We start from the raw sequence: 60977 nt of genomic DNA, 5'->3' as shown, positions 1-60977 counted from the left end.
TTATAACAATCAAACTACCATTTTCCACATGAATAATTTAGCGATTTCTCTTAAAGCTGAAAATTTTAACAAAACAAACGCAGATTGAAAATAAGTAACCATTAAACATTTTGTGATAACAGTCATTGAACTTCAAATTCCCCTCTAACGTGATCAAAGACCATTATATATGTAGCTACATGTATAATTTGAGTTCAAAGGAGTGAAAATTTGGATTCCGAACAGCAACACTTAATACATAAATAAAAATAGCAAACAAGTTGAGGGAGGCAAATGGCAGGCAATGCAACTGAATCAAGAAGCCTCCTCCCCATCAATAAGCAGCTTAGATTTATCCGAGCCCCAACTAGCCTGTGTCAAAACAATGAACATCCGCGTGTTACTTTGCATTAACTCGAGCATTACAACTTTTAACAAAACTCACAAGAATGTTTTAAGCTAATCAATAACAACATCACTAAATTCTGCAACGTAAGAAAATTTCTTACCAAAAACTTGTCAATCTCTTTAATTAGAGGAGTAAAGATAGAGCAAAATTTCTTTATATCACCCATCACATCGCCATTGCCTTCGATCTTCTCCATGAACTTCTGTCTGTCCGTAGAAAGCGCCGGTATGACCTGTCATTATAGTGATTAATAGTTCGATTTGATCACCATAAAGAGTTCTCATTTGTCATTTCTTTCAGCGAGGAAAAATGTGAGAATACTAAAACAATCAAGTATAATAATTAAATCATAAAGAACAACCAATGAAAAAACCAGTGGATAAGTTAAGCAGACTTTTGCTGCAAGTTTTGACAATTTTCCTCTATCATTCAATACAGTAACGATATATTACGGAGGACTTTTCTGTTAACATGGGAAAAACACAAATGCTTTCAGATTTAATAAGTGTAATAGCTTCAAGCTTGATCAGATGAGTTCTGTAATTTCGACAATGCTTAAATTCTTGAACAAGAGAGAAACTTGCATAGAAGAAGTGGTGCTTTCCATGGATGGAGAACATGAAAAAACATTAAAAATGAGGTCAGCCCCAGTAGTTAAAAAAAATATATGCAACTAGGCAGCAGAGGCAACTTGCAGAATATAATTGTCATAATTCTATTTAAGTCGGGCGTAGAAATTTAAGTCCAGCATAGACATTCAAACGACCAGTTAAGTACGAACAATGATCGAGCACCAAATACTTTAAGGGCATCAAAGACATTACTCTTTTCATTGGAAGATTTGGATTAAACCATTTCTGTCGTTCAAGCCATATTTTCAGGGTCTTGCCGTAGGAATCTTTACAAGCCTCAATCGTAAACCACTCTGGATGCTCCAGCAAGTTACGAAACAGTTCTACCACAAAATCCATGTTTCTGATAATACATCAAGAAATAGTATCATGCATAGATCACATTTCAACCAAGTGCAAAGGCATAAAACGAAAACAAAAAACATACGAGGTTATGATTATATCGAGTATCTTGTCAGCAAATTAAGAGAAAAGGTGTCAAATTGATCCCAACTGTACTTGAACTTGGAAGGAAAGGTCTCAAATTGCACAAAACTGTACAAGTAGTTGAACTTGGAAGGATCTGATGAATATCGATACTGCAATCTCTATGCAAAGCCAAAATTAAAGCCACTATTCACGGGATGAAATAAATGAGAGAAATGAATGAACCTATAACAGGCAAAATCTTATTGCACGATTCCAAGAAATGCTTCGTCAGAATCTCTTTTGATTCAGACTTGACACTCTCCAATTCTTCCAAAGCAGGAGCAAACATAGTCTTCCCCATCTTTCTTTTTTTTGGGTTTGGACTTGGTGCCTTTGCTACAAGGCTAGCACCATATAACTTCAAATCATCCATTCCAGCCTGTCTCAAAACTGTAAAGTTCATGAGCAAATATTTTAACATTTTACAGTAACAAATGATTTAACGATTCATTGCCTCCTTTTTCTATTTTAAACTTCCCTTTCTTCAGAGAACCTCGACACGGAAGGGAGGATTTATTGGCTCCTACCAGCTGAGAAAGGATTATTAAGAGTAAGGAGCCTAGTAAATTATGCAACTGGAAAAAATAACTTACCAAAAACTCGTGATTCTGTTTAAGTAGAGGAGTAAAGGAAGTGCAAAATTTCTCCATGTCTCCCATGACATCACCATTGCCTCCGATCACCTTCAACAAGTCTTTTTCGGGAGCATATTTGCTTCCAAGCTATCATTCCAGTGAACAATTAAGTTAAATTTTCTAACCAATAAAATTTCACTTAAAGAGAATAGTAAAACAATAAATCATAGAGTACAGCTAATGATAAGTTGCTGGGAGGTTTCCGAAATTTCCTCTATTGAAGCAGTAAGACTATACTAAGAAGTAAGAAAGGCGTTTCTCGAACATGGGAAAACGCAGAAATGCTTTCGTGTTTAATAAATGTCATAGCTTCATGCTTTCATATGAGTTCTGTGCTATATACTAAAAAGAAAGAAAACTAGTTTGAGTATATGGAGAACATGGAAATACATTAAAGTGTTGCCGGGCCAAGTAATTAAAAAGCAACTATGCAAAGCCGGCAACTTGCAGAATATAGTTGTCACTAGTGAAGCATAGAAATAGGACATTCAAAGGGAAAGATTAGTACGAATAATCCTAGGTCACCAAATAAGTGAAGGGGAATCAAAGTCAGTACAATTTTTTCATCATGCCATTTTATCAGGGTCTTGGCATAGGCATTATAAACAGCCCGAATCGTAACCCAATCTGGAGGAAGCTCCCGTAAGTTCCGAAACAGCTCTACCAAAAAATCCATGTATCTGAAAATAAATCAAGAGTAGTATGAAAAATGTGATGTATCGCATTTTGACAAAGTGCAAAGGTGATTCCAAAGCCAAAAGAAAATAATATGAGTTTATGATTCTATCGTGTACCTTGTGAGCCAAACAAGAGAAACGGAGGTACTCTTGAAAAGAGTATTTGTTTTGACATCAAAGTTTACCAAACTGTACAAGTATTCGAACTTGGAAGGATTGGATTGATATATTCTTTCCATTGGCTACACACAGGAAAAAGTGCAGAGAGTGAGTATAATAACATGCATTCAAACTCAAGAAACAAAATATATATCATATGTATATAGATTATACCCACAAGACAAAGACAAAGACGAGTCGATTTTCTCCATAATGACAAAAGCAAGCAGAAGGTAGTAAAAACTTGCAGCGAAAATAAAAGGAGAAAATAAATGAAAATAGCATCTCACCACTGCACAAGCAAAGATGGCCGTCCTAACACGATTCAAAGGGTCTCCAAATTGAACTGGATCAAGGCGAGAACCAAAAATCAGGAAGTCGATCGATGTTATACATATAAAAAATCACATGGGTATGTAGCATGCATTAAGCTCAAAAAACCATGCGCAAGCAGCAAGCAACAAGGTTCAACACTTCAAATGAAAGTTATATAGACACACACACACACACACACACTAAAAATTGGTGCGATCAATCTTTCAAATGAATAAAAACAATGAATAACGAATGTACTTGTAATTGGTGCAGTATGCCTGCAAGCTACCAAGAAAAGGGACGGTCCGAATCTCTCCACTTGGGGACCTGACAAACTCCAACATTTCCAAAACAGGAGCGAACAAGCACTCCCGATCCGGAGCAGGACCGTACAACGGCCAGACAATAACATAATTTGCCACAATGGATTCCTGTTTCATTTTCCATGCCGAAAGGGAAACGTCTGTTTCTTTTACTTTGATTGTCTGCGAACTCTCTTTTATTGGCCCTGCCGCTGCCGCTTTTCTCTTTGACATTTGGTTGTCTGTAAACCCAAGTGTCGATCTGTGAAGGCGGTCTCTCTATGATGACGAAGAGATCTGGCTATGTTTTCAAGGGAAGAAGCAAATTGTGGCTAGGGTTTCAAAGAATATAAACCGTGAGACTACGAACGAGAGAGAGTGCATCCAATAATATTTTAGTGGTTCGTGAAAGGATTTGGATCCCATCCGGTTCCAAATGGTGGAGATCCTCACATCCTAACCATTCATCGTACATCATGCAGTCAGAAATTATTTGAATTTTTTATTTAAAATTAAACACAGATAGTATCTGATGAAAACTGACCGCACGATATACAATGAACGGTTAGAAACCTAAGATCCCCACCATTTAAATCCGGATGGAATCCTTATCCTTCGTCAAAAGCACCAAAAAACTAGAGAAAAAAAAATGTATTAATGTAATATTCAATTTCTCTGTATTCCTTCCTCACTGAAAATTATGAGTTCATCCACCCTGAAGCCAGCAAATGGAAAAATATTTTCATGCAGGTGTATTCATCGGAAATTTTAGAAATTTTAATAAATTTATAGTTTTGATCGAGTTGAATTGTTTTGTATAAATTTTATGTAAAATTTTGATTTAGTTCTCTCTAATTCCTCAATTTTTTAAAATTGATAAATTACAGTTTGCATCCTTAAGTTTGATTGCAATTGCAACCTCATACAACATCTTTAAAATATTTCAATCTCATACATAAAATTATGTTTAGTTACAATATTATCATACATGTGTTAGTCAAATCTGTTAAATTGGTGATGACGTTGCAAAGGTAGGCTCCACATGTTTGCTGACCTAGATGCCACATATGCGCGACGTTTTGGTCAATAGGCAATCTGATTTATCGTAAGCAAGGGTGTGAATTGAAAGGACCAAACTTTTGCATTGTAGTTTTTCTGTGTAATGATCGACGATTGCTTGTTTGTGTCCGGAAATTCGAGCACTGTGGTTGCCTTTAATTATTGCTCTATTGTTCCTGAAGTGAAATCAGGGTTCCCTTAGTGATTCGTTCCTTGTCATCTAGATTAGAATTATAAGAAATGCAGATCATTTAGCATTACTTTAAGGGAGTGTATTCAATTGAGAATTTGAGAGACTTTAATAGATTTTTATAGAGTTTAATTGATTTGTAGAGATTCCACATAAAATTTTGATTCAATTCCCTCGAAATCTCATGGGAAAAGTTGAGATTTGTGGATGCTTAAAATATACTACGAAATATCTTCAATTCCCTCTAATTCCTCAACTTTATCAAATTCTTTAAAATCAATTTCTAATTGAATACACCAAATCCTGATTGAATAACCCTAGATTCATTAAAAGAATTAAAATTCCTCAAAATCTCAATTGAATACACTCTCCTAAATCTATATAATTTATATGAAATTGTGTTTTGTTAGGACCAAATCCCAAATGTGGTGTCCAACCTGCAATCCCGAAACAAGAAGGATCATTTTCAAGTTGTAGACGTAGGGTTGCTCTATCAGACCTTACGCCATTTCTTTTACCGTCAGAGCAAAGAATTTGGTGTAGCGTAGATATAGACATTCCTATTCAAAATGATATTTTATTTGTACATCTACTGGATTATTGGTGAATTTGGATAAAACGTAGGAGACAAGCAGATGATGCTTCTTCACCACGGAGGCTCCCAATATTGGCCCACGTTCACCCCCAACAGTCCAGATCCGGACAATCAAGTTCTACCCCGGTCCATATAACTTGATTGTCCGACCTAGATTGTTAGGGGTGGATCATGATGGGCCAATATTGAGAGCCTCCGCATGGAAGAAGCATCTTGTCTCTGATTGTTACTCCCACGTTTTCTTCAAATTCAACAATAATCCATTCATGCAAAAGCTGGAGTAGATGTACAGATAAAATATCATTTTGAATAGGAATGTCTATATCAACGCTATACCTAATTCCTTGCTCTGCAAGCGGTAAAGGGAGGCTCTACTAGAGCACACCTTACCTCTACAACTTTAAAATCGTGAATTGTCAGTGGCAAGAAACATGCTCAAAAATCCAAAAACTTGCTTCTGGTGGTGGTGCAACAGAGTTATAGGTTCGACTCTCAGTTTTCCTACTTTAATTAGATCAAAGTTCTTAGTTAAACTCTTATTTTCCCTGTTGTGAACCGGTTGTTAATCCAACCACTTTTAGGGGCCTGGCTTAGGTCTAAGCCTAGGTGGTAATGGTATCCCTAAAACAATTAACGACATCAGAAACTACTATTATCTATTTAATCTTGCTTTTTGTGTAAAAAATGACACGTGTCATGTGAAGAAATGAAAAGGTTCAAATGTAAAGGTTGCTAGCCTTTTCCCTATTAAAAACCCTCTAACTTCTTGAAGTTTTAGAGAAAACCCTTTACGGTTCTTGTTTTCCTTAGCCTTTAAAGGGCTAATTGTTAAAATTTAGAGCCTAAATTGAGGACTAATCAACACAAAAAATGTTGGCTTATAAGTAGATTATACAGAAATGATGGGATTAACTTGCACATAATATGTATCATGGAATTTAGTAAGCTTGAGGAAGGTTATGTATTTTTCTATTTACTGGACAGGTTACGACATCATTATGTGTGTACATGAAGTTTGCTATGTGTCTTACATTTGGAATGAAATTTGGTGTAGCTGGTGAGATGCTCAATATTGCAGAAGCATTTATTGACAAGCGCTATCATCCTACTGTTATTTGCCGAGGTGAGTTGGAAGAAATTAAGATAACATTTTTCCTTGTGATTTTTCTTTCATGTACAGTTTCGGATTTGATTTTGGTTTACGCTTTATTCTTTTCCGAATGATTTTGCTTCAATGTTTTTAAACTTTCTGTTTTCTGGTTGTAGCCTACAACAAAGCTCTGGAGGATGCTATTGCTAATCTTGACAACATAGCAATGGACATTGATGTGAAGCATCGTAGGTTGCTTTGGTTTCTTTCAACAATTCATCAAATTATGTACCTATTATTTTTGTATTGCTTCTCAAGCTCTCATTTAATCTAACTTTTGTGAGAATTTGATGGCATGCAGATTGGAACTCAGGGCACTATTCCTTGTGCTCAATCAGGTTCATGGGTTTCATGGTGCGGCCTCAGATTTTTCTTTAGTTCCAGTGTTATGTTGCTCTGTTTTTTTCTCCTTTCACTTTGACAAATGTTCAAGTTCATTGGGCGATTGGTATATATTTGACAGCACCCATGCGAGCGGAACTGCTGTAATCCTGCTTATTACTGAAATAAATGTGACTGGCTACGATATGAGCATATATCCATGAAGTCTTGTATATCAAATTTCTTGTGTGGGTGAGGCTGTTAGTTGCTTATATTTATCATGTCAGATCTAGGATGCATACAACGTGAAGGCTCAGACCTTTAAAACGGTCGTAGGATCCACACTTGCCTACTGGTCAGAATCAATGACATTGAGAGCAGGATTAAGAAGAAACAGCCTCCTGGTTCCAAAGCTCCTTCAAAGCCTCAAGTTGAGACAGAAGGCGATGCTGATAATGAGCAAATGATTCCTGAGAATCGATTAGACGGGGGTTAGCGTGCTTGTCGATTTGAATTAAGCTTTGCTTTCAAGAAGAAAGATAAGGAGCATTCTGAGTTTGATGAGGATATTTTGTAGGTTTGTATCTTTTATTATATGGAATGATGTTCCTTTTGAGCATTGTGAATGACTCTTTTACGTTTTTTGATATTTACTGAAAAGGGTGAAAACAAATCATGACCAAGATCATCAAGTTTAATGTCTCCCTCATCGCACAATTGATCGTCGGATGTTTAAAATTGATGACGAGTGACAGTTAGATTTGATCCAACGGTTTAAAAATGTTGACGCTTTATGTTTACACGTACGTAAGAACAATCGTCTGTCTTAAGCGACCTAAAATTACACCAGAAGCTTACAAATGAAAGAGCACAACACATAGCTAAGTCTATGTAATTATGTTGTTACTGATTAGATAGTAATTAATGACAAAGATTTGGTCTTTGACTCTTCAACTTAAAATACTTTTACTGCATTTAGAGTTCAAATCCTCTCTTTACTACACTCGGATTATTAGCCATATTTCCTAAAAATAAAAAAAAGTAACAAAACAAGTGTCCACTCAAATTACAACACTTATAAAGAATCAAAATAACTCATATTTTCATATTTCAAAAGTAAACATGTTAAGCGTCAAACCACTGTGTGAAATGAAAAGAGCAAACAAGGACAACTTCCATCAATGTCATGCATGTAGAGAAGAAGTTATTCATTTTGTACAGAACACAATATCTCGTGTCATAATAATCTTTAACCGAAACATAGCTAGAGCGAGCTCTCATCTTAAACCAATCTGCCACGTAATGATACAAAATACAGCTTATATATAAATGGAAGCAGATCATCAGAACCGACTCATGTCTCATGCGGTTCAGTCTAAACCCGAGAGAGAGAGAGAGAGAGAGAGAGAGAGAGAGAGAGAGAGAGAGAGCGAGAGAGAGAGAGAGGACAGAGAGACAATGGCAAAGAGTTGGGACGATATAAAGTATGCGACTTCACAGGCGAGGCTTGATGAAGACGAAGTTGTGAGGACTACTGCGTACAAGCATGGAACTCCTCTTGAAGGAGGCAAGATTGCCGAGTCGGAGCCTGTTGATTTCTTCCAAGGCAATATAATTGTTAATTAGAGTTTTTTCAAAATTATTTCAAACTTCATGAGATGTAGTTGGAAAGAAAGTCAAGTCTTAATCAAGTTAAGATTTGGGGTTGTTAAACATATGTCAATAGACTTGCATATGTGCTAAAGTAATGTATGTTAGAAGTACACTTGTGGGATATCCTTAAATAAACCTTTGGATATCACTTCTATAAACCAATTAACAAAGGTTGTTTGTTGGGTTGTTCATTATAATCTTAAATAAGATTTGTCTTAGATAGAGCAAATGAACAAGAGATAGAACTTAAGGAACATGTTCTTTGAGGTACAAGATGATACTCAACAAGCTTAACAACCAAGTTCCTACATTACGAGCTCCAAGTAGATCTAAAGGATCAACAAATCGTTTAAGAAGAATGGTTTGAACTTTATGACTAAGTCTTAGAGTTACACCTCCTTAATTCAAATGAATTAAAGAGAAGATCCTCGAGACTACATTGAGCCTATGTATGACATCAACTCAAATAAATGGTATGTTACCATTTAACTCGAATAAAGAAACCTACAAAGTTAATTGGTAGCTAAGAGATAGGTCGACTTGGAAGAAACCTTCTTTGACGTAGTCTTGGTTTCAATTCATTCGGAGATTGCTTGCCACAACTACATAATGATTCAAAGTATGGAGATAATGTAAGTTTTTCAAAACCATTATAAGGATAGTCCTAATGATTTATATCTAAAACTTGGAATCACAATGTGTATAAGTTATAGAGATCCATCCACCATGAATCTAAGCAAAATAGTGGGAGCTATTAGCATCTCATGAGAAAAGGTCAAATTGTTTGATTTCTCATAAAGATGTAAATGAATCTTTTGTTTACTAGTTTTACAAAAGATTAGTGGGAGTTAGTCTTATCCCTAAATTTGTATATACATGAGATATATTAATTTTAGAAATGAAAATAGATTGCTTCAATAAAATTATTCTATAATGTTAGGATATATATATTGGGAGACATATTCTATATACTGGGGAATGGAATCTATTATGATGGATTTCAAAAGTTAATTGGATTATCTCAATCTCTATTAATAGATAGAGAGACTCGGAAGTTGCTCTCCTAAGACTCCCAAAGAGAAATAACGCGTGAATGGAATCCTTTATGAATTCGCAAAAGGTGATTTTATGTATTTCATATTGTATGAAAAACACTAAGAAGAGTTTTACTAAGAAAAAGTGCAAAAGATATCAGTGCAAGTCATCAGAATTATGACAAATGTCAAGTAAGTCCTTAAGTGTTTGGGAAATACTAAAGGATGGATTCCTTAAGAATGAGGAAATTCAGAGTACCGAATGGAAGCGTAAAACTAATTTAGATTATGAATCTAAAATCAAATCCATTACTGGATATCTCTTTATATTATGACTAAAGAGATAGTTGGATGGAAACACTAAAGGTAATGACTTTAGTGTATTCCATAACCATTGCTTATATAAATACACACACACACACTCATATATATATATATATATATATGAATCTGACATGTACCAAAAGGATTTCAATCACATATCTGAACTCTGTGACGCCTTTTTTTGGTTGGCCCCTGATGGTGGGACTGCCAGGGACAGGAAGAATTCATATATGGGGATCGATCGGAACATGGGGTTGCTCATCAAAGGCTAAACCATCCGTCTCTGCCACCGGCCAATGTGAAGAAAAAAGGGTCAAACCCTACTGTGATTACCTTTACAGGATGCTATTGGCAGCATCTCTATATCTAATTAATCATTCTCAAAGAGAACAACATGCTTAAAGACATGCCATATACCCACTTGTTAGCTAGTGTGCAAAGCTACATTTGCATTATCCTATATGTGGTGGAAAAAAAAGTATGTGGGGACTATCATTTCCATCCACCTCAATGTGTCTTTGATCATCTCATCATCATATCAAACAATGTATATGATAATTTTATATATTTTTTGGGGAAAAAAAAAACCCAAAATGAGTGTGGATGATGTCTTCCCCGTCAAAAGCGTATGAGAAATTATTATCATACTAAATTTCGATAAATAATATCCATATATATGAAATACGCATGAAAAATTATTTGTGTAATTAGAAAGTGTAGAATTATTCTTTCATTTTTCTCGACGAAAATCAAGAAATAAAGCAAATCATATTTTCCAATGGCATAGTAGCAGTAGGACTGGTTTCTCTCAAAATAGTAGTCTCTTTCCCCAGATAAACTCCTCCTTCCAAACAAAAGAAGCAAAATAATTAATCAAAACCCATAACAATTTAGTTTCTTGATCTTCACCCCTCTCCAAAATTACAAGATTAAATCATATCCACTGCATGAAATAATTGAACAAGAACCACACACAGATATCAACGGAGTAATTAATTGCCATGAGCCGATGGCCTTCAAATATATATTATCTAGTCGGGTGAGAACCCACCACAATAACAGAGATCGACCCTCTCATAGAACTTGTTTGTATATTATTTCTTCTTTCCCTATTTTTTCATATATATACAAAACAAGAAACACAAAACAAAGAAAAAGGCAGAAAATAAAGGAAATTAAAAGAGGTAGCAAAAAGAAAGAATGGGCACAAACCCTACTAAAATATATGAACCTTTAAGACAAATGATAAAACTGAGAAGAAGAAGAAGATCGAAAAAATGAAAATCCGCCAATATTACACATCACTTGGTGACTCACAAATGCTCTCTAAGTGCGGCCTCCAAACCCCAACACGTCCTCGCCGCCGATCCCGCTGCGACGAATGCTTTTCCAACAGTATTTCGCTCAAGTACCGATCATTTATCAACAGGTTGGTCATGGCGACGCTGTTGTTTGTGATGTTGTTGTTTTCGGCGTCTTTAATCCGCTTCTTCTTTGCCGACGACGATCTTGTCCTCCCCGCCTTTTCAGACGTGTTCGAAGAAGCGGGCATAGGCATGAGGAAGTAAATCTTGCCGCGTTGGAGTTCCGCGTCTGGAGGAACGATCACGATCTTGGGGACGACCCCGTCGTGATCGGACGCCGACGAGGAGGGCTTCTTGAGGACGTGCTTAGGGTACGCCTTCATGATCTCGCTGGCTCGGATTGTGCCGCTGATTTCCTCGACTCTGCCGTTAGAGTGTACGACTCGAATCACGTCCAAAGCTCCACATGGTAGAATGCAAGAGATGCAGCACCTAATGGTGTTTTTCATGGCTAGCTGCTGCTTCTGCTTTCTAGCTAGCTATGATCTTTTGTCTCTCCCTCCAAAAGTCTCTCTCATAGAGAGAGAGAGAGAGAGAGAGGGAGGAGGAGAAAGAAGTAGTGAAGGAAAGAGAATAAGAAAGAGAGAATACAGAAGTCTCTTTAATTAAAAACCCTTTTTGCCTGGGTAGATAGCTCTAGCTATATGAGAGTGGGAATATCTGTCACCCTAAAAGATTGTATCGAATGAGGTATTATTATATAGTACTAGCTTTTTCTTTCGGATGATTTATTTAGACACACAAAATTAATATGTGTACTGTCACATTTTCTAATATAATTAAGCAAAGTCTACATATCTATATTATAAATGTGTCAAATTTGTGTATCCAAATAATTTCATTTTTTTTGTTTCTTTTCTCATTTTCTTTAAACCTTTTGCTCTGTGGGATGAGGTAGCTAGATGATGAGGGAATTTTTTGCCTATGACTTGCTTAGGATGAAATCCATGGCAGGAATAATTGCACCTCACTCTGTACTTTGCCCTTTTGGTATCCATCATTTAGGCCCCCCATCCCTCTCTTTCCTTCTCGTTCACCAAGTACAATAATTTGGGGTTGGGTTTAAAGGGTTGAGGGTCCTTATGGACGGCACATGTTCGTATTGGGATTGCCAACAAAGGGGTGCCCTAGCTCAAGTGTTTCAGTTCAGGACTGACACGTGTGACAACAAGATTGAATACCTACTTTGCTATTTTCTAATTTAGTGTGTGGAGGCTACTTGTATGTATGTGTGGGGTTGATGAAGAGGGAGTGAAACCGATCGGCTTTGTTGGGAGTGAATTGGGAATGGAGGGGGTGGGAAATGGGGCATAGGGAAAATCTTCTTTTGAGAGAGGGGATTTGTGATCTTTCAAAGTTTCAATATCCCAAGCAACATCATGTCGGTTGTGGTTTTCATTGGAAAGTGAGGTGTGATACATCACTTCTTTTTAACTGTATCTCTTTGTGGTTTTAGGCTTGCAAAGTGGTTTGGCTCAAGTGTGAATGTATTTGCCTATTTTGTAAAAAGATTTTGCTTGCATCATCTTGACATGGTAGATCTACTATCAGTGAATCTCACATCAATCAACAGTTAACAATCGTTCGTGTTGTTCATATTATTGTACCAAATTGATCACAAACTTCTGGTTGATAAAAGTGGTTTCTAATATAGTCTCAGATATGTTAACGTGGAAAGTATGATCAATACTTTTATATTAACTTTTTAGAGCAAACGCTAACAATTAAGTTTATGATTAGAAATCACTACAAATTGAGTTTAAGTTTTGATTCTAAATTAGGTAGATGTGATGAGAGAGATGCTCTCTCTCTTGTCTTAGTTAACCCGACTTTAGAGATGCCACCGAAGTAAATCGAAAAGTCCAAAGATAAGATCATGACACTATCAGAATTTCCAAGATTGATTTGATATGTACAATATTATCATGGATTGACCAATTGGAATTATAACGTCTCCTTGGAACCGACCTATAGATTTGACATGAGAAAATAATGTAAGCTATAGTTAAACTGTCGAAAATGCTTGATTAGTGCCAGTTAATTATGTCCCATCCACAACATGTCCCGCCCATTAAAGTGGGCAACATGTGAGCCTGTGGTGTGGTTTGGATAGGAGGGGCCATATGCAGGAGGTTTTAATTTTTGTATTTGGAAACTAAAAAGCGACCTCAAGCCAACTTTTTTACTTTAAGAGAGTTGACATGAGAACGTTTATTGTACGCAGTCTTAACTTAAAGTTTTATTTTGGGACACCATCTTCTATTTCAGAGTAATAACATGACGTTACATATTTCAATGTTTTACACAATATTACATGATCAATTTAAATCGTACACTTTAGTGTCTATGTTTCTTGAATATTTGTAAATTAGGGTTGAGAACCCAAAAATTACATATCCACTGTATTAAGGGAGAAGCGAATATAATAAGCTCCATTTCTTTTGCACGTGAAGGTATTCAAATAGTGGATTAGGTAAATTTCAAATCTGCAGCCCACAAAGTCTGTCGGAAATTTGCAAAATGAAATTAATAAATAATCTTGTTCCCTCAAAATTTTGGAACAACAACAACAATAATCAAGATTTATCTCATTAGGTATGAGTGATTGTATGAATCCTAAAACGTTAATGCGCTTTGTCTTCCGCTAACTTCAAGTACTATGTATCTTTCTTATAGCCTTTTTCAAAGTCTTCATAAATCTTCGTTTACCATTTTTTCCAATGTTTATAAATTGCAGTAAGGTTATATATGCGGATATATTACAAGGGTAATGCTAGGAAGACTAAATGTGTAAACTAAAATTTTAAACTAAATGATGCGTCACAAATAAGAAATAAGAACGTTAATCAACATTTAAGTAATAATTCAATTATCAACTTTTATATCATTTTATTTACAAAATTTAATCTAAACATTTAATTTCTCTAGTATTCCCTATATTATAATGGAGGCCAAACAAATCCAAACATTATTATTCAGTCGTTCGGGAAGAATCCAAATCCGGCCATCCGAAAATTCAACCCCATTCTAAAATTACGGGAACCTGTTTGATGCCCCACTGACAAAAATCAAGCTGTTGGAGAATTCATTCTTTGTGTCAAGGTCAAGCAACCTTCTATTTTGTTGGAGAGGGCTTTTGTAGCGGTTTGTGCACTTGGTAAATAACTATGAGAAAGAAACTCAATGGTTATTGGAGGTGGTTCGTAACAAGGTTTTTTGAGAAATTTTATTTAAACTTATGTAATCTCTTTCTACACCTAATTTAAATTTTAAACGTTAATTGTCATTTTTACCCTATTGCATAATTACCATCAAATACAAGATGAATTAAAAATAAAACTAAAATTTATCAATAAACCCACCCACTATAATTAAACCCTACATTACTCCTTATTTATCCTACGTTCATTTAGGCTAAAATCCTAATAGCTCTTATAAAGAAAAACAAGTTTTTTTTATTGATGGATGGTGATTTTGAGGTTTTGATTTCTCCAACTAAGGTATGACTTGATTTGTTGCCATGCTTGTTTGTCAATTTTTTGTCGTGCTTGTTTGTCAATTAGTTGTCATGCTGGTTTGGTTGGTCTTATGGCTCTTCTTATACTTGCATCTATAAGCATTTGGTTTTGCAGCTTCTCATCAGAATTTACATTAACTTCTTCAGCCATTTAAACGATATTTACTCGTTGGTTATAATCCAACAAACTGTAGAAACAAATTGATCAGAAAGTAAGGAAAAGATGAATTGCTTAATCCCATATAATTAGTTCCAAAACTAGGAGTCTTCAATTTTTTGAGAAAACAATTGATCAGACAAACAATGACAACTTACATTAAAAGTAGAGTTGTTCTTTTTCGAAAGAATAAAAATTTGCATGGAGGAAAGTTGGTTTGATAAGAAAAAGTGATGGGGGTTATTTATTGTGGCAGTGTTGATAGCAAACCAAGTAACTGGTTTGGTTGAGGGAGAGCAAATATATTGGTTTTGTAGTAGAAAAAACAGCAGCCCTAGGAAATGCTAGAGAAGGAAGAGAGGGAGGCGGCAAAGGACGCGTAATGTTTTTTATTTTCTAGTCTCTTTGAAAACAAACTATTAAATTAGAGATTTTATTTTATAAATAGTTGTAAAGATAACTTTACATTTTGAATTAGGTTTAAGAGGGTAGTTTAGATAATAAATTTGGGTTGAGATATTAATTCTTTAATAAAAAATAATATGGGTGTAGAGAGTAAGTGTTACATCCCAGATCGCCCAGAGGAGTGGATCATGTAAGCCTTATATGTATATTCTTATTTTTACCTAGCACAAGGTCTTTCGAGAGCTCACTGGCTTCAGGTTCCTTAGGAACTCTGAAGTTAAGCAAGAAAGGGGCCAGAGCATTCCCAAGATAGGTGACCCACTGGGAAGTTTTGCTCGTGTGAGTTCCCAGAAGCAAAACCGTAAGGACGTGGTCGGGACCCAAAGCGGACAATATTGTGTTACGATGGAGTCGAGTCCGGGATGTGGTGTGGGCCCGGGCCGAGATGTGAGAATTTAGTATCAGAGCCAATCCCTAGCCGGATATGTACCGACAAGGACGTCGGGCCCTTAAGGGAGGTGGATTGTTACATCCCATATCGCCTAGGGGAGTGGATCATGTAAACCTTATATGTATATTCTCATCTCTACCTAGCACAAGGCCTTTTGGGAGCAAATTGGCTCTCATCTCTACCTAGCACGAGGCATTTTGGGAGCTCATTGGCTTTGGGTTCTGTAGGAACTCCGAAGTCTACGGAACCTCGAAGTTAAGCGAGAAAGGGGTTAGAGCATTCTCAGGATGGGTGACCCACTGGGAAGTTCTGTTCGTGTGAGTTCCCAGAAACAAAACCGTGAGAACGTGGGCGTGGTCGGGGCCCAAAGTAAACAATATCATGCTACGGTGGAGTCAAGCTCAGGATGTGGTGAGGGCCCGGGCGGGGATGTGATAGTAAGTTAGGTGTAGAAAGATGTTACATGAGTTCAAATAAATTTTTTTGACTTTTTTTATCGGCAATTGCATGATCATCAGAGGTTGGTGCGATAAATTCATCGTGATGTTTTACGGTAATTCTCCGACTTTTAAGGTTTAGTAATTGGGTGTTATTTTCTTATTGGTTGAATTTCGGATCCTCTGTGATTGGTAAATTGTATTGTTCTTTTTATGAGTTTGTAATTGTGGAGTTCTGATGTTTCGTTTGACTTGTGTGGCTTCTTGATTCGCTCTAAGGACCACGATGGACATGTTTATCTTATATAAATTATCGTACCACTCTTAATGAATTCTTTTTTTTTTATCTCAAAACTTAAATTGTACCCATGTATTTGCTCACTCTCACTATTTAAGCTAATTTCCGAAACTTGGTTAAACTTTCTCTCTACATAGTTACTCATAAAATTCTAGGTAATGCATGTACAAAACATGTGTTACAACATTCATTCATATGCATCTACAGTTAACAACCATTCATACACTCAAGATCAATATGGTAGGGTAGGGTAAAGCTTAAGCACATCCATGGCGAGCTTCCATCATTAGGCCGACAAAAATTAACTTCGTGGGCTTAGGCTTGAAAGATTTAGGGCCTGGGCCAATTTACATGCCCTGATCATCTCCAATAAATATACAAGAAACGAGGAGGTAATTTAATGGTGGCAAGTTCTGTTTTTGGTTCATGAGAGTTGGAAGAAACAAATTGGGCCCAGTGGGCTAAGTGGGCCAAGAGACCACAATAGAAGTGGGCCAGAGTATTTGCGTAATTTAAAAAAAAAACCTAATAAAAATAATTTGAATTTTAACGATAATGACAAAATAAAGAGTAAAGTAAACAGTATCAAAATTGACTTTTTAATATAAAAATGTAATTTTTCGTTAAAATAAACAGTACTAGAAACTTTTCGTTAAATTTCCCGATTTTTTATTTTTGACCAACTTTCCATCTTCCAAGAAGATGACAAGATAAAAGGATGATTAAAAATAAAATTGACCGCCAAATAATCCGAAGCGCTCGTCAGCCTCTGAAACCCCCCAAAATCCAAAGCCAACGGCGGAGAGAGCATCTCACTGGATTGGACTAAACAATGCCAGTTTTCAAAGCTCCGTTCAACGGTTACTCCGTCAAGTTCAGCCCCTTCTACGAGTCCCGACTCGCCGTCGCCACCTCCCAAAACTTCGGCATCCTCGGCAACGGCCGCCTCCACGTCATCGACATCTCCCCGCCCCTGTGGGCCCCGGCGCACCCCGCCAACCAATCACCGAGCTCGTCTCCTACGACACCGCCGACGGCGTATACGACGTCGCATGGTCCGAGTCCCACGACTCCCTTCTAGTAGCCGCCATCGCCGATGGCTCCGTTAAGATCTACGACACCGCTCTGCCCCCGGCCTCCAACCCCCTCCGCTCCCTCCACGAGCACACCCGCGAGGTCAGCTCCGCTGATTACAACCCCACCCGCCGCGACTCCTTTCTCACCTCCTCATGGGACGACACCGTCAAGCTATGGACCGTTGACCGCCCCGCATCTGTTCGAACTTTCAAGGAACACGCCTACTGCGTCTACTCCGCCGTCTGGAACCCCCGCCATGCCGATGTATTCGCCTCCGCCTCGGGCGACTGCACTCTGCGCGTTTGGGACGTGCGCGAGCCCGGGTCCACCATGATCATCCCCGCGCACGAGCTCGAGATCCTGGCGTGCGATTGGAACAAGTACGACGACTGCTGCATCGCCACCGCCTCCGTCGACAAGTCGATTAAAGTCTGGGACGTGAGGAGCATGACGGTTCCGATCTCGGTGCTCAACGGCCACGGCTACGCGGTGAGGAAGGTGAAATTCTCGCCGCACAGGCAAAGCTTGATCATGTCATGCTCGTACGACATGTCGGTTTGCTTGTGGGATTACATGGTGGAGGATGCACTGGTGGCACGGTACGACCACCACACGGAGTTCGCGGTGGGTGTGGATATGAGCGTGTTGGTGGAGGGGCTTCTGGCCAGTACTGGTTGGGATGAGCTTGTGTATGTTTGGCAGCACGGGACCGATCCCAGAGCGCCGTAACAGGGTAGTTTTCGATTTCTGATTTTCGATTTTAGCTTTGATAGTTTTCGAAATTGTGAATTTTGTGGTCGCTGCAATTCTGTTACTGAATCATCACTTGAACTTGTATACAAGATTTAATAAACGAGAAGCTTTATGTTAGCTTGATACATTGCAGACCCATCCATCCTTAGCTGCATTGCATTCTTGATTGCGGTTATTGCTATTCTCGGATAATCGCCTGTTGTGCTTTAGTGTTCGTGATATAATTATGTGGTTTTGTTGTGCAAGATGCAATTGATAGACATTGCCATTGGTATTCGCGGCGGATTGCAGGTTAGATTTAACTTTGCTGTCCGATTATACCAATTCCTTATTTTTCCATCTGCCTGTCGATGATAATCGGCCTCCGTGCTTTTTCATGATTTGATGTTTCCGATTTGGTATGAATGTACATAGTTGACACTATCTGCTTAGGGTTTGTTTGTTGCTTGAAGTTGAAGATGTTCGTTACTCACTAGAAATGTTGAGGCATGTGAAGGATTCGTAAGCCTTTAAGGGCCTCCTCAGTGGAAACTAGCTAGTTATGTATTGAAGAGGGTAAAGGTTTTAGACTTGTAGTTATGTATTGAAGGGGGTTTTTCCCCTTAAACTCAAACTCGTTTGTTGTTTAGAATTGGAATGGATTGGATAACTCATAAAGTTCGAGTAATTGAAGGTAGAGGTGAAAGATTTTCATTCAAAAGGATTTAGAAGGGGATTAGAAATGAAGGGAATATATCCCTTGTTATCGTTACAGTTTTGGGGATTGGAATGGATAAAAGTTGGGCACAATTTTTTCGTTTCTTTCTTCAGTCCTAGACACAAAACGAGACAACATGTGGGTATGCTTGTCTAAAAAGTGGGACTCTCCATGGATTTTTTACCGTCTCATGTTTTTGGCACAATGTTTTATAATGTTAGGCACAGAAATTGACGTTAAACTATGAGGTAGCAAAGAGTCTACGAAGAGTCTTACTTTTGAGAGAGTCGATTAACTTCCATTGCGCCGCGTCCTATTATTGTGTCTTTTTGCTTGAACCAGCCTTTTGTTTTGAGTAGGCTGTTTTCCCATCTGGTCCAATACTGTTTGATTTGGGCTCAGAAGTTGGGCTATTGTTTGTTAACATGCCTGCTTGTTGGTTCAGGCCCAGATCGGGTCAAACTGGACTGCAAAAACATTGTCACCAAGAGCATTTGATTTTCCCCAAATGAAAATTAATAGAAAACAAATTAAGAATAAATAATAATAAAAGAGGAATGCGAAGGAGATTTTCAAAAGCGGGATTCTTCATGGCCTCTCTGTCACTTCGTGTTTTGGCGTAATCTCTACTAATTAATAAAACAATCATTGTTGACCAAAATCATATGAAATTATCAGTTTAACCCTCTAATTAAAACAGAACATGAATAAGAAATATGGGGCAAAAATGTAATTGCACACAACCAAATTTTGCTTTTTTTTTTTTTTTTTTTTTTTTTTTTTTTAACCCTCACCTATATGTAATCCTAACATATCTCTAATTAAAAAAATTAAAAAATAACTTCATACTCCCACATTCTCTATTACTCTCTTCCTCTCTTCTTCTATTTCAAAAAATAAAAATAAAAATAATAATATCTCACACATTTTATGTGTGCCCATATGCTAGTGCTTTATAATGATGACACGAGAATTAACGTTAAATTGTGAGGTGGGAAACAGTTTATCCACTTTAGGAGAATCTCCTTTGTCTTTCTTATAATGAAAATTGTTACACATCTCGTGAAGCTGGTGATGAAATTAGAGTTCTATCATAAAGTCAATTGACAATATAGGGAGCAACCTAAGATCATATAAGCACATAGCAAACCTTGCCTCTCATCGATGTGCAACAACTCTCAACATGTCCCCGCACGTGTGACCGATTTTCAAGCTAACACGTGGACAACAATTGGGTAACACGTGAGCACGTGTGGCCCTTGGGCTTTCACACGTGGAACAACTCGCTTTGATAACATGATGAAATTAGAGTTCCATCATAAAAACAATTGACAATATGAAAAATAGTTCAAAACCATATATATACATAACAAACTTTTGTTACTCACATATACGATACTCTCAATAGCTAGAACGATGCCTATAAACAAAATCCCGGGGACTCTTTGCACAAAAATTTTAGGTCAGCCCAGGTCACCACGTGTTATGTTCGCGATCTGATCAGCAATCATTTGCTTTTCATTATCCAGCACATGGGTTTGTTCAAGCATCGATAACATCAATAGTATGGGGGAAATATGCAGATAGCTGTAACGTGCTGATATGGTCCACGTGGACACAAATGACATTTTTGCTGGCATGTCAAGATATGGTCCACATCCACATGTACACAAAAACGTTAAAAGAATATATTTTGGAGTAAACCATTCACATAAGGACACTCCAACAATACAAGCAAGAGACCATCATCTGAAAGAGCACATGACCAAATCACTGCCCTCCAACGGCAACCGTTCCCAAGGCCTAATCAAGATGCATACCATTTTTGGTATATTTTTAATCCATTCCTTTTTTGGTATTTTTAAGTACAACCCTAGCGAAAAATTCCACCACCCCTGTATATAAAGGGTAACCCTAAACAACAGTCCCCAAACTCCCAACACTTGATAAAAACAAGATAAATAACCAAGAAATGTCGTACTACCCAACGTCCCAAAATACAAGCCCTCTAAGCGAAAGTCATGGTATGATCGACACCTACCATATCCACGATCTTTTGCCGAACCAATGCGGCTCGGTACTCGTCCAAACCGTCGACGCACCGCTAAACCTAGTATGGTCCTTCATCCGCCAGTTCGACAATCCGAAGGCTTACAAGCTGTTCGTTAAGAGTTGCAGCATGCGGGCGGGGAACGGAGGCATAGGGAGCATTCGGGAAGTCGTGATTACGTCTGGGTTGCCGGCGAAAACCAGCACGGAGAGGCTGGACGAGCTCGACGACAACATGCACGTCATGCATTATAGCGTTATCGGTGGGGATCACAGGCTTGCAAATTACAGTTCTACCACTACGGTGCATAAAGTGGAAGAAGAAAATGGAAAGAAGAATAAGACGGTTGTGATTCAGTCGTACGTGGTGGATATTCCCGCCGGAAGTAGCAAGGAGGATACTTGTTTGTTTGCTAATACGATTATAGGCTGTAATCTCAAGTCATTAGCTAAAGTTTCAGAAAAGATGGCTGCTACGTGCTGATCATTAACTAGTTAATTAGCTTAATTAGCTGTGTTTTTCTTTATTTTTCTTTATGTTGTAATAAACTAATCAATAATTAATGTCCGACTTTCCAGCTCCTATGTGCTAAGTATTCCATCTTTTTTAATACTAAATCCAACTTAGATTTAGAGAAGAATAAGACTTTGAATTCGAAAGGAAGCAGGTCAAAATGAAAAGCACTGTCTACCAAAGCTCGTTTAGAAGTGATTTTAAAATAACTTAAAAGCGCTTTTAGTAAAAATATTTTTTAAACCAATCCTTAATAGAAATTCAAGTGAATTCTTGAAAAACACTTTAACTGTTTCCTACAAGAAGCATATATCTAGTGCTTTGGAACCCAAAATCAAATGTAAAAAAACTTTCACAACTTGAAACCGTAACTTTTTGGTCACAAAAGAATAACCTTTTCATGTGCCAAAAAATCATAAAAACAGATATTGCACTCCTCTCCTCTCTAAGTGTATTTTTTATTTTTTATACACACACAGATATATACTTGAAGCGAACGATGACTTTTTTTAATATTTAAACTCGAGCCACAATTAATTAAAGAGAACTTGAACGTTTCACCATTTGTTCGCCACTTGACGTTGGATGAAAATGAAATAATAACATAAAAATGGATATAACTAAAACTAATGCGTTGGATATATACTTGACTCCAGCTAGCTAGATAATGGTTGATTAAAATTATGAGGCAATTCCGTACACGGCGTTACACAAAGCCATACACGGCGTTACCCAAAGCCAACCTAACAGTTGCTTGCAAGTTAGTTAAAGACTAGCAGATGTCATGACACTGACAGTAGAGAGCTTCGATTGCTCAATCGAACCGCTACTACTCTGCTATTCGTCGCTTTTTAAAAGCTATTTTCATGTACCTTTTTTTAGCTTCTTGCCTCATCTTTCTGCTTTTTTAGACCGTGAGATTAAATAAATTTATCGAAAATATGAGGTTTATTTGCTTAGTTTCGGATTCTAGGATGCTTCGTAGTAGAGGAAATTTGATTAAGAAATCACTTGTTAATTTGTTGAGATAGTTGAAGGATCTCGAGTCTGAGTCCTCTTATGATTTTTTCGTTAGGTAGAAGACCTTCGATATCCTTGCTCTCAGGGTGAGTAAGTGCCATTTGGGCATTTTGTTATGACTAGCTTTGCATCAGCGTTGGAAATTTGTAGTTCTAGAGCCTTGTCGCTTTACGTGTGCAGAGGCACTCATCGTGGGGCGACGATATTTTGGGGAATGAGTGGACTTTTACGTAGCGTTTGAGATTTCTACTCATCATTCAAACTTAAGAAGACCTAATTTAAACTATTTAGAAATAGTCTCAAAAGAATGAGAAATTTTTTCATTGTGACCAGAATACGGGTGATACACCACATGTTTTTATACAAGTATTGGAAAACTTTATTTTTTAAGTTACTAACTTTTTAACACACATATCTCTCAATTTGTATAATGACACGTGGTGTACCACTCCGTGTTCTCATCACACTAAAAAATGAGTATAACATTCATTATGTCAGAGTGATCGCATGATAACATTGTGAGACAACCTAACCCAAAACTTTCTCCAAAACAGTCTTGCTCTCCCAAGTTTTTTATTTTAAGGACCAAATGCATATTAGCCATAAGTTTGCATTAGTTTAGATCAAACGGCTGAAAATATTTGATAACTTAATAAAACAAAACCAACTTAAAATCCAAGAACTAGTAAAAAACTCTTTTTCTTATGTTGTCATCGCAAGATTACATCATTAAGTTGTCAATATTGTAAGCCTTTGAATATTTAACATTCGATCCTCACATGTCCTCAAAATAAGGTACCTTATGAGAGCACGATCCTTCTTCAAAAATCACAAAATGAGATTGAGCCCTCCATCTATTATGTATGGGCCTAAATGTTCCGCTCATTGTACTCCAACCTATATTTGAGTCCTTTTCCAATATGGGGTCACAGGACCACATCCAGGCTATTCCAACGTCCAGCATGGATATTACCCTCCTATTTTGGTACGGTACACTACACCTTCCCAAATATCTGGTTGATAGAAATTTTCAACCTTCAGCTTCCAGTCGGGTGTTGCAGACAGTTGAATGGTGGGTCTCTCTCTTCCTTCCAGTCAGCCACTCTCAAGTCAAGGGAGCTGAACAGTAGACGGGTAAATATTTCAACTCCCAGACCACCAACAAAATTTGGTACTTCAACAAATTAAAAAAATATCAAGAAAATATCTCAATAATTCGATTTCTTGTCATCCCTAGGAGTAAAGCAGAAGTAACAGTGTTTGTGAATTGACTGGTAGGTTGCGTCTTCAGCAGCTCAGCTGCTCTCACCATATATACGTCTCCATGGATGTGGATGAAAATCAAGCATCTTTAGTGGAAACCCAGTTGAGGAAGTCATGGGTTCCCACAAAATTCAATTGGGTTTGGCTCTTTTCATCTGGGCATCACTGGCGTGCCTTTCTTCTAGTCTCCCAAGTGAATACTCCATTGTTGGGCAAGAAATAGTGGAACACTTTCCTGCAGAGGAGAGAGTTGTGGAGCTTTTCAGGCTGTGGAAGCAGAAGCACAGGAAGGTGTATAGGCATGCTGGAGAGCATGAGAGGAGGTTTGAGCATTTCAAGAAGAATCTCAAGTTTGTGTTGGAGAAGAATGCAAGGAAGAGGGATGCAAAAAATGCCCATCGTAGTCAGAGGGTTGGGTTGAATGGGTTTGCTGACATGAGTAATGAGGAGTTCAGGAAGACTTACTTGTCCAAGAAGGTGCAAATGCCCCTTCTCAAAAGGGAGAATCTTAACCTGGTGAAGAAAATGGGGGGCAAACCAGTGAAGTCATGTGATGCTCCTTCTTCTTTCGATTGGAGGAAGAAGGGAGTTGTGACTGCTGTCAAGGACCAAGGCAGTTGTGGTATGTTTCGAATTCATTTATTTCATTAGGTACTGAGTGCATTTCGATTATTTACAAGTTTATATGAATAGTTCTGAATATTTTGTGGTAAAAGTTTGGACTTTTAGAGGTCAGATATTGCAGATGTGGGTTGGACTAGTAGTGCGATATCTGGGTTAGGTGCGTTGGTCAGCGCAGTGTCATACTGTCATCCTTTACACTCAAGTTCGAATCTCCTTCCCGTAAATTAGTTGTGAAAAAGGGATCAGATATCATTTTAGGATAGATGCACTAGATGAGCATTGGTTCTTCTATCTGGCTTTTGATTGCACGTATATGCATAGTTACTAACTATAAGCTTATTGACATACATCTTTAATTCTAAAGAGGCTTCGCACTTAAAGTTCATGATAACATAATTGATTAAAAGGGGAGATCTTGGATTCAACCAGTTGAATTGATGAACAATGTTTCTAAAGAAGGCCATCTTTAGTGGTCATCATTCATTGACTTTTTGGTTTCTCACAGTTTCTACTATCAATGATGCTATCAAAAGTCACATGGTCAAAATACTAAAGACGCTTTAGATAGTTAAAAAGGAGTTTGGTTGTAGTAATACATGGTAATAAAATATAATAAGATAACTTTCACTCCTTAGGAGGTGGGATATAAGTTTGCAAATGTCTTGCAGAGCTGGCTTCTGCTGTTTTACTGAATAAACAAGTTTCTTGGGGAAATGATAATATATAATCTTTTTCTCTTCTTCAACTTTGGAAAAGAACGTTTATAGTGTTCATATGAAATGACATATCATCCGCGGTGCTGCCAAATTGTAAACGTCGCACCCTGCCTAAATTGACATTCATGCTAAGTTTTATCGATCTCTTATATACTTCTGGTTTTTGTGTTCACAGGAAGTTGTTGGGCATTCTCTAGCACTGGAGCTATTGAAGGAGTCAACGCAATAGTCACTGGAGACCTCAGTTAGCCTTTCAGAACAAGAGCTTGTGGATTGTGACAGCAGTAACGAAGGATGTGAGGGAGGCTACATGGACTACGCTTTTGAATGGGTTATTAGCAATGGTGGTATTGATACGGAAACTGATTACCCATACAGCGGTGTGGATGGTACATGCAGCATCACCAAGGTCTGGTTCCTCACTATAGCTTATAATGCTTCTGTCTGGAACAAATTTTATCCACTCTTCATTTGTTCTAATTTGTGTGCTGCCTTACACAGGAGGAAACCAAAGCCGTCTCCATTGACGGATATGAAGATGTGGGAGAAACAGACGCTGATCTTTTATGTGCTGCTGTTCAGCAGCCCGTTAGTGTTGGTATGGACGGTTCTGCTTGGGATTTCCAACTTTACACCGGAGTAAGTTGAATTTGTGTTTGCTTTACTTGTTGCTTGGATGTCTGAAACGTTAGCAAGACACAATAGATAAAAATGTAATGTGATTCACCATCCACTCAGGGTATCTACGACGGTGAGTGCTCCTCTGATCCAAACGACATTGACCATGCAGTTCTTATAGTGGGGTATGGTTCTGAAGGTGATGAAGATTACTGGATTGTAAAGAATTCATGGGGGACTAGTTGGGGGGTAGACGGATACATTTACATTAGAAGGAACACTAGTTTACCATATGGGGTTTGTGCAATCAACGCCATGGCTTCATATCCTACCAAAGAGTCATCTGCACCTTCCCCAGCCTCTCCACCACCACCTCCTACGCCGCCGTCACCACCGCCACCACCATCACCACCACCTCCACCACCATCACCGCCACCACCACCACCATCTCCTTCACCAAGTGATTGTGGGGACTTCTCCTATTGTCCATCTGATCAAACATGCTGTTGCCTCTATGAATTTTATGGCTTCTGCTTCATCTACGGTTGCTGCGACTACCAGAATGCGGTTTGCTGCACTGGAACTGAATACTGCTGCCCGAGTGATTACCCCATTTGTGATGTCCCCGAGGGCCTCTGTCTCAAGGTACAGAAATTCTACTCATCCTTTTATTCAATAACTCCTCGATCGACACTGAAAACCAACATTATAGTAGTCGTAAGAAGTTTTGAACTACTACTTAACTAATGTAGCAAGTTGTGAAGCGTATTAAAAAAGAAACAATAAGTGACTGATGTCTCTCGTATTTTCTATACGCAGAGTCACGGAGATTACTTGGGAGTATCTGCAAAGAAGAGAAAAATGGCCCATCACAAGTTCCCATGGACTAAAGAGGAGCAAACAGAGAAGACATACCAACCTCTGCAGTGGAAGAGGAACCGGTTTGCTGCAATGCGCTAAGAGCGGGAAGAGAAGTTATTGTTTCTGTGAAGTTTGAAGTTTGCTGTTACTTCTGCTATTTATATTTATGTCAAACAGGAATTTGTTCATCCTGTTTTTCTGAGTATGTTCTGATGAACATTGATTCCGTGGAACATATGCTGTAAGGAAAACCAGAAACGAAAACATTTAGGAGGAAAGTGATTTTTCTCTGCTTCATGCAATGGACACAATAAATTGATTGACTATACAGTTAACGTTTGAAATGTGTTTTTTCTCCCCCAATCTTGTAGAACAAGGTTGAAGGCAGATTGAACAAAGTTGTTGTCCTGGCTTTGGAATATATCTTCTTTAAATTAGGTCGAAAACACTTCAATGAAAAACAGAGTACGGCTGAAAAGAACTCAGCGGCAGACAGGCTTTGCCCTCCTATGTTCTCACTCTGGAAACATGACCAATCTTTGTTGACTGGTTTTCTAATTAACCGTTTTAGTTTTTATTTTAAACAAAATTAAAAACACGAAAATAATTTGACTATTTTCTTTTGTTTTTTTGTTGCTTTTTCATTTTTATTTTTATTTTATTTGTACTTGCGTTTTTTTGGGTCAAATTAGGATGAAAGTGCATGTTACAATAGACCTCATAATACAGACATTTTTGAAATGTTAATGACATCTTTTTTTTTTCCTTACAAAAGATAGGATAATTTACGTATTTGTATTATTGAGATTTTATATTGTTTTTCGAGAAATTATAATAATTTATTTGAATTCAGATTTAATCAAACTAGTTACGAAGTTTGAAGTTTGGAAATTAATTATCTAAAATCCGTAGACCTTTCGAGGTCATGGTTTATATTTTTGAATAGATCTTGAAAGCATCATCGCATAGGCGAAAATTGTTTACGAATCTAGATTGTAACGGTATAGTTACGAACCTTTGAAGTCATTTTTCAAAACTTTAGATGTTAAATTAAATAAACTCCCACTTTGTGGGAATTTGGCCCTACGAGGTATGACTTAAAATTGGATCCAATCAGACAAATGGATGGAAGGGAATTCCCCCCTCCATTCCCGTGACCCATGTAACCCGGTTTCCACCCAGCTTAATTCCAACGATTCCACCATTTTTCCCGTTGAATCACCACCATCCAACACCTGCAAAACTCTCAGTAACTTCCTATCTTCCATTTCGAAAGGTTTAAGGTCCAATTTCGTGTAGAACTTCACCCGAACACCTGAAGGTGCTCGATGGCGATTCTGCCGTTCCGGCAAGTTACACCACCTACCACCACCCTTAATCAACTCCCCTTGGACCCAGAATAAGACCCAATCAGTTGTAGGGCGTTGGAACATCGAGGAAGTCGAATCGAAGAGCACCCATCTTAGGGTTTCTGGCTGGTTTGAGTGAATTTGGGGCTTTCCCCGGCCAGATTGGACTTGGCCACATGTATGAAACTTGCTCTACTCATCAAGATCTACATTTCTGTGAAATTTGGTAATTTTTGGAGTTAGTCGGAAAATTGGGTTTCCGTTCACCGGAAACCGCCACACGCGGTGGCGGGTGGCCAGTGGGCCGAAAATGCCTTTCTAAGTTCAATTAGATGTCCTGATTTTGTATTTAATATTCGTATGACGTGGATTGATTGTTGAACCTAATTTCACTATGATACATTACTTGATTAAAATATGAATCGATGATCCGACTGTTGGATTGTTACCAAACTTTAATACCTTATAATACATAATATTTGAGGACCATAGAAACTTACGGATTGGGGATCCGACGTATGGATCTTCCTGAATTGAATTTCTAAGTTTGTAAAATCAAACAGTTGACCGTCACTTGAATTTGTAATTAGCGGAGATCTGACCGTCGGATCACGATGAAATTTTAGTACGTTGTTTTAGAAGCATAATGTGGACTTTAAAAAGTTATAGATCCGAAATCCAATGTGCGGATTTTCTAGGTTGAATTTTGTAGAATTGTGGACCCTACCTTTGACCGAGAGTTGACTTTTGGTCAACATGTCTCGAAACGTTCTGAATACTAAAATTAGTACTACGAGAGATTTAAGTGAAGTCTAGTGGGCCTACATTGGTTAGAGAGTGACTTGAACATATGTGATATGGTTATCACCTTGATTTCTTATGTTGGTATCATCTGTGAATATGACTTGGTTTTATAATGTGATTTCTATAGAAATGTGATTATATATATATATACACATATATATATACACATATATATATATATACATATATATATATATTTAGCCATAGACCTATGTTTATTAAACATGATTTGGCTTGTGTACTGATGATGATCGTAATATGTGATTTGACGTGCATATTTGAAAGGTGATTGATTTGTATAGATGGTATGATATGATGAAATGTGAGTGATTTTAATATATGTGAATATGAAATGGTTTTATAATTATGTTTCCTATAAATTGTTAATTTTTATATTTAGCCATTGATGTAGTTTTATGAAGTGGGATTTGACGTGCATATTGGGAATATGGTTTGTTTTGTATGATTGACTTGATGTGATGAAAGATGAGGGCTAGTGGTGGACCGTTAACCCATTGTTACAGGGTTTATTGCTTGTTGCTTCAAAACGTGTCTCACCCCTCGTTTCATTATTTCATTTCTTGTTTCGTTGAGCCTTTATAACTTGAGTAACTTGATTCATATATTGTTTCATTGATTGGTTGTTATGCGTTGTACTCCACAATTCTGTTGAGTGATGGTCTGGAATCCTTCCTACTCCACTCCGTGATTCTGTTGAGTGGTGGTCCAGAATCGTATATTGGTTTGGATTTCGTTGAGTGATGGTCCGAAATCCCTCCTACTCTACTCCACGATTTCGTTGAATGATGGTCCGGAATTATATCCTAGTTTGGATTCTGTTGAGTGATGGTCCGGAATCCCTCATACTCTACTCCACGATTCCATTGAGTGATGGTCCGGAATTGTATCCTGGTTTGGGTTCTGTTGAGTGATGGTCCATAATCCCTCATACTCCACTACGCGATTCCGTTGAGTGATGGTCTGGAATCGTATCCTGGTTTGGATTCCGTTGAGCGATGGTCTGAAATTCCTCTTACTTGGTGTTTTGGTTCCGTTGAATAGTCTGAAACCTGATGTTGATGGATTTCGTTGAGTGATTCGAAATCGCATCATTTGACTTGTTGGTTCCTTAGATTCGAGTCAGCTTCAAAGTTGTAGGTTTCGCCCGAACTGTGTTCCACAAGCCCTGCATTTTGGTGTATTGTGTTTTATTGATGATGTGAATGTGGAATTATGTTGATTGTGATTATGGGCACGATGAGTAGATTTGTTGATCAATATGGCTAGAGAATATGATTGTGCTTCGTCGTTTGTTCTTTGAAATATTGCATGATATGCATTGTAGTATTGTTGAGATATAGCAATTTATGTGATGAATATTCAAGTGTAGTGAATTGACGAACTACGAATGGCTTGATCCCTGTTGAGTGTACGTATGCAGTCTAACGAGGAGGTTAGATGCAACCATAAAATACACGAAAATTACAACGCAATTCGAATATTGAATTATGCTTTGTACATATCCTGGGGGCGGGGTATGTTAGAGATACGGATATTTAGTGATGTCACGTGTTGATCATGAATGTATGTCGAGATCGGAGCGTGACAAAATGGGCTACAAGACACTTGCCACTAACATCTCTCTTTTCAGAAATTGAAAATTGTTTACCCAAAAAAACACAAAATAATCCTTCCCGTCCATCCTCATACGAAACTCTATTCTTTCTACACTCATTCACTCTCTCCAACCCCTAAAAAATAACACCAACTTCATCCTCTTACAGGTTCGTATCCGCGAATTGTCAGGCAAGTTCGGCAGCTACTACCGAAATATTTTTCAAAAACCTTCGGCATACACCTCCCGAACCAACCCCACAAGAACCTTTTTGCTAATGCTCAGCAGAAAATAACACAACGAACCTGTGAGAGGATGAATATTGTGTGCTCTTGAAATTCTGGTTTGTTACTTATATGGACCTTGTCTTCCGTCGGATGGAAACAAATGATTTAGTTAATCCTCTCCCTTCTTAAATTAGTAAGTAATATTCTGGAGTTCTGAACAGATTTCTGAACATGAATTCTTCTTAGTTACAAATATAAGTAGATAATATGACACACCATATGTGCTGAAATAATATGCATCAATTTAAGTACACAAGTATTGATCGAACTACTTGAACTGACCTAGAAGAGGTACTTCATCCGTTATCTTTTTATTCCCCATTTCTCTCAGCTGGGCAAGATGCACAGCCCGTGCCTTCTTTTCAAGATGGCGGCGCCAACTTTTTTGAAGCGAAGAAGCTGCAAGATGCTGCTTCTGAGAGGACGGAGTGAACTTGAAAAAATGCAACCAGTTTTTGGAGACTATAGTTTTCAAGTCGTAAGCCCTTAGAACAAAGGCTTCAACATTTGTGTGGGACTTGACAGACCTGGTCGAGATCGGTAAGGCAGTGAAGTAGCTAACTTTCGATACCCAGTTTAGAAGTTCTTCTCCGTAGAAATCACCTTTCTTAAGACAACGAGTGCATTCAGTATTATTAGTGTTATTATTATTACTAAATCCGTAGCTCCATACAATGCCTTGCGTGATGAATAGCATCTTATCAAGCGGTTTCCCCTCTTTAACAATGTAGGTATCCTCAGTAAACATCACAGGCTCAAGGCTTCGACAAATTTCTTTCAGAACTTTTTCATCCAGGGTTTGAAACATTGGCACCTACAGTAAGATATATTAAGAAAAAATGAAGCGAATAAATACGACAAAATAGCTACTAAGGAACACAAGGGAAATTCTACGGTACCGCTTGAAAACATTGAAGGGTATTAGTAGAGTACTAGTTAACGACACGAGGCTACTAAAGTGATGCTTCCATATTGCATGTATCCAGAACATACTTAATTCAGAGAATTGGAGTAATTAACTTACTTTTTTTAGAATAGACCAGCTTAAATAGAGTTTGATTAATCTTCTATCTTCCACGGAAACAATAGAGATGATACTCTTCATATTAACATCGATGTTTTTGTCTCCTTCTAGATGTATTTGTAGCCTTTGTATCATCACCTTCTTCATACGCTTAGGGATGCCAATGCCATTTTCAGATAACCAGCGATGGATCTCTAACTTTTTCAATTCCATCTGCCGTAGAACTTTCCTCTTCGCTGATGATTTAGTTACCCTATGCGTCCATATCTATTACACAGTGAGGTCATCAGTTCATTAAATCCTCAAATATCAAAACCAGGAATGAGGGCTAGGGTTCAAAGATGTTATTGGTCACCAACCTGCTGCAAATTTCCACTGAGGTAAAATATAAATAGTAGCAAGCCAAATAAAGAAATAAAAACGGCAAACAGATTTTCCATTGCGTAGTTACTGGTCTCGAGGTTTGATCCGAGAGAACTGCATGCAAAAATCACATAGAAGAAATAATAGCTGAAGTATAATTAAATTCAATGATCGCAGAGCCTGGAAGTAAGAAAATCTTCAATAACTTCTTGTGCAGTCGTTAACGGAAATTCTTTGCTGCTCTATCCATGTACAAACCTTAGATTTCGAAGTCCCCACCAGAAACAATGCAAAATCTTTCTGGGAAAGTCTGTTGACTCCACCACACCAGATTGAAGAGCATCAAGAAATATCCCAAAATTGAAAACCTTTGCATCTGACGGATTTATAGGGCATAAATCATTTAGGGTTGTGATCTTTTGGAACAAACGATCATTGCAATAAAAAGTACTAGGTTTACATCCATTTTGATCACTTTGACAAGCAAGTTGCCAGCAAGTTGACTCTCGTTGCATAGCTAAAAAGTACCAAAAAGCTCCAAGTACCTGAAGGACCAACGAGCAGTGCGTGAGTTAATGATTGTACAGGATTTGAGCTGTTTTTGTTTTGAAAAGATTCATATATGTGAACGAAACTTACATGACTAGTAAGGATGTAAAGGAAGAGACTGAATCCACCTTTGAAAAATATCCATATTCTAGTCTCGGTTGTAGGAGTCTTGTTGAATTCTTTACATGCTACGTAGATGCGAATAACCCGTGGGACATATTGTAACAGAGCAAAAGTAGTCATAAACTCCTTAGCAAGCAAAGAACTTGAGCCCCTCGTTTTTGGAAACAATATAAATGTTAAAACCTGGCATAACATTGGATAATCAACAAATATAATCATAATTTGGAATTGAATTAACTAACATATTGGTAAGTCCGAATTTCACATAGATGTACATGTGTGTGTACTCAGAGAGATCCCTCTTGTGAGTCTGTGAGTATGTTATATCATAAAGGATGAATGTTGCAAGAAAATCTCAGACGGAGCCCGAAATACCATATGTTAGGAGCGGCTATTTAGACTCAGAATGTAATAAGGAGTTGTCGTACCTGAGGTGCAGGAAGAATGGCCAAAATGTCCATTATAATGTATGATTTCCAAGCCCACTTGCCCAACATTGCCAAAGGATTACTGACTAATATCCTTCGTTTTGCCAAAATCACGATCCAAATTTGAAGGATAATGTCAATTACATACATGAAATCTGTAAGTAATCGTGATACAAGAGCTATATTCTTCAACTTTTTATCCAACTCGAAGCACTTCATATTCTTATTGACGAAAGGAATATAGAAGAATAAAGGATCCACCAAGACTCCAATTGCACATGATATTGCAAATATCTTCTTCCACGTTACGAGGAATGTTAGCCCACGTACATCTAGAAATTTTGGATTAATTGGTAGTTCTTTATGTGCTCCATAATATTCTTCATTTGTCTCATGTTCGTACTGTTGTTTAGTACTGGAAAAAAAAAACGCTATAAATACTTATAATTTCTATGTAAACTAAATTTAAGATTTCTTTCAACTAAGTTGAGACAAATACTGTTACTTGGTAGATGAAAGGCTTAATTGGAGATACGACCCTATTATTTGATGCCACACTTACGTAAAAAGGGAAAAAAGAAATAGAAAACTAGATTTTAATCCCTAAATAAGATGAAGTTTCGGAAAATATCTTATACAAAATTAAAAATTGATTTTTGTCTCTAGACTCTATTTGATACCAGCATACGTATTTAATATCTCTTTTTTTTATTTATAATTTTATGAAAATATTATAAATTTTAATTCTCATTATGGTAGCATCTTATATAAGAAAATAGGATAAATTACATTTTACCCCCTCAAGTTTGGGGTCAATTTCAATTCTTTACAACATCTTTAAAACATTTCAATTTCATACATTCACTTATCATTTTATTTCAATTTCATATATCCACTAGAAAATCTGTTAAGTGATGATGTGGAAAACATATGATCCACATTTGTGCTGACATAGTTGTTACATTTGTGCCACGTGGCAAAAAAATAACTTTTTATGCATTTAAATTATAATAATATTTACCATATTAAAAAAAAAAAAAACAACCACCAAACAAACCCAGAAAACCCCCCAACCCACTTCTCCATCTCCTCCCTCTTCACCTCCCATCCTTTCTCTCTCTCCCCAGACCCACTCCTCCATCTTCACCACCCCCGACCCACCTTAATCTTCGAGGCCCAGCTGAGAACTTCTAGAAGACGACGACGTCGAAGATCGTGAGATCAGGCGAATCTCCGAAAAGGCGTGTGGTCAATCGGTGCTCCGGATGCTGGAGAAAGGTCGGGTTGACCAGATTCCGGTGTCCGCGGCGAGCTCTTCTACTCCGAGCACCAATACTCTGATCCCAAACCTAAGGAGGTAAAATGTAATTTACCCAAGAAAATATTTTCGTATAGATGTTTCGGTACACTTATGTTTTTGCATATTTTCTTATCTGCCACTAATTCATTACAATATGTTCAGGTCCGAACATTTCGGTACACTGGTTAGTATAATATGTTTAGATATGAAGATTTCGGTACATTAGTTTAGTATAATATATTTAGGTACCGACATTTCGGTACACTAGTTTAGTATCATATAGTTAGGTAAGGAATTTTCGGCATACTTATGTTTTTACATATTTTCTTATATGTCACTAATTCACTACAATATATTTAGGTATGGACATTTCGGTACACTAATTTAGTAAAATATATTATGACACGAACGTTTAGGTACACTAATTAGAGAAAGTTAAATAAAATTAATGAATTAAAATGTGTATAATAATAAATTTAAAATTTTATTATAATAACATTAAATAAGTTATCTATTAAATATAAAAACAAAAATATAATATGAATTTGAATTAAGTACACACATTAAGGAACTAAAATCAATATTCAATCTAACACCTGGTTTTTATTAAATTTTAATTTTCTTAAAGGATTAATATTCAAAAACCCCAAAAAGAAATGCATGGAAGCTGAGCTCACAACTTACCTTTTCGAGTTCTCCACATCAAACGTTACTTTGCACTTAGCCATCACTCGGTACCGGGGGCTTTATAGCAGCGATACCCTAGATGGTTGCTTGCATGCCCTTTTACACGCCTTCTACATAACAGAGAGACAGAGAGAGGAGGAGGAGGAAAAAGAGGGGGGGGGGGGTGTTGGGTGTGGAATTTGGACAAAGTGAAGAGTTGCAGAAACTGAATAAACTTGCTAGCATTCTGGAAATTACCAAGTGATGGTCTCGAGACCGAAAAATTAAGACTTTTCTCTTCCACAAATGAAGACAAAGTTGTTCGAATTGACTATGGAGACTCTTCCATATAAATTAAGACTTTTCTCTTATCGCACGATGGACGGATGTGATTTGATGATCTTTGGAATCCTCACAAAGAGGATTCGGCGGGAATCCTCTCTCATTAATAAAAGGGGTTGGGTAGTAGTGGTAAAGCCAATCACAATAAAAAATTGGTTGAAATGCAGAAACTGAATAATCTTGCTAGCATTCTGGAAATTAGCAACTGATGATCAGGAGATCCAGAAATTAAGACTTTTTTCTGCCGTATAAATTGAGATAGGTGTTATAAAAGGGTTAAAGTTTGAGAGATAACCTTTTAAGTGGTAGGTGCAAGGCAGATGTAAAATGCCACACAAAAACTATAGCACAGACAGATAATAAAAGGCAGAGGAATATATAATGTTATTGATATTTCTCTCTTGTTTTTCTTCTTCATCTATTTTCTGTTACATGCGGAGTGCTCTATTTATAGAGTAACTCCGAACTGATGCAGTTAATGCATCTTGAAATTTAAAACGCATCATCTGACACTTTCATTCAGCATGGGCATTGAAAACTTTGCCCATGCAGAAGACTTCTGCTTTGTGGGCATTCATTGCCAACTGACATTGAGACTTTTCAACATTGCCAACTGAAATTGAGACTTTTCAACAATAGGCTAGTTGTTCGAATTGACGGAGATAAAAAAACGAAGACCAAGACTTTTCTCTGCAATGGGTCTTCTGATCTGTTCCCAATGGCCAAGTCTTTTTCTAGTCAAAGTAGTGGAGGCTTTACTTCATTGATAGTACTAGTAGAGCGATGCTAGAAGAGGTTACACCGTAAAACTAAGTAATATGGGGAGTTGTCTACTTTTTATAACTTTATACAAGGTTTCCTTTCAAGGATATGACTCTTTTATCTTCACATCCTAACACGCTCCCTCATGTGTGATGAATTTTCAAACCAAATACGTGAAAGCATCTCCAATGGGAGTCCTTATTTAGGGACTCCTACCACCACTTTTGAGTACTCATTTAAGGACTTAAAGAGAATCTTTGTGTTCCTAAAGGAATATTACCTCCAATGGGAGAGTCCTTATAATAGAATTCCTAAATTTGAATTTTTTGCAATTTTGTGTGATAATTTGATTAGGTGCACATTTTTTTATTTAATTTAACATTACGTTCTCGTAAAATATTTTTGTGAACATTTTAACAGAAAAAATTTCAAATTCTGAACCAATTTTTTTCTTTACAAAAACGTAACTAGAATGAGTGAATTGAGTGAGTGAACTGAGTACAGGAGATGAAGTTGTGATAAGTTTTGGTTAGATAATTTGGTATTTAGAGGAATGATGAGAGAACAACATGAGAGAGTAACCCAAATTGAAATTATTAATCTTTCAACGGAGGCAATGTGAAAAGAGAAAATTTTTTTGAAAACCAACATGAGAGAGTAACCTAAATTAAAATGGTTATCTTTCAATGGTAAAAAAATTTGAAAAACAAGAATCAATTTGAACCCTCCATTTTAAACAGTTGAAATGAAAAAAAAAAAAAAAAAGACAAGACCATGTGACTGGGACCCACGCCTGCTTTTCCACTTAAATTGTCCTATTGGATCCACCATTTCAATTCCTATAGAGTCCCTATATGTGAGTACATATACCAAGTATCCGGCGAGTCCCTATACTTTAGGGACTCACTTTCTAATCCATTGGAGATTCATTGTGTCCCTATATTTTTTTTATACTAATTTTATATGGTGGTTGTCCCTATATAGAGACTGTATTAGAGATGCTCTATGCATCAAGAATTGGGTGGTGTAGAGCACATGTGGTTGTTGAGCTTCATACGTGGCGAATTTTCAAGTCAAATACATGGACATCAAGAATTGGATGACTTGGAGCACGTATGGCCGTGGGCTTCACACGTGGTCAACATGACCTGACACCATAAAACCAATTAACAATATAGGGAGTAGTCCAACCTCTTATAGGCTCTTGCAAGGTTTTTCTTTTCACCAACACGTGACTCTTTTAAGCTTAACAATGAGGCACAAGTCAACGTTATGAGAAGTTGGATCTTTGATTCTGTTTTAACTATTAAGATTTTAAAGAGTTAAGTCCCGGGCCACAGCTAATGACACTAATCACTTTCAACAACTAGCATTTTACCGTCATGATTTTGTAATAAAAAATCACAGTATAATTAAAAATGCAACCACAAGATATACGACAATCAATTTGCATTTTCCGATATGAGACTCTTATAATCCTTATACCTTGCAAGTAGCATAACTTGTGTATTGATTGAACCACCACATAATCTTCCCTTTTGTAACAAAAAACAAACACATGGTTGATAAGAGCAATTGCTAGAGTCCCACATCCATAAAGAGGTCTAATTATCTCACTGCGTACAGTCGACTTAGTTGTGAGACATGCATCTCTCGCTTTCTACAATCTATTAGTGATATCAAAAGTCACACGATCAAAAGCATGAACAATGCTTTAGAAAGAAAGTTAAAAAAGGGTTTAGGTAGTAGTAGTAATGCAAATCACAATCAATTGGTGATAGCTTTCTCACTGTTGAGAATATAAATCTCACATCGGAAAATATGAGTTTTCGTCTGAAAGCTTAATCGGGTTGAGCTTAAATAGGTTTATCTTAGCCAAATCAAGGTTCGGACTTTGGTTTCAACCCTAGGATCCAAGCCCTATGATACCCAGCAACATGTCATGTCTAAACCTTCTCCTTACCCATTTCTAACATGTTCTAACATGACTAGGATTGGCTAGGGACAACAAGTGCAATGCATGGACAGTGAATTGGCATCTTGGAATACTCTGTCATCACCGTCACCAGCACAAACACCATTATTCACTACCACAATTAAAACATATCCAATACTTAAATGGTACCCAACACAAACGCAACCACCGTGAGAACCATTGCCCCATGTCAACCTGTTCTAAAAAAATTACTTTGCCACTTAGTATTATGATCTAGTGGTATTCCTATTTACTTGTAAGTGAGAGGTCTTATGTTCGATTTTCATTAAAGGCGAACTTGAACTGCAATATTGCTAGCTCATTGTGAAGTTTAACTCACATCACTACCCCTTAGTATGGATAATATCTGTGTCGGAAAAAAAAATTACTTTAAGCAGTAAATTATATTTTATTTATGTAAAATTGTTTCACCCATTAAATTCATCGTTGTACCAAAAGAAATGTGTTGACATAGATAAAACTGTATGTCCTACATGGCCTGGGTTAGAATCCTTAAGATAGGCCCAAATTTCTTTGTTTGTTAATTTGTCAAATTTGAGGCCTTTAGATAGGCCCAATTTTATGTTTTTCTGTCTTTTTTAAAAAGGCCCATCTCAAACACATTAAACATAAACGGTTTGGCAATTTCATCCTACTTATAAGCTTAATCATTCAATCAGCTTAATCGCAGGTAATTAACTAGAATCTAATCGCTACCTTCAACATATTATTCACATTAAAGAGTATAACCTTTAATTAATTTAAAAGAGTGGTAATCTGTTTCAAAATAATAATAATAATAATTTTCTCCTTATTTGAGATTTTGTTCTCGCATGATCTTCGTGTAACATAAGGTTTAATAATATTATTAATGTGAGCGTTCTGAAAAAACTTTAGTTTAAGTTATGCTATAGAAAGAAAAAAAAAGATGATTATTGAGTTTTTTTATCTCTTGCAAAGTATCCATTCTTCAGTTTCTTTTTTCTTAATCTTGCAATTCTCGATTAGCTCAGACGAGTGTTTGAAGTTTACTTATTGTTTTGTGATTAGTGATGTTTTATTGTAATATTTTTTAGATCTAGTTTACAATGACTATTTGCTATTTGAGAGCAGAATTATTCATTATATGTATTTGTGATGCCATTTTTTAAATGAATGAAATATCTTATTTTGTTTTAAAAAATGTTTTTTGGTATAAATCTTTTATTGATTGTTTGAATAAAAAGAAAAAACCAAATAAATAATAAATAAAAAATTGCTTTTAAAATGCAGTCAAAGTTGGTCTCCGCAATTTAAGGGCAATCAGGAGAAAAGCATTGGTGGTATTATAATTTGATTGACAATCATTTTAGAGTAATGTTAGTGAGACTAAACTTTTAAACGAAATTGTGTAAACTAAATGACTGTTACTAATAAAAAACAAAACGTTAATCGATAATTAATTAATAATTAAATTATCTACAACCACATTAATGATTTGTAAATTTAATTTAAAAAAATTAATTTCCCTAACCTCACTCATCTTTTTAATTAAGCCTCCCATGTTAATGTTATGTTATGCACTTTTACTTTTTTGGTGACAAATTTCAAATCCCAACTTTAAAACCTGTCGACAAAATCAAGCATCCGGAGAAAGTGTGAGAGAGAGTTGCATCACATGCAAATGGGTCCAAGTCCTCCACTTTCGCTATGAGTCATCAAGTACTTTAGCCACATCAAATGAAATTGATTTTTTGTTGCATCTTAGGTGTGTATAAACTAAGAATAGTTATAGACAAATTTCAAACCCGTATTTCATACACATTTTGAGTTTGAATTTTGACGATGATGAATCATATGATAGCGACTAGAGGGAGGTTAAAATTCCTCCGTGAGTCTTCCTAACTACTGGAATGATGGAATGTCATGACGAAACCACTCAGCCGGTCCCTTAAAAAAAAAAAAAAAAAAACTAAGAATGGTTAAGCAGTATTAGCACTTGGTAGATCAAGTGATTCTTTAAGAAGCACTTTCAAAGTCATTTTTGTTGAAATTTTGGATTTTTGATAAAAATAATGTTACGATTCTAACAAAAATCTGTTTAAAAAATAAAAAAACATTTTTATTATGAGCATAAGCGTTATTTACATAAACATTCTCTAGTCAAACTTTATCCTAAAAATCATATTGCAGATTTACTTATTTGACACAAGAAATAAATATTCTGATTTTTTAACTTTTTCTGTGTTTACTAACATATGTAACCTCGTATGAGTATTTCAATTATTTCGATTCCTAGACTTCCCCATGATTATTAATACATACATAATAAAAAAAAAAACATGTAACCACCACACTACCACCCTTTGACACAATAACTCAATCATCAAGAAGTAATTGATCTCGCTCCCATTTATGTTCTTCCCAATTCTTATTTCTCTAATTTAAGGTTTTTTTCTTCTAAATAACCCTTAATAAACGGCAATCACTGTGGAAAACATGGAATAATTGCCAAAGATATATAAATGCTACGTGGTGGACGAAGAGTCGTGACTGAATGTTGAATAAACAAGTCGGTCGGTCGGTCCACTAAATTTGGCAGATTTGATGAGTTAAAGGAGCTTTGGATGAGCAAGTAGCAACTGTCACTGTTTCTCAACCGTTACGTCCGTGACCACACCTCCCTCTCCTCCATCGCATGGCCTCTCCAGTCTCCAGTCTCCAGTCTCCATCCATCCCTATTCAATTATTTGATTTATACGACTTTCTTTTCATTTTTTGGGTCAAATTAATGCCACTTCATAAATAACCCAGCAAGAATCAGCAGATGCATAATCCCATATCAAGAAAGACGAAAACTTCAATGGGACCACGCATGGGAAAAAATTTATGAGCGTCAGGAATACAAATTATGTAGTGTATTATGTTATGTGTTGTAATAAGAATAAACGATAAAATTGATAAGTTATACTTATAAGTGTAATGATAAGAAAACAAATTTCTAATTAAGTAAAATTATAATTTACGTAACCGTGTTCATAGTACACTGAAAAATGGTATGGGAAGAAGAAGAGAGGAGCGGTATGATCGATCCAACGAAAGTACTGTACAATGTTGTATTTAGTTTTATCCTCTGCATGTGTTTGGTCACATTCCATGTCCGACATTACATACACACTCAATAAGTAAAAAAAAAAAAAAAAGGCACTCTCTCACCTTCTTCCACCTCTCTCTCTCTACTCATTTTCTCTCTCTAACACCTTCCTTTCTTGGCTCTTTTATTTTCTTTGTTTGCACTCATTCCCCACACTAAACGGCATCATTATCGGAGCCCAAATATCATCAGGGCACACAGGCTCGAAGCAATCTCCCTCTGAAGCAAGAGAGTCTCAATTTTCACAGGTACGCCTCCTCTCTTACTTCTTCAATGGAGTTTTTGATAAATTTCACAACCTTTTGATACAAAACTTCAATGTATAGTGGCAGACGGTGTAAATTATGCATGATTTTAAATTCTGGGTTTTCTTTGAAACATTCTGGTATTGCTGTTTCCCTTTGTTTTCTTTGATTTGAATTAGGATGATGTTGGAACGAGACAAATTTGGATTGGGATTCACAGTAAAGTTACTTCCTTTGGCACACATTCAAAGTTTGTTCTGTCTTGTATTCTGTTTGTTTTTTATTCACCAGAAGTAGTCATTCTTTTGGTTATGGGAGTTTGTCAGAGCAGGTAAAATTCAGCTCATCTGCTAAATGCTTATCTGTGTAGTTGTTGAATTTTTCTGAACTTTTTTCTTTTCTTTTCAGAAGTGTTTATATTCGGATAATGCGAACGGATTTACCATCATCTGTTGTGCCACCCCTGTTGTTAGCAATTGGGGTTTTGTTCTCAATCGGTGAACTTTAAGTTTCCGAGGGATTGGACAGAATTGGCTTGATAGAAATCAGGATACATGGAGGAAAGGAAACTGAACTTGAATGCACCTTTTCTGTCCGTGAGGCGGATTGCTACAACACCGGTGATCGCAGATAGAGAGAAAGAGAAGATAGTGCAGAGGCCCGATGGGCGGCACAGTCTTCCTCCTTATAAATCGGACTTTTGCTTGGAGCAGGTGACAGAACCGGTTGCAGTTCCTTTTCACTGGGAGCACATCCCCGGAAAAGCCAAGGTAGGCAAAGAGGCAGAGGCTACAGAGGAGGTTTCGGTTACTCCTAGGCTTCCACCCGGAAAGCTTATAAATGTTACAAAGCAAAGTTCGGAAAGGGATCATGGACATCAAAATGGGGCAAGATCACCGCACTTTAATGCGTATTCTACGAAGGAAAATGTGAAGGAATTGAAGTGCTCAAAAGAGGTAATGAACCAGAGAGGAGCCTCGGAATCAGAGGACGAGGATGATATTTATTCGGATGCACTTGAGACAATTTCCCCTACAAAGTCTTTCTCCTTGAACTGTAGTGCAAGTTGTCGGAGTCAATCTCACGGTGCAGATGCAAAGTCATCTATAGCCTCCGCTGTTGATCCACAAACCCGGGACTTCTTGATGAATCGATTCTTACCTGCAGCCAAGGCAATGGCTTTGGAGACACCTCATGCTGCAAAGAAGCAACATACAGCTGCACCTGAACAGCCAAGACAAATCACGAGGGTATCCGTGAGGATACAAGGCCCTTACCAAAGGAACAAAGGTCTCAAATGGAACTGCAACACAGACAATATGAAGAGGAAGAAGAAAGTGAAGGGGAAGATGACGAGTACGATCCCTCTGGCTCTGTTTCAGCAAAGGGTTGTGGGTTGTTTCCCCGCTTATGCTTGCGAAATTCTTTATGCCTCTTAGGTCCAATTCCAGGGATGAAAGTTAAGACCCGGGCTCTCACGTCTTCATCCTCTGGGGTTGCAAGACCTGAAAAATCTGCTTATGGTCGGTCTCTTAGCCAACCACTCAACAAGGTTATTAAGAAACTATCACATCTCTAGTTTCGTTCATTTATTTTCCTATAACTAAATCATATAAATTACTGACATGTTGTATGGTTTTAATTAGCATGCTTGGGATGCTGCTTATAAGCGCAAATCAAACTGTGGAGTCCAATCAGGTGAATTGCTGAAGTTGGACAATAAGAAGGCTGGTGAGTCCAATCGCTTTACACATTCTGGTGATCTAAAGAAAGGTAGCTCATCTCCCTTCGGGAATTCACGAAGGGCTTGTGTATCCCCCTATCGGAATAGAGCACCTTGTGGAGTCAAATCAGCAGAATTGCAGAAGTTTGACTACAATCAGGCTGGTGAATCCAGTCGCTTTACACTCGTTGGTGATCTAACAAAAGGCAGGTTATCTCCCTTGAGGCATTCACGAAGTGCTTGCATATCCCCCTACCGAAATGGAGCACCTTGTGGAGTCAAATCAGCAGAATTGCAGAAGTTTGACTACAATCAGGCTGGTGAATCCAGTCGCTTTACACTCGTGGGTGATCTAACAAAAGGCAGGTTATCTCCCTTGAGGCATTCACGAAGTGCTTGCATATCCCCCTACCAAAATGGAGCACCTTGTGGAGTCAAATCAGCTGAACTGCAGAAGTTTGAGTATAAGAAGGCCGGTGAATCCAGTCACTTTACACACTCTGGTGATCTCAAGAAAGGTACACTATCTTCCTTGAGGCATTCACGGAGTGCTTGCATATCCCCCTATCGAAATGAGGCCCCTCATGGAGTCCATTCAGCTGAACTGCAGAAGTTTGAGTATAAGCAGGCTTGTGAATCCAGTCGCCTTACACATTCCGGTGATCTGAACAAAGGTAGGTTATCTCCCTTGAGACATTCACGAAGAACTTGCATAACCTCCTATCCAAATGAAGCACCTCGTGGATTCCATTCAGCTGAATTGCAGAAGTTTGAGCATAAGCAGGCTTGTAAATCCAGTTGCCTTACAAATTCTGGTGATCTAAATAAAGGTAGGTCATCTCCCTTCAGGCATTCACGTAGCACTTGCATATCCCCTTACCGAAGTGAAGCACCTCGTGGAGTCCATTCAGCTGAATTGCAGAAGTTTGAGTATAAGCGGGTCGGTGAATCCAGTCGCTTTACACATGCTGGGGATCTAAACAAAAGTAGGTCATCTCCCTTCAGGCATTCACGAAGTGGTTGCATATCCCCCTACCGAAATGAAGCACCTAAATCTCCATTTCCAGTAGCAGGGTTTCTTGGCGTTCCCAGAGAAGAGAATACCAAAGCCAATAGTAAGTTCAATTTGCATAAAAAAGGTGGTCACAGCTCTCAGGAAGTAACAAGCCTTCAAAGAAATAATCAAGGGCCAGGCTCTGAGAGCCCTATCGTTGAGAAGACGCTGTATGTAGATACCGTAAATGTTGCCAAACTATCATATCCGAATTCCAGTTCTTTCGATATAAAAGAACAAGTAGATTGTGCTGGTGAAGATTTTGAGACCTTATTAAAGAGAAGAGAGATGGAAGAAACTTTTTCTGCAGAATCTCCGTTTCAAGACATCAAATGCCTGAATAATTTCGAGGGTGGTGGCAAATCGGAAACTGAAGCATTCGAGTCTGTTGATGACAAATCATCTTCAGTATGTGACATACCCCACTTCAAGGGCCAAATAGTTGCAATGAAGGACTCTCTGCTGGGAATTGGTCAGGAAACTGAGGCATTTAACTATTCAAACTCTGGTGCTAATGGAAACCTGGATACGAAAAGTGGTCAGATTATACCTGTACAGTCTCTTCTTCCCCCACCTCTACCAAGATCACCTTCCGAGTCTTGGCTTTGGTCTACCCTTTCGTCAATTTCTTCGAGAAATTCATTTTCACACGCCCATACGAAAAGGCTGGAATTGGAGACATCCTCCATGAGTACCAAGTGGGAAACCATTGTAAAAACTTCCAATTTGCGTCATGATCATATGCGCTACTCTGAGGTAATAATCTCACCATCTTTCATTGTCACATTATTTTGCATACACTAGAAGTTTTCTGTGACAGACGGAGCTCTAACGTTTTTATCTACCTTGACAGGAATTAATTACTCATTTTTCTCAGCAATCCTAGAGTTAGATTTGCCCCAGTCTTCCAAAATTTTCTTTTCTTTTGCTGGCTTCATTTGAAGAGTTTGTTTGAAGGCGATCGGAGGTAGCTAACACCGGCTGGCCAATTTATTTTTGCGGAGGCTCTCTTCCTCCAATTGCTTTTGCTCATTGTATACTAGGTGAGTGACTTGGTTTTTCCAGATTTTGCATTTGCTTTTTTCTAGCTCCAGTTGAGTTCTTCTCTTACAGATTCCTTGTAATTGAAGTAATTCCCATATCAATAGCATCAAATGTATTGGCTTTGATATTTTTAGCAGGTTAATCACTCTAAAGATGATCATTCATTTACATTTTGCTACTGATCATTAAAAGATTTGTATATTTCAGTTTTGTAGTTTATTTGCTTGTGTAAAAATATTTGTATATCGATCTATTTTGTGATGGCTTGTCCCCAGAGATGGAAGGCTAGTGAAGTATATAGGATGGGTTTGTCCCTAGAAGGATGAATTCAAAGACATCCTCCCTGTTATGCTATAGAAGCCCCATGTTATTTTGTGGACTGTCCGACTGTGAGACACTTGAAATGAAACCCTTGGGCAACTTTGAGAGCCCATGCTTGAGTGCCTCAAAAGGCTCAAATGGTTTCATTAAAAATATTATTGTATGATCTTCGAACGTAATCATGTGATATACTAATCTGTATTATAATATTACGTAATAGTGTTTTAATGTTTGCAAAATAATTTTTCGTTTTGTTATTTTAATTGACACGAGAAACATGGACTTGTCTATGCATGGATTATCTGTTTCCTCAAAAAGGACCAAGTCAATTACTATTTTCAATTTTCAACTTTTTGTACTTCACCTTTTCACTCGCTCCACATTAATTTCATATTTAGTCAAGCAACCAAAACATTATAGTACTTTTAATATTTTGATTTAGGTGATATTTACTTTAAAGTTAAACTTGAAAGAGTAGAATATAGTTTGTAATCTCAACTCAATGATGAGCGAGGCATTGAGCATTAATATTTTTAGGAATAATACAAAGCAATCCGTGTGGAAGAGGAATGCAGAAAACATAATATACAATCAGAACCAGACTAGAACTAGGAGTAGAACTTGGACTTGGATTAATCTTCAGTATTAGGCGTGTCTATATTGGAGTGTGATTGTTCTGCAACAATTGGAATCAGGGTCAACAAAGTACGATACCAAGAAAGAGCAGCAGTGGTGTATGCAAGTTGGCGATACTCAGCTTCCGTACTTAAACTAGAGACACCATGTTGTTTCTTTGAGCTCCAGAAGATGAGATTGTCACCTAGGAAAATGCAATAGCCACCAGTAGAGCGTCGATCATCAGGGTCATCAGCATAGTCTGCATCGGCATAGGCAGTGAAATGAAGAGAACTGGGGCAATATATGATGCCATGATTGGGGGTAGCTTTAAGGTAGTGGAGGATTCACTTAATAGCAACCCAATGAGCTTATGCATAAATTGACAAACTTGATTGACAACGAACGCAATATCAGATCGAGCGTAGAGGAGATATTGCAAGGCGCCCACAACACTACGAAATTCAATGATGTCAGACAAGGGTTCACCATCACTTAAATTGAGGCGACGTCCATTAATGGCTGGTGTGGAAATCGGTTTACACTCAAACATTTTGGTGCGTTTGAGAAAATCAGTGATGTACTTTGTCTGAGTGAGATGAAGACCGGTGCTAGTGCGATGAACTTTCATACTGAGAAAATAATGTAGAGGGCTGAGATCCTTCATTGAAAACACCTGACTCAATTGATGAATTAGACGTGTAATATGGGGTATGCTATTTCATGTAATAAGGATGTCATCCACATAAATCAACAGGTAAATAGCCACATAACCATCAAAGAATGTGAACAAGGACAAATCACCATGTGACGATATGAAGCCCAAATTTTCCAAATGGTGAGAAAAACACAAAAACCAAGCATGAGGCGTTTGTTTGAGACCGTAGAGGGATTAGTGCAATTTTCAAACATGAGAGGGATGTTGTGGATCGATAAAGCTTGATAGTTGCCGCATATACACCTCTTCATTCAATGTTCCATGTAGAAACGCATTTTGGACATCAATTTGACGAAGTGGCCAATTAAAGTGAATAGCTATGGAGAGAATTAACCAGATAGTTGCATGATGAACAACAGGACTAAACGTCTCACTGTAGTCCAAGCCTTCTTGTTGATGGAACCCATTAGCCACTAACCATGCCTTGTAATGCTCTATTGAACCATCAGAATGACGCTTGATTTTGTAAACCCATTTGTTGGGAAGAATATTCATATTGGGTTGAAATGGCACCAAAGACCAACGTGCCATTCTTTTGAAAAACATTGAACTCGTCAGCCATCGCCATGCGCCATTCTGAAACCTTATTAGCTTGACTAAAACATGTAGGCTCAACAATGTCGTGATCAACAGTAGTAGCAAAAGCATATTTCAGATTAGATTTATGAAGAGCAGCTTTGGCCCGAGCAACCATTGAATAAGTCGAAGCACTTACCTCGGAAGTAGATGGAACCCTTGTACCGGAGGAGTGTGCAAGTGCCAGCAGGTTTGCAGGTGGTGTCTAATTCGGAGAATGAGAAGATAAGGGTGGTGGTTGGGTGAGAAGGACAGGGGGCTGGACTGGAGGCACATGCTTGTTTCTGCGTGTATAAACTAGCAAGGAACGCTGAGTTGCAGGCTGTTGGTTAGGGACGTCTGAGACTGCGGGAAAAGGCAGTGGGGCTGCGGCATCTGGTTGTGGAGAGGGCGCAAAGGCAGGGACGGGATGATGTGATGGGCCAATGTCAAGGACTGGATCCACAGACGAGGAGAGCAACGATGGCAAAGTAACAATGGATTCTTTATATGGAAAGCTGTTCTCATCAAACACAACATGGCGAGAAAGAAAGACACATCCCGTAGAAGGATCCAAACATCGATAACCATGGTGATTCATAGAATAACTTAAGAAAACACAACGTTTAGAACAAAATTGCAATTTATTATTATAATACGGACGCAAATGAGGAAAAAATGCACAACCAAAAACCTTAAATTTTTTTATTGAAGAGGTGTATTAAACAATTTTTCATACGGAGAGATATGTTGTAAAAGACTAGTGGGCAAACGATTAATTATGTAATTAGTAGTGTGAAAAGATTCGGCCCAATAAGAAGTGGGTAAATCGGATTGGGCTAAGAAAGTAAGTCCAGTTTCAACTAAATGTCGATATTTACATTCGGCCAAGCCGTTTTGTTCAAGATGACGGGGGCATGTGAGTTGATGTAAAATGCCATGAAAACCATGATTAACAAATTCACCACCACCATCAGTTTGAAAAGCCTGAATCTTAACACTAAACATATTTTCAACCAAGTTTTTAAAGTAACAAAGGTGGAGAAAACATCGGATTTTAACCTTAGTGGATAAAGCAAAGTATAACAAGAGAAATCATTCACAAATACCACATAATACTTAAAGCTAGAAACTGACAAAGAGGATGAAGACCAAACATCAGAATGAATTAATTCTAAAGGAGAAGAAGACATGGGTGGAGATAAAGAAAACGGTAATGTATGGACAAAATTGACAAAATTGACTAGAAAACGAGCCTTTAATTGGCAATATATTTGCAAAAATTAAATGTTGTAAAATTGAAAACGAAGGATGACCTAACCTAGAATGCCACAAAGCATCAGTTACACGTTTACCTAATAAAGCAAACACACCATGAGTTTGATAAGAGGACGGCATGGGTAGAGTCCATTGTTACTATCACTTCTCAACCCGTGAATAAAGACTATCCACAAGTTAGGGTGTGAGTCATATCTTAGCTATAGAAATAAATTCTACAACCAAGATATGGTGGAAAATAAAATTAAATTACAACGATTACACCGTACAACATATAACAAAATCTTACATAAAATTTTTTGAATACGCAGCAGAATAACAATAATACACAAACTAATTCACAACAAAAAGTACAATAATTAAATTGTAACAATTCTTTGAAATGCATATATGCAAGTGAAATGCATGAAACATATGCGAATGAGATGGATAAATGTACTCACTCCCTTCTAATCCCGTCAACACATACCTAAGGCACCCAAGCCTGCACGTCCCATACCATGCTTATACCACTTGGCTCCAAATACCTTAGAATATGAGTTAACTCCTAGTCATCCCTTAAACCCAAGTTTTATAGTTAAATTCTCAATTTCCACTTTATTATATAGACACTTCCCTTGACGCCCAATTATATATTCAAGCCCTTCCCCCGACGCTTGACATATACAAGATTTCATTATTTTATAATCAACCAATTGCATACTCAAGCCCTTCCCCCGACGCCTGACATATACAAGGTTTCATTATTTTATATTCAAGGCAAACTTCAGCTCTTAAATATTCTCACAACTCAAATACTTTACACAAGTCAGCACTTGACACAACACAACTCTTTTTCTTGCTTTGCAATGCATATGTATATGTATATATACTGCACATAAAGCTTAATAATCACTTACTTACCATATATAAATATAAGCACATATTAAACTAACTAGTAACAAATGTAATAATATTTGATGCCATCATTTAAAATATTGATCATTTACCACTCTATAGAATTACCATCGTCTTGTTCACTTTCGTCTTGCTAGTACTTGTTATTAGTTTAGACAAGAATTAGACATCCATGTTAGTGAAGAAAATTGAAAGTGAAATAAGTATCTCAAAAGCAACAAGGCATGAAACTCTACTTCTCGCTTTTCCCCTTCCAAACTTTTTTTTTTATTTTTTTATTTTTTATTATTATTATTTCAACCCACCACTTCTACTTCTTCTTACCTCATTTCCTCTATTTTCTCACCCACAAACCGGATCATTTTCTTCTACCCGACTCTCCTCTTCCTCCCACACGACACTTTACCCTTTAATGTCTTTTTATCATCTTTTTGCTTCTCCTTTTATTCCCTCAAGCACCATTGGTTAATCCTTTTCTTTCAAATTTCTATCTCCTTTCTTTTCTACAAATCTACCCCCTCCTCCTCCTCCTCCTCCTCCTCCTCCTCTCTCTCTCCACAAAACATCATCATTTCTCTCTGTCAACTCCACAATTAAAGGTTTGGTACTAGACACTTTGGATGGAACAGATGCCTGGATTGTTTATGTATAAAGATGTAGTTCATTTTGAAACTTAGTATTGTTCTATTAATACTGGTTTGTTAGAATTTTGGTTTGGAATTTGAAGTGAAGAATTGTCTTCGAGATTATGATGAAAGCTTGTAAATACTATAATAATGGACACAAAGATTTAAGTGGTTCACCAAATCGGCTACGTCCACTAGAGTTGCATATGCATTTGTGATTTCACTATTTAAGAGAGATTTACAAAAAACATTGAAGATGACCTAGAGCCTTTACATAAGGCAAAAGAAAGGGATGGTGGGGAGAGTGGTCTAAGAAGGAGAGATCTTTCTTGTTGTTGCTAAGTTCTTGCTGGTGTATCTTTTCCCCTTCCGTGTTCTTTCCTCCATCTGTCTTTATGGAGAAAGAAATGGAATCCTCAATTAAGCATTTAATGACACTTTTCACTTGTTTTGCAACACTTGGACATCAATCATTGGAAACATTAGTAATTGATCATCATTACAATGCATGTGGACAAATACATAAAGGCCACGTCCAAACTCTAAGGGATGTAGAATCCCACCTCTCCAAATTTGGGGGATGAATCATCACCAATCATTAACCATGATATTTGGTCCAATAGAAAGAAAACAAATGTTAAGCTAACCATTAGCCCTATTATGTGTTCCAATAGAAACACACCAAATGTTAACCTAATCATTGATAACGGTATGTGTTCAAATGGCAAAGAACATGTGTGAAGTTAATAAATATCATGCAAGTTGGATACAAGCATCTAAGGCCATGTTGAGCTTTAGCTTAAGTTTTATTCCTAGATCAAAACACATGGGTAAATCTACAATCAATAGGCATACAAATGGAGTTTGATAAAAGCTTCAATCTCATTGGAGTATTTGGAATTTTGGTTGAGTAACACTGAGGAGAGAAATATTTTTCAAATGATAGAGATTCCCCTAGGCTAGTGAGTAAGCACTCCTAATACCACAAAATATTGCCTCATGCATGCTAAGAAGCCAATGTATACATTCTATAGACTTCCCACCTCCACATTTAGAGTGGTGAATAATCACCAAATCGTTAACTCCTAATGATTACAACCTTGCCAACTCATCTTTAAGAGAAAATTTCAAGACAAAACTACTCATTTAGTCCAACCTCAAACTCTCGACCCCTTGTGAGAAAATCAAGCCATACTCATCATAATCCTCTTCTCCAACTCAAACTAAAAACATCTCTAATCACATATGAACATGAAATAAATACTAACTAGTTTTTGAAATAATCTATAGCAAAAAGGATTTTACATTGAAACTATTTTACATATCGAAAGTAGGCTCTTGCATAAAATAAATCTAATAAAATCATTACATAAAAATAATTACCCACACACACACACACACACACACATATATAACCATTTTTCTTTTTTAAATACGGGGTATTACAGTTACTTCTGCCTTGTAAAAGGGTCATCCCCGTCCGTGAATCCTGCACATGATAAAAATGGGGATTTAAGGTAAAGAAACAATTATTATCATCTGTAAAACAGTTCAAAGAAATTACGTTATTGGAGGCTTGAGGACAAAAAAAAAGTATTAGGCAAACGAAAGAAAGTAGTTTTAGTGTGAAGAAACAAGTCACCAATTTTGGAGATTTGCAAACCTAGACCACCATGCACACCACGAATTTGATCAGTTCCATAATACTCACGAGGATTGTGAAGTTGTTCCACGTCATTGGTTATGTGGGAATTGGCGTCGAAGTCCCACGTCATTGGTTATGTAGGAATTGGCGTCGAAGTCAAAGAGCCATTGTTATATAGACGGAGCAGCATGAGCAGTGGTAGACGCACAAGACGAAGGGGCAACCGCATAAGCTTGAATACGAGACCAAGGAACCCTATCTTCATATGACATGTTGAGGTAATTGAAGCAATCAATAGCCAAGTGACCATAAAGTTGACAAAGCTGACATTGAATACATCCAGATGAGGAGAAGGCCAGTGATGCTAGAGTAAACCCACTAGAACCAGGAGCAGGGTCGAGGATGCCATTGGAGGAAAAAGGGTGACCACGGGAGGGGGATGCAGAAAAAGAAGAAGATTGAGAAAAAATTGAGTCACCATTATAGTTATGGGAATAGCCACCTCCACGAGAATAGCCCCCACCGCGACCACTACAAAGCGAACTACTGCAGCCGCGGGAGGCACCACGCACAACATCAAAAGCAGAGGTGCCGACATAAAAAGGAAGAGAGCTAACGTTGTGACGTTGTTATGCACTCAAGAGTAAAGCTTCCAGGGCATTGTAGGTGATGAGAGTATCACGAGCTTGTGAGGAAGCAACCGTGGTCTCATACCAAGGACCTACCTTGCTCATAATAATGGCAACTAAATCAGATTCAGAAACGGGGGCCCTAGAGAGAGCAAGATTGTCGGCAATCACATTAACTTTGTCGAGATAATCAGCAATAGAGAGATCACCACGAGAGGTATTCATTAATTAAGTACGCATTTGAATAATACGATTCTGAGATGTAGAAGCATATCGTTCTTGAAGAGACGACAAGCAAAGGCCGAATCAATTTTGTTGACGATTGTAGAAAGACCTTTGGGAGGAAGAGAACTAGTAATCCAAGAGAGAAACATCTGATCATTTTGTATCAATTCACCATACAATGGATTGACTTTGTCGGTGATTTTACAGTTGGCATCAAGAAGAAACGCAGCAGGGCAGGGAGATTCGCCAGCAACATAGTATAACAAATTACGGCTATGCAGCAAGGGAAGAAACTAGGCACGCTATAGGGGGTAGTTGTTGCGGTTAAGCTTGATCGTGAGAAAGTTCGTGACAGAAGGAGCAATAACAGAGGAAGAAGATGCCATAGCTGTAGAAAGAAAAAAAAAATTAATTTGAACCTTTGTCGTTAGATGCTGGCTCTTGATACCACGAAAGACAATAGAATATAGTTTGTGATCTCAACTCAATAATAAGCGAGGCATTGAGCATTAATATTTATAGGAATAATACAAAGCAATGCATGTGGAAGAGGAATACAGAAACATAATATACAATCAGAACTAGACTACAACTAGGAGTAGAACTTTGACTTGGATTAATCTTCAGTATTAGGCGTGTCCATATTGGAGTGTGATTGTTCTGCAACAATTGGAATCAGACTTGGTTTATCAAATCTAATTTAAACTATGAGTATGAGAAGAATAAGAACTCTGTGTGTAGGGGACCCTATCATCTGTAGCCAACATGCACAATACTTTTTTTTGTTTTTGTTAATTAAATTTGGAAGTTTTTGTGATTTGCTACCCACCTATTGGAGGTGGGGTGCCTAGTACTCTTTAGAATGAAAAGAAGTAAATTAAATTCGCGGGGCTCATAAATTTTTGACTCTTTCTTTCATGCATGAAAAACCTTGTTACCATAATACCATTGAGGGTTTAAGGAATGAAAACCGAAAGCACCACCAAAAAAAGAGAAAGGAAAACCCTAAGCTTCTAATGCTTTTAGATCAATAAGTATTTCACAAGATTTCTCGCTCGGAACATTTTTTTTTTTTTTGTTTTAATTTTATTTTCATCACATACCCAGGCATACGTTGAGAACTTTAGCCTCCTCAATGACAATGAAGCCTGGGCTGGCTACATGACATAAATTTGTATAGACTGGAAATTTGTTTGGAATACCTCTATATTCACTATTTGCACCTCACTGTATCTGTGGGGTCGACCAGACTAGGTCGACTACAAGGATTAAAGAGAAAGAGAAAGTTTAGTGCTAATTTCCTGTTTAACTCTTTGCCCAGTTCCATAAAGTTCTTCACCAACCATACGATGTCTGGAGATAATCTTCTTTTCCTCATAATTCTCAACACTTTGACTCAGACCCAACTCCAGTTGTGGCATCCACTCTTTGTACTTTGATATTTTTTCTTCATTTAACTGAAACGAAATTCAGGTAGTAATTAAGATGAATAAGAAATAACTTGTATATGTCAGTAGACTAATCTGCAGACTGTAAAGCATACCTCAAACCCAAATGGCGGCTCGAATTCAGTTTTGTAGCAACTGGAATTGGTGATAGAATTGTGTGAGTTTGATGGAAACTGCCTTGTGTTTCTGCTCTCTCCAAGGTTCCAGTTTGGTGGCCTTATATTGTGGGATTCCCTTATCAACCTCGGTGTGGTGTGCATATGATGCATTAGATGGTCAGATTGGGAGCCATTACAATCATCTGACCAACTGATTTTGGCAGCAGGTATTCTTTTGGCCCTCCATTGTTGTTGGTTAATCGTTTCAGATGGAGGCCACCTCTTGTCCTCCAGAAACCGGCTAGGGTTTATTGGTACAGTTTGCAAGATTTTACCCATAGAATTGTTGGAGTTGTTGCCATGTACAAGTTCTTGGTTTCGTAGAGAACATGACCTAATTATAACAACAATAGAAGCGTGATGTTAGTGCCTATGGCTAGATCAAAGAGAAGAATAGTTAACACTACAAGAATACATACATCACTACGATATGAGGTGGCTAAAGTCACTATCAATGCCTAATGATCGTTACCGGGCATGTTTATTATAAGTAGCTAACGGCTTTAGCTACCTCATTCTGTGCCAACAATGTCAGTGACAGTTGATGTTGATTTCTTGTAGTGTTAGTGTGTAATGTATATATACCTTGAGACAGCTTTAAAATCTGGCTGTGGTTGGCTCTGACAGTCGTGTGGATTTGTTGTTACAACAATGCCACCGTTGTCCATTCCAAAGTATACATTTCGACAAGGCTGGTTGATTGTTTGGTGCACCATGCAAGATATGTTATCCCTTCCGCGCTTGGATTCGTGTTTTTCAGATAATACTGCATAAAAAATAGGATTTGCATGGATGAATAAATTGTTTCACTTTCCTTTCCATGAACAATACTTATCACATATGAACATAATGACTTGGTATAAAGGACAATTTCCTGAAATTTTGTTTGATAATTTGGACAGTTATTTAAGATATTATTTTGAACATAAAAGTTGTTAAATAACATAATCTAGCTAATGTTATACCAAACAGCTCAAAGATGATATTAGATCAATCTTTACCTTGGCCATTCCCGTCAAGCTTCTTACTTCTATACATCTGACAATTGGAAAATGCATGATTGGGAGGAATTAGATTGGAAAAAAAGAGAAAATTAATTCCATCAGAATCTGATTTAATTATAAGGATACGATTATTTTGACAAAATAATTATTTCCGAACCTGCAAGTGACTCTTTACATGAGAAATGCTAAGTCCTCTCACATTCATTAGCTGAAGAATTAACTTGGGAGTTGCTCCTGCATCGATAAGAAAACAACAGAAACATTATTAATGTAAAGAGGACGTAATTAAAACAAGTAATAACAATACTTTAACTTGATCTTAATGTTCCCATATAGTACATGGTATTTATTTTTAAGTATTAAAAACGATTTCAAGTTTGAATCCCTCCTCTCGATGAAAATCTATCTGCTTATAAACCTTAATTACTATTGATCAAGAGCGCATATTTAGGGCAAGAAAGTACTGTTCATCTTGATGTAAAAGGATGTACATGTGTGTGTGTCTATATATATATATATATATATATATATATAGATATATATATGTGTGTGTGTGTGTGTGTGTGTGTGTGTGTGTGTGTGTATGTATGTATCTATCTATCTATCTAGCTAGAAACTTACTATCTTGGCCACCCAGTCGTTCAACAGCATGCACAAAAGAAAGATGGAGTTGAGGAGTCCACCGTAGACGAGGCATTTTTGATCTCACATATTGCCTTACTTTAACCCTCCGCCTTTCATTTCCCTCACTATCATTATATGCAGCATTATTCCCTTGGCCTCTTTCTTCACTGTCACTACTTGCTTCTTCATTCAAATCGAAGGATGAGCATTTCTGGGATGATCCCACTGATCCGTTTTCTACTTGTTCCTCGCTGATCTCGTTACTCTTCTCAGCTTCCTGATCACCAAATTCTAGCTCATCCATTATTGCTATCTAGCTGCTTAGTTCCCTAGAATGATTAGTTTCCTCTTTATCAGCTAGGTCCGTGCGTTGCTGAAAATTAACACCACCAACCAGGATTTAAATTACAGTGGATTTCACAAGAAAAGAAAAGGGAAACTATTGTTAATTGGTAGTTTAGCAGTATTTTTTTTCTGCCACAGTGAGATACAACTACTGATATATTCCCAACTCTTCTGGTTGTACTATATGTTGCCATCTTGCAAACTTATTTGGTAAGATGGGAATAGAGAGAATAACGTTTTTCAAGCATAACTTAAACAGCAACGTACCCTAAGTGGTGGACATGATTAAGAAAATAAAGATGGAAGTTATTAGTAATCATCAACATGTTGACATGAGTTCAGCTAATATCTGCCCATCTGGAATCAATTAACAAACAAGAAAGAAATTAAAGCTTTACCTCTTAATTATGTTCTAATATTTAATGAATCCGCCATTTCATAATATCCATACAAAAAACGGGGTTTTATTATGATTAATCCTTGGGAGATAGAGACTGAGAGAGATATTAAATACTAGCAGTAGATAGACAATCATATTTTACCGGAAAAGAATGTTTCTTGCAAATAATGATCCTATAGTATATATCTATCAAGTGAAAATAAGTTTATGACAATCAACTTGTGCGATTAATTAAAGGTTAGTTCTCAAAGAAAACATGCTGTTTGTCATCCTCATAAACTAAGGATCCAGAGACTATGATCGAAAAAAGAAGAAAAATAAGAGAATAATAGAGACAAATGAATCACGAATCGCAATCAAGTAATGTCTTCTTGAGTGACTATACCTGTCAATATATCAGTACTTTGAAAAATTTGGAATTGAAGAGAATTTAAAGGAGAAAGCAATCAAGTATACTAGGTTAGGTAAGGAGTACTTTGTAAATCAGTTTCTTTCCCCCAAAATATAAACACCATATTGATGGTGAGCGTAGTACTTGCCTCAATCCTTCTTCCAAGTACTCAAACATTTTCCTATAACCGAGATGCCGTGAGGGAAGGGATCGAAGGAGATGCAAAAGTGTTTCTTAGTTGCTTCTGAGAAGTTTTTGTTTGGTTCCAAAGAATCCAAACCATGGAATTAAAGTCATCCAAACGTAGATATTCCAAGACTTTCATGGCATAAGAAAGTTAATACCTAATACTCACATTATGGATACAGATCATGCCAGTGCTGCAACTTCCGTGGAATATTGTTGGAAATCATGTGAGCCCTCTTCTACCTTTTTCTTTTTTGCCTCTCGATCTCCTTTTTCCAGTTTTCACACTTGTGTCCTTTTAATATCCCTCTCTCTCCAAGCTGTGTGTTTGTGTGTGTGTGTCTTTCTCTCTCTAGCTCTCTCATACACACACAAAATGCTCGTGGTTATCTTAATTGTCTTGTACTTGACCCGGAGGAGACACCTCTCTAATCTATCGGTTTATAAATGAATCAAATTTTTGTTTTGTTCAGCAAGTTTCATCTAGGTTAATGGAATCAACTAATTATTGATTGTTTAAGAAAGAGTGGGACCTCTATATGTCATCACTCTCCATTTTCTTTCCCACCTAAAATTGGACTTTTTCCCAATATCAACAAGCACCTGTTTTCCTGTGTCGTTCGTCCCTAGGTTTTTCGATTTCCTTTCATTATTATTGAGTTGGTAAGGTTGGTCCATATAAACACTGGAATTTTGTGGGGGCCACATGCATGGTGAGTGAGAATTCTTGAGATTGAATATTGGTCAATTTTGGTGGGACTTCATGGGCCTAATTAATCAAAGCTAAAACAAATGGCAGGCATCGGTCAATACTCCTTCCTGCAACCTAATTTCCAATTGTCCAATTGATTTCACACTGGTTAATCAAAGAAAGTTGAGAGGCAATACAAAGAGTAACTCATCTCTGAATAAGCTTATGCAAAGTTTTTAATATGAAATCTATACTATCAACATGTCACATCTTGCGTGAGTTTGTTTAAGTCTAACACGAGAATAACACATATGAGGAGACATGGGAGCAAGTGAACTGTCGACTCAACACATGGATAACATGCCCAGATGCCATGAAAAAAAATTGAAATTCTAATATAAATCTAATTGACAATAGGAGAAGTAACCCAATTCTTTACAACACAACAAAATCCCTAAGTACCTCAACTTGAAATTAAACATTAATATATCGTACATATATGCATGCACATCTGCAGACAAACTAAATATACTTTTAACCAAAATGAATGAATATTCTAGAAGTTGAAAAAATGACAAATTGTACGTATATATTACTATAAAACTAAGAACATGAAAGAATTTATCACTGGTATGATGACTTCAAATTGTACGTATATATTACTATAAAACTAAGAACATGAAAGAATATATCACTGGTATGATGTATGTCTTTGCATTGGTAAAGAGAAATGAATCGCCTTAGGGGCATCATCTAGTCAAAACAATTTGGCATTACTTGAACGGAAGATAATGAAGCATAATTTCATGGATGCTGATATCAAGGGAAAGGGGGTTAATTAATTATCACCTACCTATTTGACTAATTGCACTTGCCCTTATAAGAAATATCTGTTAGTGGAAGAAGCTAGTCTCACTACTAACTCTGTTGACTAATTATATTACCCTATAGCTAAAAGCCATTTCTGTTGTCTTGTAGTAGAGGTTAAAAGTCACATTTGTCACTATTTCATGATACAAAATAATGCTTACAGCACGCTCCAATTGGCAAAAAAGCTAATTGTTTAAACAGATATGATGTAATTTTAATTTACAAACATCAATTTCATTTTCCCTACCATCCAAAGTAGTTTACTTTCCGAGGCGTGCAGATGGAAAGTTGGACTGTTGTGTGACAAAGAGGAATATCATCTCAAGGAATTGGTTAATTTGACTGTTTAACCAAACAGAATTTGGGTCAAGTTAGCTAATCAATCGATTAAAATGTATTTAATCGAATAAAACAAACCATTCAGTCATCTGTTTCTGTATTAACTTAATGGGATGGTCGTCCAGTCCGATTTTCAACACTAGGAAAAATAAATGGAGTTTTAACGAAAAACCCAATTCATTTTAACAAAAAATTATATTTTTATACTAAAAAGTTAATCATGATACTATTCACTTTACCTTTTATTTTGTCTTTATCGTTAAAACTCAAGGTTTTCAAGCTATTTTCAATAGTTTTCCTAAAAATAAAGAGAATTTTAACGAAACACTATTTCACTTTTAACGAAAAACCATATTTTAACTTTTTCCTGGTACTATTCACTACACCTTTATTTATCATTTTTCATTAAAACTAAAACTTTTTTTTAACTTTTCGTTAGTTTAAAAGCATGTGCTCTCTTGTCTTCACGTATGCATGGCATGGGAGTTGACCATTTCAATTTCTTTTAATCTTTAGAAAAGAATCTTTCAATTAATTTAATTTAATTTAATTTAATTTATCTACTATATTCCAACACAATAGAGACATGCAACGGACCTAGCTAATTAAGCTAGTATCACTGCAATTAAAAATAGCTAATGGGTCTTATTTTTAATTAAACCAGAAAGGAGAATCATGTCTGGCTATACTATTTTACGTTTTAGTGGGGGTTTAATATGGGAAAGATATCTTATCCGGATTCCTTCTACCAAATTCACTCAATTAATCAATTCGAACTTTTGAAATTTAATTCAACAGCTACAAACAGAGAGCTCATTTAAAAGTTATAATAATTTTAACTATTATAATAATTTTAACCATTGAATTAAATTTCAAGAATATGAATTAAGTGATTAGATGAATTTGGTTGAAGGGATCTGAAGTTTTCCTTTAATATTTTTTAATGCATGCCCGGTGATTAATTAGATTGTTTCTTATGATTGTTTGAAGATCGATATCTCGTTTCAAAACTTTATTTATGGATATGGGAATGGACCATTGACTGGAGAATAAGTGAAAACTGGCTGACCAAAATAATACTGTTTTCATGCAAGTGCCTTTTTCTCACCGTTTCCATTAATTTAAGAGGAATTTCTACGTAACTTTGTTCAACGACGTGCAAATTAAAGAAACCATTTTTCTCATACATGTGGTTGGACCCACATGTGGCATTCCATTAATTGATTAGCTATGTGTTCACACAAATTTGATGCAACTTTGTCTGGTGATTGGATAGTCAGAATATAATTACTGTAGTCTAAATAAATAAAGTTTTGAAGGTGATCGATGTCATGCGGTGCATCAAATCACTTGTATACTTATGAGAAATGATTTATGCAAGTTTTTTATTTTTATTTTTTATATTTCTGTTTATTTATATACCTTGATTTTTATATTTGATTTATTCAATTTAATAGTTAGAAATAAACTCTATTTTATTTATTATACTAGATATGTCTTAAA

At 37.0% G+C, this 60977-nt stretch overlaps 7 protein-coding genes across 13 annotated transcripts; 4 read left to right on the top strand and 3 right to left on the bottom strand.

Annotated features, from left to right (window-relative positions):
• The first annotated feature begins 8349 nt into the window (after positions 1–8349).
• Positions 8350–8517, top strand: LOC103944587 (SEED MATURATION PROTEIN 1-like). Its single transcript, XM_009355070.2, has one exon. It carries the CDS (start codon positions 8350–8352, stop codon positions 8515–8517), a length of 168 nt encoding a protein of 55 aa, XP_009353345.2.
• Positions 8518–10882: 2365 nt separating this feature from the next.
• Positions 10883–11944, bottom strand: LOC103941231. The gene has a single exon (XM_009351456.3). The coding sequence runs from the start codon at positions 11713–11715 to the stop codon at positions 11197–11199; it is 519 nt and encodes a 172-aa protein (XP_009349731.1). The 5' UTR covers positions 11716–11944; the 3' UTR covers positions 10883–11196.
• Positions 11945–17328: 5384 nt separating this feature from the next.
• On the top strand, positions 17329–18478 carry LOC103941328 (peroxisome biogenesis protein 7-like). The gene is given in 2 exon segments (XM_009351551.3): positions 17329–17510; positions 17513–18478. Coding segments are annotated over 2 exon segments (972 nt in total). The 5' UTR covers positions 17329–17363; the 3' UTR covers positions 18338–18478.
• Positions 18479–20731: 2253 nt separating this feature from the next.
• On the top strand, positions 20732–21692 carry LOC103941486 (abscisic acid receptor PYL12). The gene has a single exon (XM_009351720.2). It carries the CDS (start codon positions 21031–21033, stop codon positions 21589–21591), a length of 561 nt encoding a protein of 186 aa, XP_009349995.1. The 5' UTR covers positions 20732–21030; the 3' UTR covers positions 21592–21692.
• A 2311-nt stretch (positions 21693–24003) lies between these two features.
• LOC103941578 (low-temperature-induced cysteine proteinase) lies at positions 24004–27058 on the top strand. Its single transcript, XM_009351815.2, is given in 6 exon segments — positions 24004–24526; positions 25420–25487; positions 25489–25653; positions 25746–25883; positions 25983–26507; positions 26682–27058. Coding segments are annotated over 6 exon segments (1545 nt in total). The 5' UTR covers positions 24004–24018; the 3' UTR covers positions 26823–27058.
• Positions 27059–30882: 3824 nt separating this feature from the next.
• On the bottom strand, positions 30883–35921 carry LOC103941673 (cyclic nucleotide-gated ion channel 1). Of its 3 annotated transcripts, none has more exons than XM_009351902.3 (7): positions 35250–35921; positions 33266–33680; positions 32805–33020; positions 32424–32710; positions 32162–32279; positions 31803–32069; positions 30883–31592 (listed from the first exon to the last, which is right to left on the bottom strand). In XM_009351902.3, the coding sequence occupies exons 1-7, from the start codon at positions 35291–35293 to the stop codon at positions 31047–31049; spliced, it is 1893 nt and encodes a 630-aa protein (XP_009350177.2). In that variant the 5' UTR covers positions 35294–35921; the 3' UTR covers positions 30883–31046. The 3 variants fall into 3 exon arrangements, with proteins under 3 accessions (XP_009350177.2, XP_048438244.1, XP_048438245.1); XM_048582287.1 differs by having other exon boundaries at positions 33266–34614; positions 35250–35918; XM_048582288.1 differs by having other exon boundaries at positions 33266–33359; positions 35250–35918.
• An 18090-nt stretch (positions 35922–54011) lies between these two features.
• LOC103941921 (myb-related protein 1-like) lies at positions 54012–57982 on the bottom strand. Of its 5 annotated transcripts, none has more exons than XM_048582570.1 (7): positions 57733–57982; positions 56250–56625; positions 55786–55862; positions 55626–55662; positions 55210–55390; positions 54562–54958; positions 54012–54475 (listed from the first exon to the last, which is right to left on the bottom strand). In XM_048582570.1, exons 2-7 carry the CDS (start codon positions 56554–56556, stop codon positions 54287–54289), a joined length of 1188 nt encoding a protein of 395 aa, XP_048438527.1. In that variant the 5' UTR covers positions 56557–56625; positions 57733–57982; the 3' UTR covers positions 54012–54286. The 5 variants fall into 5 exon arrangements, with proteins under 5 accessions (XP_048438527.1, XP_009350428.1, XP_048438525.1 ...); XM_009352153.3 differs by having other exon boundaries at positions 57744–57982; XM_048582568.1 differs by lacking the exon at positions 57733–57982 and adding an exon at positions 57537–57722.
• Positions 57983–60977: the final 2995 nt, after the last annotated feature.

Source organism: the organism of the source record quoted next, unplaced genomic scaffold (assembly GCF_019419815.1).
Source record: "Pyrus x bretschneideri cultivar Hongxiangsu unplaced genomic scaffold, Pyrus_bretschneideri_v1 Contig19, whole genome shotgun sequence".
NCBI classification, from domain to species: Eukaryota; Viridiplantae; Streptophyta; class Magnoliopsida; order Rosales; family Rosaceae; genus Pyrus; species Pyrus x bretschneideri.
Note: the sequence above shows the minus strand (reverse complement) of the source record. Positions and strands in the feature narration are given on the sequence as shown.

What these genes read in the sequence shown, in the direction of transcription:
- LOC103941231 (XM_009351456.3), bottom strand. Translation starts at nt 11,715, where the DNA reads ATGAAAAACACCATTAGGTGCTGCATCTCTTGCATTCTACCATGTGGA.
- LOC103941673 (XM_009351902.3), bottom strand. Translation starts at nt 35,293, where the DNA reads ATGGCTAAGTGCAAAGTAACGTTTGATGTGGAGAACTCGAAAAG. An exon ending in CCATTCTTCCTGCACCTCAG is followed by an intron (nt 33,021 to 33,265) that starts GTACGACAACTC and finishes ATGTTATGCCAG; the next exon opens with GTTTTAACATTTATATTGTT. An exon ending in TTTACATCCTTACTAGTCAT is followed by an intron (nt 32,711 to 32,804) that starts GTAAGTTTCGTT and finishes TTGGTCCTTCAG; the next exon opens with GTACTTGGAGCTTTTTGGTA.
- LOC103941486 (XM_009351720.2), top strand. Translation starts at nt 21,031, where the DNA reads ATGTCGTACTACCCAACGTCCCAAAATACAAGCCCTCTAAGCGAAAGT.
- LOC103944587 (XM_009355070.2), top strand. Translation starts at nt 8,350, where the DNA reads ATGGCAAAGAGTTGGGACGATATAAAGTATGCGACTTCACAGGCGAGG.
- LOC103941921 (XM_048582570.1), bottom strand. Translation starts at nt 56,556, where the DNA reads ATGGATGAGCTAGAATTTGGTGATCAGGAAGCTGAGAAGAGTAACGAG. An exon ending in ATGTAAAGAGTCACTTGCAG is followed by an intron (nt 55,663 to 55,785) that starts GTTCGGAAATAA and finishes TCCAATTGTCAG; the next exon opens with ATGTATAGAAGTAAGAAGCT. An exon ending in GCTTGACGGGAATGGCCAAG is followed by an intron (nt 55,391 to 55,625) that starts GTAAAGATTGAT and finishes TTTTTTATGCAG; the next exon opens with TATTATCTGAAAAACACGAA.